The following is a 72,089-nucleotide window of genomic DNA, read 5'->3' on the forward strand; positions in this document are numbered from 1 at the left end:
TTTTGTATAAGTGTGTGGTTGTTTTTTTTAAATATAGTATTAATTGAATATGTATTATTATTTATTATATATCGATTTATTAATATATTTAAATTATAAATGTATTCGAAAATTATGATTGCCAAATATGAGTAGGTGTTAAATTGTCCAATTATTGCTAATCAAGGCAACCATTCATTTTATTTTGAAGAAAAAAACCTGTTTGTAACAGGAACACTTTTTAAATTAATTAATCATCACAATTATTAAAGTATACGTTACAGTATCAACTATCAGCTATAATTTTGTAAACATAATACAACAATTGTAATATTGTAATATATTGTAAATGATAAATTATGATTATGAATAATTTAATTAAGTATTATTTATGTTAACTAATTAAATTAATATTGATTTATGTTAAATTATTTTTATAAATAATAATACGGGTAGATAAGAATGATCAGATGACTTATAAAAAAACTATTTTTTTAGACAGGAAAATGTATTATTATTTATTTTACATAATATAATCATACTATTATATAATTATATTATACATTATCTAATTAAATACTATATTAGTATATTACTAAGAAGAATATAAAAATAACAATATCCGATTTTTCTTATAATATAATATTATATTTTAGGAGTTTAATCAGTTGATGTATGATTAAAATTATAAAATTTATGTATATAATTCATAAAATTTTAATTAAAGAACCAATTTATGACAAGAAAAGTATACAGAGTTTTGTACTGAAAAATAGTAAAATGTAAAAATGCTATTGAAAAATATTACCTGGCAATTCACGATAATATGCTAATTTAATTTTGATAATAGCACCAATACTTGACTTGAGTACTATAGATTATGCCTATTAAACATTCATATCATAAGTTTATCTTTATTTATACGATATTTAATATACCTCTAAAATCTACAACCAATGAGTAATTAAAAGAAGTTTGAGAAGAAAACTGGAAAATTGGTATTTCCGCATCTAAGTAGACTGATCTAGCCAGTAGCTATTACTTAATCCTTTTTCTAATCCAATTAACTATTGCTTATTCAAATTTAAAATTACAATATGTACAATACTGACTTGCAAGGAGATTGTCTTACGTGTCTTGTACATCATATATTAAGTTTTATACTTGTAAACACTTCTGTTTTATAAATAACACATATACTTAACCATATAAATAGTCACAATTAAAAACTGGCTTAGGTTAAAGTTTAAATAATTTTAACTAGGGCTGTAAAATAAAATAAGAATACAACAATAACTATATTTTTTATGTAGGTGATGGAATTCAAAATAGCATAGGCCATAGGAAATAATGAAATAGTAATAACGATTTCATATTGAATTAAAATAGCTTTTTCATGCTAAGTAGGTAGGTGAAATTGTATGGACTGGTTTTGCGTGGGATCTATCCTCACTCCTCGCTGTGTAGAATCTTCATTTAGAATAAATAATACGTGTCCATAATTTTTCAACAGACACCATTTTGTTTGATGATTGATTCACTTCAATACTATTATATTATTAAACTTCATTGAAATACACATGGTGTTTTATGTATTACATAAATGTACATAAGTAGTTTTTAATACAAGGATTTATCATAGGCACGTGCGTCGAGTTTATTACCGATGTGCTGTATGCCGTGTTATATAAAATTTGACTTCTAGAATCACTATCTAATAATATATTATGTAGAATGATTATAGCTTGTAGGCCATAATAATCAATAACTAACTTCCATGTTTTTGCTTTTATTTTACTAAGAATTTATACTATTTATACTGTACTAAATTATTTTTTAGTATATTTTATTTGATAATTTCCTATTACCTAATGCCTTTAGTGTAGATATTTATAATTGAATAACATTTGATTACCACATAGATACTTACTCTTCTCCAAACTATAGAATACATTATTTTTGTAGAATATTCACGCTGGAAACTTTAATGTTAAGTAGAGTTGAATGTTACTTATTTGAGAGAATAATTGTAGACACGATGTCATAAACTTAGGTCAAATAAACCTATAAATGTTAATATATTTCGTAGGTATAAATAATGTTACCTCTTATGTATTGTAATTAAAAATTATTTCAACTTTTGATTTTGTAGTGAATTCCTATAGACAATTTATGTTATTGTTGAAACATGAAATTCCAACGTTAATTTCGTTTAACGGTCTATTTTGTACAGTACATATTTTACGTGCAAACATACAATACACATTGTAATAGTCTAAAATTGATGTGTAATGACTAAAATGAGTAATGACATTACATGCAGCAGTCATTACACATCAATACATCATAGAGTAATAAATAATAATACAGTTTACAATTTAATTATAATAATGTATACGCATTTGTAATATACACTATAACAGTGACCACATCACAATACAGACTACAGGGCAGTAATAGTGGATAATACCGTCCTGTGCGCAGGACGATTCGTGCCGGATACATTGCAACGATGTCTATAGTGTATACACGTGTAATATTAATATACATTTTGTACATGTATAATTACTATTGAATCTAACACTACGTGTGTATAACGTTTTCATCACGACTACGGTGTTGGGCAACCGTTTTAGATTTTGAATTTCTAAGATCTCGCTGTAACCTGGTCATGAATCATGCACTGCACGAGTTAATTACTATCACTTATCAGCGCTAAACGTTTTGCATTCTGTAGAGACCGTTTGTCGAACCGACACGAAGGAGTTGTCATCGCTGTTTCTCGTGTTCGTATATAGTATATATCATAGTATAATGTACGTACATGCGTGGCTAGGTCGGGTCGGGGAGTTAGTTTTGATGGCATCTGATTGTATGAGTCTAATTCTTTGGGATTTAACAAATGCATTCGTTATACGTAGAAAAAAGAACAAGAGAATACATTGCGATAGGGAGAAAATATCGTTTTGCAAATGCGTTAACCGCATAAACGTGATCTCCCAACGGTTCTTTCCGTACACGACGACGAAAAGAACTATACAGGTAGTCTATAAACTCGCAACATCCTATAGGTATCACGTCCTATTATACATTGACATAAAAAAAATACACAGAAGTTTGTATATATATATATATTAGTATATTATATACTATATACCATAAACATAATACATCCACCACATGCTGCCTTAATTTTGTATATACTGGAAAATAACTTAAATGCGTGAGTAGTGATCCGTATAACTAAAACCCCGCAGGAAAATAAATTATATTATTAAACCCATTTTCTTTTTTATCACGATTAGAGAGGACAAGCTACGATGTATAATATTTAAAATAAATCGGATATACATCCATATTTTTTTGAACAATCCTTGAGAAATAATTACCAATTTTTTACTGATTTTTGGAGTGTCAACATATTATGAGAAGAAAAGCACTCCATATCTGTGAGACTGTGAATAATGCATAAGTGTACGCCTATATATTATTATGTATAAAGTATTTATGTTTTTATACTCGTTGAATATTTAATTTTCATTTAACCCCGATAATTTGTAAAAATACATTTTAAGTGAATGTTATGTTTATATTATTGACCGTCATAAGAACGATAAGCTATAATGTACATTCTATATCATAGAATGATGTATTTTAACACAGGTTTGATATGTGTTATAAAGATTTTATATTTTAATGATTGAACTGTCATAATAATTGGTTGATGTGTAGACATGCTAAGTTCATTAGATTATAGAAGTTGAATTTGACAAGACGTGACGTTAACATGTCTGTACACATGCTTATTTTAATATGTTTTTAAATCGATGGGATTTTAATAGATATTCATGTACAATATTAAATATTATGTTTTAAATTTAATAATAAAGAAAATTGTAGCAACAACGGTACGACTGTGCGATTTAGACAATGGACATTCGAAAGTAATCTTAAAAGTCTCATCAGTATAATAAATATTAATGTAGAATGTTCGTAAGAAATTAGTTTATTTCCAATAAGACGTAGGAGGAAAATGTTTTATGACTGTGAATGTCTATAATATGCATAATATGAGTTCAATATGCTATAGTGTTTGCCATTCGGTAATTATACGGCCCGTAGATAATCAATAAAATAATATTATATAGGTACCTACTCGTGCCTTTTTTGAATTTTTATTAGAAATTTGTACGTACCGGTGTTTATTTTTATTACTTAATACTTTATATAGTAAAGAATATATTAATGAAAAAAAAAGTTACAATTTAATGTGTTGTCATTTGTGTCCACGTCTATATAGTATTCTCTTGTGTTGTTTATTTGGATAAAATTCAGTCAGTTTCCTATACAACTATGAAGGGTACCTGCGTTAAATAACTTAATAAATTCTCATATATTCATGTTTTTCGATCAGTCCTCAGTCAATAGGCATCAATATAATATTTATTTTATGTTTATCTGGATTCTAGAACCAATGTAGAGGTACAGCAATTTGTTTTAATATAGTATCACACTGTCACGGACTCAAGGTGTCATATGCTATAAACGAGTTTTTGATTGTTAAAATGTTTTGAAAGGTTAAATTACGTCTCGGGTAGGTACGTTAATTTAAATGTCAACATAATAGCTTTTAAATGAAAATCGATATGTGTTTTTTGGTAATAGTAACTCCGTGAGATTTCGAATCAAATTAATTTAAAGAAAATATTTGATAGTAAAAAACAAATAACTAATTTTAACTGTACACTTTTATGAACCATGTAAAAACCACAATATCAACATTATCGTTTAATATGTAGATAATAGTATAACGATATATATATTTTCATATCATGATTTTAAATACCTATATTTTTTTGTAATTTTTCCAATAACTTACTTTCTATTACATCACATAGTGTGATGCTTCAGCTTCACCTTTTTTATTTAAATACACATTTCCCAATTCGTTCATAATTAAAATAAAATAAATTATGTTATTAAATTACTAATTGGTTACACACCTTAAAATTTTATTCTAGTCTACTCATAACGATTTTTATATTATAATTAGTATAATTTCAAGTGCTATACTGTCACGAATAATACAATAAATAAATCACTATAATCTATAAAATTAAAAAAAATAATAATAACTATATTATTTAATTACGATGATATGCATACGTACAATAATCATGTCCATGTATATTCACTAAAATATAGTTTTATCAACTAATTCGATACATCATTAATTTTAATAATTGCATAGAATTGTATTAATTAGACTATATACCTATAACCGTCATTACTCACAATTTATTAGTGGAAAAATATGTAGGAATTTTAATTCATTATTTTATGTTTATGTGCAATAATATGATTCGATATAGGTACCTATTATAGGTAATAAGGTAATACTTAATTGTTTAAAGAATACGTCTTTAAGAATACTATCATTAGTAGGTTGTAGGTATACCATTGAATTCAATCCAATTATTCCAATTGTAAATTATATGAATACCATGGTCCATAGATTCAAATAGGTATATAATTTAAATTTTACTCATAAAACGTAAACGGTTTTAATATCATAAATTATATTTTCATACAGAAATTGTAAAAATATTTAACTATTTAAGCATTGTTGTTAGTTGATCATGAAAGTATAAATTACGTTGAAAATAATGGTATTGCTATATTTATTCATGAAAAATACATCGAATAATATTTTGCTCAATATTCCTCATAAATGGGGCAACGATAAAATAATGATAAAATACTTATAAGTTATAGGTAATGGTGCCCCCTGCCGGCTGCCACGCGTCCTCTTGTCGTTTATTATTATTATTATTATTTTTTAAACCATCTCCGCATAGTTAGTTACTCACCGCAACACGTCGACCAAGTCGATTAAGTAATATTGTATCGGGTTTCGTGACCAAATCGTCGGAGGTCTAGATTAAGTCATCAGGCGGACACGGTCGTGACGTATACCATCAGAATCCGACGGCTCACTGAAATAATGATACGGCGATAATAGAATAATAAAAATACAAATCCGTAATCCGTGCAGTGCATCAATAGAGATTACCGCGACCCGTACGTTGTTTCCCTAGTGGAAATTAAATGGTAGGTTACAGTAAACAATTAGTACGTTGGCGCTCTGGGGCAGGAAGATACGCCCAAGGTTTATATGGGAATTTGTACTTGGGGTCGGCTGGGGTCAGGAATAAAAACGAAAAAAAGACGACCCAAAAAACGCCTTGGGGACCGGACGTTTTTTTCATCATATTCACGAATTATTATTACATTCCGGTCTGTGTTATATTGTTGGTGTTTTTTTTTTTTTTTGTTCTCAATGAAACCAAGCCGGACTGACAAAATTCGACGCTGTGGGTATCATCATCTCTTGGGCCTAGATAATATTTTAATGTCCGTGCCCGATAACGATCATCCCATACAAAAATATAAAACCGTTGACCACATATGAAGTCAAAGTCCCACAAGACGAAACGGATCGGTAATAGGTTTTATTTTTCCTTAACAATAGCCCCGCCCTGCCAGCGTTCACAGCGACGCCAGTTTATTAATTTTACTTGGTATTCAGACGTGTCATACCCACGATTATTAAATTTGTTGTTTTGCTTTCTCTCTTCGATATATATTTATGTGTTTTGATATTATGTATATATTTTTTAAAAGAGTTCGATTGAATATCAATCGGAAACATTCATACCTATACTATCGAGTTTCTTGTAATAATTATAATAATTGTATAATGTGCATATTGCATGTATATTATAAGACATATAATTATACCCTTAAACGGAAATTACTTACAAATTCAACTAGAAAAAAAAACATATTTTTGATTTCAAAATTATTACAAATATAACGACAGAGGTTTAGTATTTATTGATATTTACATGCGGCGAAAAAATTATTTATGTTTAATACATAAGTCTTTAAGAGTAAGGCAGTTGAGCTTAATTTAATATTTCTAGTAAATAATCTATACTCTATATATAATAATTGAATTTGACATATAATAATCAATTGGCTATTTTTGCCAAAAAATATAAAATAATATGATAACAACTATTGACTCATTCAATTTTAAATATCTTTTTTTGTTTTTATTACATACAATGTGAATAATTTATTTGTCAGCTAAGTATGTTTTATACATCCATTCATTTTTTATCCATATTTTATAACCATGAATTACATTATATAGTTGTTTAATATGTAATTTCAATTCCGAAGTCATCGTATTTTGTGTCTTATTATGCATTTCTTACCTCATTCAAATGATCAAACCACACACTAAAACTATCATATAAAATATAAATAAATAAAATAAAATAATATTGTATTCTTATGTTTTAGTTACTACCAAAGATAGTTTTTTCGAAATATTTTTTTGACTATATACCAGGATTATCTAAGTACTTAATATATAACTTATAGATTAAGTACATAGTTTATATTTCCGTGTTGTACTAAATTAGCTCTATATTTCTTATTATTAAGGCTCGGGAGTTATATGAGCTAAAATAATCAAAATAAGCACGAACAAATTGTAAAATATGCATGAAAAAATGATAAATATGCAAAGTATTATTTCAAAATTTAAAAAAAAATATCTTCTGTCGTTAATAATATACCTACACAAAAACAAATGTAAAAATATAGTAAAATAAATTTATACTTAATATATTTTAATAAACATAATAGAAAACTGGTTGGTATTTTAACGTCTTTTTAAATTAAAAAAAATATTTTAAAAGAATAATGTAAAATTTCAATTGTGTACAGCAAATTTAATAACGAATAAATAATAAATAGATATACAATAAGTTATGTCGATAAATTATTGATGATAAAATAATATCTTGGCATTTTAAAGCGGTATAGACTAAATGCACATTGTATCACCGTTGTCGTCAAATTAATATTCGACTACAACGATGATAATAAATACCTAAAGAAAAAATGTCGAGTTTTATATTTAATAACTAATATTATTTAAAATAAATGGGTTTTAAGAAAAATAAATTGTCTTAGAAAATATAAAATATCTTGAATATAGATTACCTACGTATGAAAATCATAAAATAATCATTTTTTTTTCTAAAATCAACTAAATATACAAAATAAGTATTTTACATTTTCGATTTTTTAATTTACCATTTTATATTTCTTATTTCTAGCTTGGTTTTGCTATAAGCCTATAACTCAAGAACACATACTACACAGAAAAATATGCAAATCCTACAACTTCCGAGCACTACTTATTACCTACTATTACTTAGGTATTATGATTTATATTAAATAATAACATATAGGTAGGTACATAATATATACTCAGTCCAGAACAAAATGTTGAAAACACTTCTAACTAAATATTTATATATTTATAAAAAATAATTTTTTGAATAGTATTAGTATATATTTTAAAAAAAGTCCACGTATTAACAATGCATCATATTTTATATTATTTATACCTGAGAATTATAACCTAAAGTATTCACACATTCAAATTTATTGGTTTGGTATTTTCAATACAAACGCGTTCGTTAATTTTATCGAGTAAATTATTCACACTTTATAATATTGGTTTATTTTTATCTTCGACATATTTCATGCACAAGAAGTCTATAATATGGTAATGGTATTGAGTAAGTTTCATTTGAATTCAAATAAATTTTACATCGGAATATCGAATAATTTTCAACTAATTGGCATTGTATGGAAAAACAATTTATTGATCGAGTCGAATTCTCGAGTAAAGAATATGGAATATTATATTACATCTAGGTAGGTACCTATATATACCATTTGTATCACGAGCAGTGTGTATAGTTAAATATTTTTGTCGAAAAAGAAGACACCTTGTGTGTGTGGTTAATTCTGTGGGCATCGTTTCGATATAATACCACGATAATTGATAATAATTGATTGACGCCGTCGAGCTTGTAATTTGTATACGAAATGTTAGCTATTGACAACCAGCTGCAGTGCCGGTAGGTCGTATGACGGGCGTGTCGTTGTAATTATATGGTAATTATTATTATACAATAATATTCGGAGCCGTCCGTCGATAAAAATGTACATAGTAAAAATTTGAAACGATACTACGTGTGTCTCTGTGTACAATATTCCCACGAGATCGCTGTTTGACCGTATATATACACATATTAGCAACATATAATAATATATGCATACGTATTATGCGGTATCCGACGTATTAGTTTAACATTTTAAGGCGTAGAAAAGCCTCATTAAAAATATTTTGAAAAAAACTTGGTTGAAAGAAAAAAACAACTAGCATAGTGCATAGATCGTTTCGTTATCGAATGTTTCAATTATTAATGAATATATATAATAGTATTAATAATAATAATATACATACTCACTACAACAGTCGTTGATGTGACCTACGGGGACTCGATTCTTTGCTATAGTAATAGTCAGATGATTTAACAATATTATATTATTTCGGTAATATTTATTAGGTGTTTGTTTTTGAAGGCACCTATAATAATATGTACGTGTATATATTATGTATATAGCTGAGTTGGATGTACGTCCGCCACTCTTTCCTCGAGGGCTGATATCACACGGTTACGACTTTACGAGTACATAACATTGCTGGTGCTTGTGTGAATACTGTAAATATATAGTAATATGTAAACGTGTTCAATAATAATATATCACATCAAACTTATTGTATTTCAATTATGATTTCCAAAACAAACATTCTCAACAATAGCTTGGGGGCATTGAGCTGTGAAATCCCATAGAGTACATTGAGTGTTTTCTAACCAATTATCATCCATCGTAAATTAAATAAACTTTAATCAATTATTATTATTATCATATAAGTTGGTTACTATTATATCATGGTCTTATTCATTCTTCAATCGTGATATAGGTAAGGATAATTTGCATTTTATTATGTATCTATATTTTTTTTTTGTGGTTGTGGTAGTTGGTTTTATATTTTCAAGAAATTCGAACATTTATAATAACTTATAATAGAATTAAGTACCTAGTTCTCTTGCGTATAAATAGGTAAAACACTATTATATCTTATTGTATCACGACGGACGATGTCATTTTGTCGTCTATTATACTTATACATCTATTCATTATTTAATATCAACTAAACAAAAGTAGTTTATAGATATATTTTGTTTAAAGTACAAACATTGACATAAAACCAACTATATAATACACTATTATTAAGCATTTATTGTCTGAAAATAAAATAATTATGCAATCTATAAAATTGTGAAATATAGTATATTATGTAGATAGTTGGGTGGTTGTATAGTTTATTTAAAGTTCAACAAAACCTAACCTTGCTCTTTGTAACTTTTATGTGTATTTTCTAGTGTAATATATAATTTATACTATACTAATGTATTTTTTTTAAATATATAAACTGATTTACGTATATGATTAATAATTATGGTACCTATAACTAATTATTTTTAAGTATAAAGTAATCGATTGTCATTTTTTATAACTTATACAAAACTTATAAATCACAACACTACCTGACTACCTATACCGTTCTTATAGTTATATAATACAAAAGATAACATAACAATGCCAATAAAAATAAAAAGTTTAATCAACTACACAATTTTCATAGTTTAACTATGTATATTGTATAATATACAACACTTGGTATCTAATACCTATATGTGATACGTCTTATACCTTATATATACGCAAGTCTGGATTTCACCACGTCACGGATCGTAAAATGTAATATTGTCTGGCTGCCCGCTGTCTGAACTTAACGCTATGTACATTTTATACATAGGCATGTATTATATAAGATATAAGCTCTGAAATTCTGAATGAACGGTATTTAACTATTCTTAAAATAATTCAAATAACACATCCAATAAGGACATTGAAATAAATAATATAATATTTATATATTTCAAAATCATGTCGATAAATATAGGTATAGCAATATAGCATAGGGTCACTGAACCAACTAATTTTTAATACTTTGAGAAATATAAACATGAAAAGTATAGGTACAGTTTATTTTTATGTGAATAATAGTATATTAAAATATCTAATTATATACAACAAAAAAGAACAAATATAAATAAATGTTTATAATATACCTAGAACATAATAATTGTCATAATTTATATTTAATACTAATAATAAATAATAAGCTAATTTATGTATGTACAATTTCTGTTTAAACTTTAAAAATATTATAGTGTACAGTTTTATACTTTGAGTGATTACAATAGTTTGTAAGGGTGATATTTTTGAAAATATGTTTGATTAATATAATTTTTCAAGCAATCATGCTAAGATATTATTCATATTTATAAAAATGTATTTATTCCGACGAGATTGATCAAATATAAAAAATAATTTAATTCGGTTTACATTGAAAAATATAAAAATATAATTATTATCGAGATTTCAAAAGCTGAAAAATAAAAATTAATTGTAATAATTAACAACTATTATAAATAAATATTATACTTAAACAGGACACACTACAGGAATTGGACAAAAAACAATATCATTTCTACTTTCTATGAAAACAAGTAGTAAAATACTCGTGTCTCGTATTATAATATACATAAAGATATTTTAAACTATTATTTAGTATTTAAACTTTATTATGTGTATTATTAGCAATATTTGTCATTTTGCAAGCCAAATTTCATGACACACCTAGTAAGAATAATAAACGTAAGGCGTGGCATACATTATTTATTAAATACACAATAAATTTAGTAAAATATAATATTGTGTATTTGTATACCTACGTGCACTTGGGGATTTTTGATGGGATAATATTGTGGACACAGAACGTAGAAGCTTCGTTGTACCCACGATTTAAGATATCTTAAATCGTGGTCGTACCTTATCAATCTAATCTAATTAGTGAGTAAAATATTATGTATAGGCATATAGTCTATACCAATCTACCGTTGTATATAGTATTTATTTTGCTGTTTATATTATAATAACAAAATATAAAAAAAGATATTATATGCGTGATTTGGTTCGAGACCTATAATAATACTGACATGACTGAGGTCTCACGACAATATATACGGGTGCCAGTGGACCGATAGAAACTAAACAATGTCGAAGTGAGCACCTATATCCACTATAATATAATATAACCACAGTGAACACGAAGCAGGCGGCGTAATAACAAGAATATGGCAGAACACAATCAGTAAACGATTATTTACGTGATCCTCAAGTCACAATGTGTAATGAAAAATCATATTAATCGTGAGTTATAATTTTATATTATTATACTATTATGCGAATGCCGCTATTCACGTGTATAATATAATATTATACATTTATACAGAATTATGTAGGACGACTGCTATAGAGGACGCACGATAGATACGTTGCTAAAATTCTCGAGTAATAGCCATCTCATAGCGGTATATTATAGGGAAAAAGCCCGAAAAACTATAATAATCATATGGATTTGCATAAATCAATAATCACGTCGATGGTGAGAAGAAACTAAATAATCAATCTAATAATATTTCGTAGGATAATATAAAAGACAACTATTATAACGTCATAGATTTTTGTAGATCGTGCGCTCTATTTACCCCTCTATAAATATTACTCATTAATAATGTATAGACTATTGTCTATATAGCCATTATAGTGCCGGCAACCTATAGTTTGTAGGTTTCCTCCGTTTCCGGTATATAATTAAAAATTATTATATTGAATGTAGATTAAATGCCACATTAGGTTATCAAACGACTAATATAACAAACACTGCGATGATCATAATATTATAATCGAATACTCGTATTTAAATACTGACAAGCCCCGTATAATATTTACGAATAAAAACGTTTAATGTAATATTAATTCAGCAACAACGTTACACGAACAACATTTTTAAATTACATGACAGCTAAAACGTTTTTCCGTTGAATTCGTGTGTACAAAATTAATCAATACGCTTACCTTATACCATTATTATTATTATTATTATTATTTTATTTATATATTTTCTTTCGATAAAACTAATAAAATATCTGTTAGAGTTGAAAAAATATGTACTTATACAGGCATACAGAACATTTTGCATGATAAACAATAAAATAGTTTATTGAAACAAAGATGCACGCAATACAATATGCGAACAGCGAAAACGAGTCTGGTAAAATCGAGATGCTTGTAAAATATTCGACATAGTATAATAATATTACACTATTGAACGTTAGAACGGCTTACACACTATATATCGATACAAACATAGTCGGACAGTTGTCGGTGGCGCGGACTCATAAACTCGAAATTTGCATGTCGGAAACTTGCAACATCTATGAGAATTAGCTTGGTTACTAAACCTAAATCGTTCAAAATATATGCGGATATTATACAGTATTCTGCAGTGCTAAGGTTGCATACCAAGTCTATAGTTTAAAAAACGGTTGACAAAAATTATTAATAAATAAAAAATAGGTATATAATTACTAGATATCTTTCTAGTAATTAATGAATTATTAATGTTTTTGGCTTACATAAATTAATTTAAATTTAAATTTTATGGAATTAAATATCAGTTAAATTTTTATAAAATAATCAATTTACTTTATTATTTATTTGAAATTGTATGTATTTTCATTTAGGAGGAGATTAATTATTAATACGAATGATAATTTAATTTAAATATTCATTTTTATGGTTCATAAAGTTTTATCTATATTTATTTATTTTTTCGTGGGGGGGGGGGTGTTTGTATGTTTTAAAAAAATGTAGCAACTAATATCTTACCTCCTTCTGTTTTTTATGCCACTTTATAGATTATAAATATTACATTTAAGAAAAATTGATTGTGCTCGTGTATAATATTGTAATAGCGACTTCTTTAAATCATCTAATGTCCAGGATAATTACTTGGAGTTTTTATGTAATACATATTACTAAATATTCGGCTTAACGCCTAATACTATTACTATATATACTGTAAGGTACATGAACTGATATTTAAATTCATAATCAAATTAAAACCGATTATTGATAGGTGTTTACTTTTTTTGTTGCTGAGAGGTTTTCACGAGAGTCGGTAACTGGATATCCAATTACAATGTTTGTCCATAGATCTAAACATATATAACTTTACTATCCCGATTATTATTTTTATTATTAAATTATATTATAATATAAACTATATGTTTATAGTGTCTATAGGTATCAATGTACTATCTTATAAATATCCATATAATAACCATTAACTGTTCTTATAGGGTTTAAATTATGTTTGTATTTGCGTTTAAATTTAGTATGAAAATACATTATGCCATATTGGACGATCGTGTCTATTTAGTTTATGTCTATAATCTATATTTTAGTATAAAATGCATTACAAAAATTATTTTTGGGTGTTAGCGTGTCTGCATGTATAATAATAATATAATGCCCTCCTGTTGTATATTAAATAATCGTTTAACGTCATTTTGTAAACATCACCTTAATATATTATACTCTGCAGCGACATGGCACGACTGCACTGCACGCGAAACAAAATATTTGTGTGACAATCGACGACTGTATCATAGAATACAGATAAATTATGTTTCATTTTTAAAAATTAAACGGAGCATAAAATCCCAACTGTATAATAATATATATTATTTATATTTTATAAGGATGATATTATTGTGTTCGTTGTATATTATTATTATTTTCGTGTACCCGCTCTTGAATTTTTTACGCTACTTATACTTGCAGCTAACTCAATAATACGGTTCTAAGTAGGTTAGTAAATAATTCTTATGTAATGCATAAAAAAAAGCCTTTTTTAGATACAAGGTTTCTGACGACAATATTAAACATTTTTATGATTTTATTTCAGTTATTCCAAATACTTCTCCGAGTACCTTACATAGTTACGTCATCCATTTTTTCATTTTTTGCTTGTAGTCGGAAAGGGAGGGAAATTATTGTAATTATTATTGTCTTTCAGTTAGACATTCAAATACATTTAGGACTTTTTATCACGAAGTTGTTAAATTATAAAAGTTATAGTATTGATTGTATAAATAATTGCTTTTTAGTTCAAAACTGCAGACGGATAAAGCAGAGGAATTCAGCTATAGTATAAAAAAGATTTTATCTTCTAACGGGACGATACGTGTGCTCGTATGCACACGAATATCTAAGTATCGTAAAAACTGATTATTTATCGCATGTCGGTCATTTAGATAGTGTACTGCACTCATATTACGTTAGTATTGCATTGTTGTGTATATAGCTAGATATTATACATGTTACACAACCGGCCGATTTTCGTATTTAATTATTATAATATATAATATTATTTATTTTAAACAGTATTTTACACCGTACCGTCTGTTGTACAGATACCTGTATTGGTCTACATGATATATTATAATATTATATTGTAATTATGACTATAATATAATACTCGGACCGATGAATTTTTTTTCAAATATTACAATATTACCTATATGTATAAGTTATAGTATTATGGGTATGATATAGTAGTCTGGCCGGGACAATTATCGGGAAAAAGGAAACCCGGTTCCGCCGCACCTGTTGTTTGCGGGACGACCATTAAAATAAGAATGAGAACAACACAGCTCCGACGACGACTTGTCGAACACCTCTGTTAACGTCCTGCCCGCGCGCTGGACACGACACATCCGAACACGATAAAGCTTTATTACACACACGCGCGCCGCGTCGTACAATATCGGAAATGGCGTCCTATCTTCCCAAACATGTACCTACCTATATATAATAATATGTATATTATTATATTATCGTTACCCGCTTGTATTTTATTGTTTGGCGCCCGCCGCCGATCACCGTGTGCCTGTAAATTATTATTATACTATATAATACACGTATACCGATGGAAGGTACCTGTATACTTATATGCGTGTAATCTTGAGAAAAAAATTCTTTCTTTTTTTTTTTTCGTGCCTGAATGTGTTCAATTCTTTCTTTATTATTATTATTATTATTCACACAAATACCGATGTCGGTGCACCATAAAACGTCGCCCGAACCAGATAACGCTATTAGGGCCATATCGTCGAGCTCGCGAGCTCGCGCGACGGCTAATTAGTTAGGTCGGTTGTCGTGTTTTTCACTCGCCGACGTGGCAAAGGTGACACACACACACACACACACACACACGTGCACTCGTACTCACTAACGACCGGTTTTCGGCCACTGTAGCCGTTAATCAAGTGCCGCGACGCTATACAGATCGCGCGTATAGCACAACCACGATGACAGAATAGTGAGAATAATATGAGAAGAAAAAAAAAATCCAAATACAAGGACGAGCTTTGTATTCAACGGTTAATATGCACATAAATACATATTATTATATTGTATATTATTTGTATGGGATCTGTTACTTGTTATCATCATATTAATTTCAAGTTTATTCGTGTGCTCGGTCTCAGAGATGATTGTCACTTGGTATGTTATTATATTTAAGGAAGGTCCGGAGACGAATTCAATGGACATAAATATATAATACGTAGCATATTATATAGGTACCACTAATTAAATTGATGCCAGCGATAATGGTGTCGTAATGTCGTTTGGGGTGGAATCGTTTTATAATTTGTGTTACCAATGTGAAGAATATAGGTACCGAGATTTTCGTTGGTATGCTATTATATTATTTACATTTACATTTAAATAAAAAACGATTAGTTTTAATCGTTTTTAATTTTCAATTAAAATGGTATAACAGAAAAAAAAAATTAATTATGAAGTTTTTAGTTTAGGACAGACTATAATAATATATATATTAGGTATAATAAATATAATGTGTACACCGATTATTATTGTTATTCGTTAGTCAACGTATACACCTACTTTATTGTTAGGTAAAATATTTTAATATGATACATTCCATTTAAAATTAATATATTGTTAATTCAAAAATATTAGTTGTATAGCCAATGATTCTTACATTTTTTTAAGAAAATTGTTCTTTTAATACTACTAAATAATCATTACTTTTTTTTTTTTTTGATTATCTACTAACTATTTTTAAATTCAAAGTTATACTTATAAAGTATTTTTATTATTTATTAAAATTTTGTATTATTTAGCATATATTTATAACCATATTTTTTTGATTCACAGACAACTTATAGGTATTTGTTTAAAATATTTGAACTAATAAAAAGTTACTTAATGGTATTTATTAGCGTTTGACATTGCCTAATACACAAGTATTTTGTCTTGTGCACCTATTAGAAAATAAATACATGGAAGATAATTTTATATTATATATTCCTTTAATAATTGTATGACACCTGTGTATCTGCAAATGTCATTTTTTCTTTTGTTCCTATCTAGTGGCTAGTAAGTACGTATGGAATTTAATTATTTTTCAATTGTTAATAACGAGTTAGTACATAAAAGCAATATTCTTACAACGACGATGACCTGATTTTACGATTGTGAATTTTATGTGAATATGTGATGGTTATAAGAACGTCAGTTTATTACTGATGCCACGATGAGCCTATTACATCGATGTTGTTGGAAAATTTATTTTCATCTTATCATCATAAACTTATGTCACGAGAGTAAAATAACTATACCTCGAAAAATGCTGACTGTCGACATTGTTTTATTGTTGATAAATTTCATATTTTATAATAACACGAGCAATGAACGAGGTCGCAATCACATTGTTTTGAGTCCGGTTATCACTGCGGGTGACCGTCTACACCCTATATTATTAACTTAAGACAGCTTATAGAAAACAATTGGACGTGGGTTGATAAAATTGCAGTTGTCAAATTTCATAGTTATATTTACTTTGTAGTAAATTCTGTACCGTATATACTAAAATAATATAATATAATATATTAATATATATTACATTATTGCATTAAAAAATGTTGTTATAATTTTAATTAAGTTCTTAGGTCAATAGTCAATAATTTTTTATGTTTTCAATGTTTTCATTAATATTGGTATATGCAATAACCTTACACATATACAAAATGATCCTTTTAACGTAAGACACTTATAATTTTTGTTTTAATGAGTGTCCTATGTTAAATGATTACCCTGTAGAATCAATCGCATATAATATATAATTTATTGTCATAGTAATTATACCCGAGATTTATTAAATAAATGCAAGCAAGTTCAATAAACATAGTACCTACTTGCATTTGATATTTTTATTTTATAATTTGTAAGTATATTAAACATTTATTTTAATTCAATGCATACATAAAATATGTATTATTCAAAATAGGTTTAGTTTTAATTTAATTTGTTTTAGAAATTCACTGTCAAAAAAATTTCGATTTGTTAAAAATACGTGTTTTATTTTTACGATGAAACCAACAAAGCTTATAGGATCAAAACGTATGATAAAGGAATCACTACTGAAATGTATAAATAGTTGTAAACAGTTAAAATTACAAAAATTTAAAAGTAAAAATGATAAAATTCGATTTTTGAAAACTAAAACATCTGTACTAAACATTCAAAAAAATATTAAAAATTATGAAGCTGGTGAAAACGAGAAATCTTGTAATGTTAAACTAGTTGATTTGTCAAAAAAAATCAGAGCTAACAAGATTGTTAAACATAAAAATGAAACTAATGAAAAATTTCAGTGTCCAAATACTCAAAACAATATGAAGAATGAATACAAAATTAAAAAAATGCCATCAAAAATTTTTAGTCGTAAATTCTCAAAGTATAAAGATGTTCAGCAAAAGTTAAAAGCTAAATTCAAATCTACTTATAAAAGTAGTGGAAAATTTGATCAAAGCTCTACTAAATATAAAGCATTCATAACTAAAAATAAAAATAAAAAAAATAAGTCATTTTTGAAATATTCTATGTGTAGTTTTGGTTTTAATAAAGAAATACTAAAAAAAAAACGTACTGAATGTCCTGAGCTTCCAGGTAAGGGGACTTACAATCATCGCTTTGCGTATGATGAAGCTTTAAAGTTACAACAAGAAGGTATTGAGGTAGACGTGCTATACAAAGTAAAAAATAAAACTGACTCTATTTATGTTATAAATGGAGAATTTCTATGGACGAAGAATAAACGATCAAGTATTTTCAACAAGTTATCTAAAAAACCTAAAGTAAATTTAACTACTGCAGACAAAATAACTGAAGAGCAAAATTTTGCTAAATTGTTAATGTCAGAACAAGAGATGGCAGAATTTGCTAAAATACAAAAAGAAAATGAACATAAAAAAAGATTAGCTAAACAAGTTTTAATGAAGAAAGCTGAATTAGAAAGAGAAAAAAAACTAAGACTTGAAGAATTTATAAGGAAACGGGAGTTGGAGATGATTGAAAAGGACCTTCGAGCTAAGGAACTAAGTAAAATGTTAAGAGAAAAATCTTTAAAAAAGAAAGCGAATGATGAAAAAAAGAAACAGAAACAAATTGATATAGATAATTTAAAATCTGCTGAAATAGAAAAATTAAAACGATTAAAGTTTCAACAAACTATGAAATATAAAAATAATAATATTATGAATAATACAGATAATAATCAAGTGATAAACCCGGACAATGCTCATGATGGATTTAAGGTATACAGTACAATTACTTACATTAGTTTTTAGTATCATATATTATACGCAATACATTGTGGTATTACCAATGGGTAATTACACCCCTCTCACTCGCTAAAAATTATTATTATAAAAAAAAAAGGGTTATGAGCCAGTCAGTACTCATACTATAAATTTGGTTTTGTGTAAACATTAGACGATTTTTGTATGAAATGAATTATGTTTGCATTAACAAAATTTCCAAAAATATACCATAATTATAATAATTATAATAGTATGATAATGTGTAAGCGATTGCAATCAGTTATACGAACAAAATATATTCAATTTTCGTGAGCTAAAACGAAATTGTATATGTGAGCTCTTTTTTTAGCAGCACATAGAGGTTGAAAAAGTAGCTAAAAAAACACCTCCCAAGTCTCAATTCTTAAGAAATCTAGCGATCTATCTAAATCTTTTTATTGAAAAATAATGGTTGTATAAATTATATAAAACTTTAATTGAAAACAAGTTAATCATTGTTAGCAAGTTCGTTACGGTTAGCATTATCGTTTGTATACAAAAAATAATTACTATAGCAATATAATATTTTTTGAGAAGAGGCTCATATAGATTTTAATAAATCGAAAACTCATTTACTCATACTAAAAACTAAATTAGTACATAATATTATAAATTTTATTATATAATTTTTATTTTTACGTATGTTATAATTACCTAATCAACATTTAAATTAATTTTAAATAATGAAATTATGAAATACAGTTATTTGTCACATGAATTTATTATTGTAGTACCTATTTGTTTTTAAAACTAATAATATTTATTTAATGTATTTTATAATGATATAAAAATATTTGTGTACAAAATTTGAAAAAAAAAATGTATAAATCATATCTAAATAAATATGATAAATATAAAGCTAAAGTTTAGTTTTTTAAGAAACTATAAATATTAATTAAATAGCTGTGTAAATGAATATTGTTATAATACGCAAAACGTAATTGTATTAATAATTAGTTAAATAAAAACTATTTTAAATAGTAGAATAATACTATAAATCTGCGAATTGTGTTTGTCGATAACTAAATTTTTATTTGTTATCACATAACCATAAACATATTAGAATGTCTTATATCTATTATACACACTATACATATACTTTATTACTCTATAATACAATGATTTATTGTTAAATATATTTTATGATTAATTTTATAATACTATTGATTTATATAGTGGACATTATTTTATTATTCCTTTAGGTCATTAATGATCCAAACATTATTAATAATATCGGAAGATGGGTATTACAGAATGATGGCACTGTCTTTACTATGTCATGGTTAAAAATTGTTGCTCGTCGGATTGATTCTTTAGATGGGAGAGTAGATACGTTGTACAAGAATAAATTGATGCAGATTGCCATTGATAAAGTGGTAGATGTAATGATGGAGAAAAAACTGTTGTCAGATTTAAGTAAAAAAGATTTGAGTCGCCGAAAATTGTTGTGCCATAAAAGTGTTCAGGTGATGTTTACCTTAATAATACGATAACCATAAGTCCATGGGTGACAACTACCTCCTCATGATAAACTTAACAATAATACAATAACTGGAGTTTGCCGATTGGATCTTTAAAATAAAATAATACTAAAAAAACAATATTATATATAGGTATTTTTGATTAAATTATATTTCTTTAAGTATTAAAAAGGATAAAATGTGATTTAATGTGTAATGGATAATTTAATTAAACAATTTTAGTTAGCTATATACTTGTGAACAAAATTGATATACCAAATGATTAATTATTATTAATTATTATTAGGTACAGTATACCTATTTAATATTTATTAAGGTAGTGAATCAAATAATATATCTTTGTATAATCTCCGGAAAAACTTTGTCGGTTTGAACTAAAAATATGTTTTGTATATGGAAAATTATCACTCAATATAACAGCTGACGTTATTAATGCATTTATTTCAGACATAAATAATTGTTCAAGTTATATCGTCATAAATTAAACCGTCTCCAGACCACTACGTGTTACTCCGCACATCGATTGTAATATATTATACATTTGTATCGGCAGGAGTAGAATATAGGAGTGAGTATATAACCCATACTCTGTCGATAAGAACTTCCGGTAGACTTATTTGTATAGTGTATGACAAACGTCGTGAAAAATGAAAACATAACTTGATATAAAAATAATTTATACATTTTATACTAAAATATAATTTTTGATTTCCACAAAAGAAAACAACTTATTTATGTGTTTAAATAAAAGTAGTATTTATAAAATCGATGATATACAATAATCATGAAAATGAAAAAAAGTGATTTTAATTAAAAGAATTAATTATTCAAAATTTAAATAAGAACAATTAATGTTATATTTGTAAAAAAATAATTCACCTTGTTAATTATTATATTATATAGCCCAGGGAATAGGGATGGGCAATTCAAAGTTACTAGAGGGCCAATTTTTAAAATATTAAAATCTAACAGATCAGAGCATAGAACACAAAAAAATGCCATTCAAAATATACATTTTAATTAGTATTTATTTTGTTAATAATAAAGAAATAGTCATTCTTCCATGAGGTGTTAAAAGTTCTATTTTCATCATCAATTTATTAATTTTACGCTTTTTTGAGACATTATTAATATATTAATTATTAATACATTAAGCACTACAAAAACACGGATAAAATAAATTCAACGACTTCATGACACGAATGATACGAAGAATATCTGATAAAATTAAATAGGTCGGTACCGACTCGGTACAAACAGCTATGGTTAAAAGATATACGTATAGGTACATACGTGTATATATATATAAATATATACTATACTATGGTTTATGACATTTATTAAATCGATAAAATTGAGTATAAACTTAGATATATTTAGATTGTAGTCTATAGAATAAGGAGTATAGAGTATAGACGATAAACATTAAAACTGTATGATGTAAATATGTATTTTGGAAATGTAGAACGGGCCAGATAAAAAGGGTATATAGTCGATTTCTTATACCTACTAATTTTATTTAGTTACCTACTTTCTAACTTCTAACTTATAAATATTAAATTATTAGAATTTATGTACATGAAAGATAATATTTTAAGACTATTTTTATTTATTTTCTCAACAACATTATAACTTACAACTTATAAGTCATGATTTAGAATACTTTGTAAAAATGATTAAATAATCAATAAAAAAATATAATTAGTTTCACTGAGAAAAGTACCTACAATGTTTTTGTAATAAACAAAATATGTGTTATGATAATTTTTTATATGGAGTTGACTATTATAATGCTATAGTTGTATCTAATTGTCTTGCTAGTATAACAAAATTTACAATTCTGCGAATATAAAACTGATGTTAAAATAGCATAACGGGTATGCAAAATCTACAATTTTTTTTACACATAAGATTGTAGGAATCATACAATAGAAATAATTAAGATTTGTGAAATAGATTTGAGTGGGTGGCTAAACCATATTGTAAAATTAATGCAGTCACTCAGTGTGTAAAATTATAATAATTTTTGTTTGTACTATTTTGTATTTTTATTTATAGGTATCTCCTAGTTTTGTAATAAAAAATAAAAGGATGATGAAATTCCATAAACGTACTTCAATCGGCATTCGAAAGTCTCCCAAGTTCTATGGTTGTCAGAGCAATAGGAAACTATACAAGGTGATTAAAACAGAAGACAGTTATTTTCAAGTGATCAGTGCGGATGCCTTTGGGTCATAACATTACAAGGAGCGGATAAATTAAATTTTGTATCGTGTGGGTAAACCGGAAGTTACGGAAATAATTTAATATACTGCTGCTCTAATTTTGTATGACCGTCGTGTTTAATAAATTATAATACTCGAACGCGATATTACATTTTATTATACCATATACAACAAATTGTTCTGATATATACATATGTATATAATATCACTATATCAGTGCTTGACTTGGAAAATAAATATAAGAGATGATCTGATGGAACATCCAGTATTTGCATTTGCGTCCCTGTCTAATTTAAATATCACATATATCAACAAACAACGAACATTTCATAATTTAACATACTTATTTTCGAACTTTCAACATAACCTTAGTGCATATTATAGGTATAAATATATTATTTTTTTGGGTGGCTAAATTCTACACTAAATTTTAATTATATTAAAAAACAGGTAAAGGTCTAAGATGATTAACGGACCTAATGTTTAGCGTGAACCAACATAAATTATATTTGTTTTGTCGGACGATATTTATATTTTTATTATTATCAATTATTAAGATACTATTGTATCAGAAATTTACAATACATAATATTATAATATTAATGAAATTATCTAGGTTTGTTCTATTAAATTATTACCATTTTTTATCGGTCAAAAATGCGGTGACAAAAAATTTGTTTTAAAAGAAGTTGGGATAAAAAGTCAGATTTCAGTTTTTATTGTCACACAGTCCGAAAATACAAAATATTCTATTAAATTTTCATTTATCATTATATTTTATATATTTTTGCGCCGGATTATTTGCCCTAGATTCCATAAACATCCTTCAATCTTTGTATACCTACTAATAATATCTATGAATATCAATTATCACGTAATATGATATCGCTGTATGAGATATTAAATATCAATATTATTTATTAATTATTATTAATGTACAAATTCTGTAAGCAGTTTTTTTTTTTTTAAAAAAAAGTATTAATTTTCTAATTTTCTAAAACAAACCCTAAATAAGGGTTTTTACTATCCCATGTGTTTTAATTAAAAAAATTAGCTAAGGTACCTATGCTATATAATACCAGAAAATTTAATTGGGGTAATATTTACCTCTGTCCCTCCCAAGTGGCTCAAGTACCTAACTACCTATAGTATAATAATATGTACCTACTACTTATTATTTACTACCTGTATTCTGATTTGAAGGTACCTAATGTTAAAATTAAAAAAAATACCTGGTGGAAAATTGTAAACGGGAAATATCTGTAAATTAAATAAATATCAAGAATAAATGGTAATGTATTCTTTGTAGTTTTAATAAAAAAAATGAAGGAATTATAAATTATGTAATTATTAAAAATTCTATAAGTAAAAGTCTAAACCATATAAATATATTATATAAATATTGTAAATAATATAGGTAGGTTCCTAATTATCGCTGATGTATAATTATGAGCGTTTTACCTTTTTGGGTATCTGATGTCACGCAGTGCTTGAATAACAATAAAAATGATTTTGACCATTCAAATTACAGTTATATCATAATTATTTTTAATATTTAAATACAGATACAAAAACAACTATTTAAAAAGTATGATTTAAATGTATATGTATATATTTACTCAAAGAATGTTACAACTTACAATACCTATAAAAAAAATGTTATTAGGTAGGTACACCTAATTCTGGTCCAATATATAAAAGTATAATCTAGAATGTAATCAATTTCTTCTCAGTGATTGGCAGTTTGTCTGGTATCGGCAATAAGAAGTAATAAATAATTTACTATTTTAATGTATGGATTTACCTATGGAACCTATAAATTTGGCAATGTTGCTTAGAAGTAAAAATCGTACGCTTAAAAAGTTACTGCCAATAAGGATCACGTGAAATCGGATAGCGCCCCTATATGTTATGATAGAAGTACAAAAGAGGTACTTCATTATTAAAATAGGTTTACAATTCCCGTTTAAAGGACTAAATGTAAGTAGGTAGTAAAGGTACATAATATAATTACCTATTTGATAAATAAATCAATTCTCCGAAAAGTTTCACCACTGAATGACATCCCTCATTGTGTGTTTTTATTATGTATTTTGTTTATTGCATTATCGTCATTTTTGTTTATTGTATGATTATAATTTATTTAAGAAAAAAAGGCATTAATTGTACATATTTAAATGCATACAATAGACTTAAGACGTAACACAAATAAAGTTAAAGACGTTCATAGGGTAACAGAAATAATTGACAATGTATAATTTGATCTTACAAAAGTAATGTTACAATAAATATATAAATATATTGTACAAACCATTGTACCAAAACATAATTTTATTCTGTTTTGTCTCCCATCGGCCTTTCTGGAAATATTGTACATTGTGCTCTCCACTGTGTCAATAATCTAATAATAGAACGGTTAACGACAATTCTATTGTTTTTTTATAGTCTATTATTTGTTTTGTTAGCACTGTACAACAATAAAAAGTAAAAACCAAATTACCGTATGCGATAAACCGGTAGCGCTATCTACTGTCAAAATTTTCAATTTTGCATTGTTATAGGTAGTATTTTAAAAATTGGTAATGAATAATGAACAAATAAAATAAGTTACTATAATTTAGTGTCTTAAAATTCTAAAAAATGTGAATCCTATCCTCAACTTGTCTCCTATAGAATCATAGCAAGTAATTGATAAGGGTGCATTGTTTTCATTCAATTTATCAAAACTGGTTTTGTCCCAAAAAATAAATAACAGGTAGCTCATAGGTAGAAACAAATATACAATAGTCAATAATATTGTTTAATGACATGACACATGACCTAATGTAATGACAGTATTTAATAATAAAAAGAATTGTAATCGAAAAAAAAAAGTAATTAAATAAATGTATACTAATAATTTAGAACATATAATTATATAAGTCATTATAGTCACATTTACAACATAAAATTTTGAATTTTATTCCTTAAAATTTAAATCATAATATATTTTCAATTTGGCATACAAACTACAAAGTATCATTTATCGGCCTTCATTGGACATATAGCGCTTCTGGTGGTAAAATTTTTAATTAAGTTTTCAAACAAGTGACGACACCTTATCAATACTCCAATATTGATACTTCAATATTGCCAACATCCGTTTGCGATGAAAAAACGTTACTTTTGATTTCAGACAATTCAATATCACAATTTACAATAAATATAAAGCACGGTTTAAGATAGACTTCTATCTTAAACCTTGATATAAAGTAACGATTTTATCACAAAATTTTAAACTATAATACCTACAATAATACGCGTTGTATTCTATATAGTATATTTCCATTGCTTGAAATTTTGTAAAAACACACATCGCTCGGTAAAAACGTTGTAATAATAATTAAACCAGTTAGAATCTTTTTTTATTTCTGTTTTTGCACCGTAATTCATTTATGGTACAAATAGGTATACTTATATTAGTAAACTACTTTACTAGTATTTAATACTATTAAAGTTGTAACTAATAAAATGTATCATATTAAAATAAATATTAAATTTTGATGTTGAATATCAATTTTGGGTAAATACCACCAGATATCATAATATGATGGAGTATCAAATTTCATAATAACTATAAGTCAATACATTAATATTTTATTCTAGTTTCAAATGGATTGATTACTAATACTTTAAAATGTCAACAGCATAATTCAAGTCTACTAAAGAATAGCTAATTGCATAGAATTATAAAAAATTAACTTTTATAGTACTGGATTAGTAGATTTAGGTAAGTACCTATTATGTTCTTTAAATTGTTATATTGATTATTGAGAATTAATTAATATTATTTATTTATGTGTAGCTTGTTACAATATTTCAATATCAATACAACAAACACTTTGTTAAGACAATATTTGGAGAATCCGTTGATTTCTGAAATTATACTACTGTCAACTACAATATTAATTTATTATAAACAATTTAATTTAATTTGTAAGTCCAAATACACCTAAAGCAGGTGAGTAAATAATTCGGTACATTTTTTTTACATTTCTAATTTACATTATTTTAGATGTGTTTTATATGTTATTTCAATTGTACTATGGAGACATTCAAATGAGTAATATTTTACAAAAATGAATTATACTGTTATTGCTGAATATCCTTTAATTCATACTATACCCAAATTGTCTTACATAAATAGACAATTTATTGAGTATTGGGTAAGTTTTAATGTTCAAGTATATAAGTTTATTAAGTTTATTTTATTTTATTTAATACATATTTTAAATTTTTTGATTATAAATGCCTACTATTTTATTTTAGATAGTTCTCACTTTTCGAATCAATTTAATTTAATACCCATGAATCTAGTAACTCATTTTATATGCAACAATGAACAATAGTAGTACAGTGAAACCTCTATAAAGTGGATAACTATAGGGAATTAAAAAATGTCCACTTTAGGGAGATGCCATAGAGAATTGGTTTTATAAATATACATTTACATTGAAATATTAATTTATAATTCATCATATACAATAGGTATGCATGTATTAAAAAGTGGGTATAAAAATTTACAAAATATTAAAATTAAATTTTTTAATTTACCTGTGATGATTTGTTTATGCAAAACTGTTCTGCTAATACACGTACACTTAGATTTTAACCTAACTTTTCCTTGGTTAAAATAATATTTATTTTTACTTCTAAGTTCAATCTTTTTATTTTATTATTGTTCATTTTAACGCAGGTACATGTTTACACCATGTGCAGCACACAACTGATGACCTAACCATTTGTAATTTTTCCAATAAGAAAACAATTAAGATAAGATAAAATATGAATAAAATGTTCAACAGATAACTATAGTATTTGTATTGCTTAAACATTTTTTATATGTACAAGTATTGAGACAGTATTGTGTTCATTTATGAGAGGTAATTTTTAATTTTTGTACCAGTATTTAGTGTCTATGTCAGTGGTTCTTAACTGGTGTTCCGCGGTAGACTTAATATAAGTGTTCCGACAAAATTTTAAAACCAGTGGAAAAAATTTTATTTAGCATTTCTATTTTCATTTTCTTAACATTTTAACTTTTAAAACAAAACACAATGATATAAGTAAGATGTTTTATTGATATACTTGCAAACTGTTTTATATTGTACATTTATTGTTTAATATATTAAACAATTAAAAAATTATTATAATTACTGTTTTATTTTAAGGCTGTGTTCCGCGAAAACTTCATAAAATGTTAAGTGTTCCGTCATTCGAAAAAGGTTAAGAACCACTGGTCTATGTCCACTATTAAAAAGTGATAACTCCTATTATGTGCATTTATTTTAGCGGAGGAATTAAGAAGTGTACATTATTGGGAAGGGTCCACTATTGAGAGGTATCCATTAATAGAAGTTTTACTGTAGTGGAGTAGTGTTCACACAGATCCTTTAGTATTGTTACTTAAAAAAAAAAAAAAACACTTTCAATTTTATCAAAACTTTAATATATAATATAATATACTAATATTCCCCTGCTGGTATTTTAGTTATAGTATAAAGTAAAGCTTAAAGTGGCTCAAAATTAAAATGGGTATTATGATCTTTAAACTATTTTGAGTATTTAAAATTTCTTCAACTTGATTGATTTTAGGTGTTGATAATATTCAAGGTCCACTGAAGTTGTAAAGTTTAAAGCAAATTTGGTTGAATTAAATTCTGGCATAAATTATGGAAAGTTTATAGTAACCATTTTGATTGAAAATGGTGAGATAAATATATGGAACAATATCAGATTTACAATCAAGGTATGACAACAATTATATTTTATGTAAAATATGTATTATGTTTAATGTATATGTATGTTAAAATTATATTCTTAATTTTCTAGTGAAAGAATTTTCACCAGTAGGAAGCTACAATATTCCCAAGTGACAAAGGCTATATTTGATTGTGATTAATAATACTTTTTAATGTTAAATATCAATATTTGTCAATCAATTCCAAGAAAAATGAACTGATGAGTTTATTTATTAACGTGCTCTGACTTTAAGTGAATATAATCTTCTAGGTGAATATTTAAAAATATTATTTTCTTTAGTAGTTTTATACAAAAATCCGCAGCACTCGTAAAACTTTTACTTATAGACTGGCTTTATGTACACATAGAATGGTCATAGATAGAGAGTGCTCTTCGTGTGTGACTACTCAATAATTAATATTATATATGTACGAGTATATACAATGACAATATTGATGCAGTGATGTTATTATACTGTACATTATTGCAATATATCTGACCGGTTACTACTATAGCTACTCTATACTCTATAGGCAAGGCCAGTCTATTAGTATAAGGTCTATGGTGACACTACATATCTATCTAAAAAAATCTCAAATTTTTATTAATATCATATTTTTTTTATAAAAGAGTGCATTGTGGAACAGGATTAAAGTTTGTTTTTGAAAATTGAGTAATAAATTTTTTTAATAAATGGCAAATATTTACATGAAATATAAGATAAAGATAAGATATTTTTCTTTAGTAGTTCTATACAAAAGTCTGTGGCACTACATATCTATCTATGCATTTTTATTAGATAGGTAGATATTTTTTTTTCATTCATTCGACTAATTATTATTTAAATATTATTAGAAATTAGCAGGGTTCGGAACTTATAGCACTAAGATATGTGCTTATATATGATCTGATTAACTTAAAAATAATATGCTCTAAAAATGAAAAAAGCACTTAAAAAGTCATTAAAAAAAAGGATTTATTTCATATAAATATAAAAAACATTGTAATTTATTTATAATTATCAGGTAATTAATAATGAAAATAAAATCTTTACAAAATATAATACTTGGTGTTCGATTTATTGAGTATAGAGTGTATTACTACACTCAAAACAAATTTTTGTAATTAATCGTTCAGCATTTTAATTAATAGATTTTAAACAATAATATTATCCATCAATCGTTAAATATGCAAAAACCTCTAAAATATGTTAACCAAAAATATGCAAATAATATGCAAAATAAAATTTCATATTTGAATTCTCCGTACTATAGAACGTATTTATATATCACTCTGCTATATTTTACATCATCTATGATAGATATGCAAATGCTATAAATCCTGAACTCTGGAAATTAGTATTTTAGTGAATAGTTAATGGAGTTTAACATAACAAACTTTTTTGTTGTTTATAGTTCAAAGTATTAAAATTCTATAAGTTGTTGGATTTGATTCAGAATGATAAAGAAATACAATTTGGATTTAATGCTTCAAAAGACAATCAATGATAGACCAAGTGTCAAAAGAAGGTTTAAGAAGACATTTGATAAGGCTGGTAATGTTTCTATAGAAAATGATATACCAAATATCAAAAAAAAAGTTTAAGAAAACATTTGATCAGACTGGTAATGATTCAATAGACAGTGGTATTTGATAACAATTATAAACCCATTTAGGATATCTTGAAGAATTGCATTTTTCCTCACTGCAACAGTACTGGAATTTCGCGTCCAATTACAGATATAACTGAGGTAAAGTTAATTTTTATAAATCCATTACATATTAAGTACCTACGTAGGTATTACGAAGAAATAGCTAAAATATTAATCTGGTTTAAATGATATATATATATAAAAGTGTTTTTAGTGGCTTACTCTTTCAGTACAAATTAAATAGCATATGATTATTAATTATTTAGTTAATGTAGGGTTGTCATATATCCCGGTACACTGGGACATGTCACCAGTTTATGACTTCTGTCCCGGTCCTCCCATATAAATTATAAATAATCAGGTAATCAAATATTAATATAATCATTAATTTTTTTTAATCTATTTCTGTAAAAATTTATATTTAAAATTAAAATTCAAAAAATGCTGTAAAATCAGTATGTAACCATGTGTACTGTATAAACTAAATTCAACCTTAAGTAATGCCTCGTATTTAGAAGTTAAATAAACAAATAGAATATTATAGGTACCTAGTATAATAAAAGTTTATTATAATAACCAGTGGCATATATAGGGGGGTTAGGAGTTTAACCCTCCCCCCCTGAAATGTACCATTAGTATGGGTATTGATTTTGATTGTTTTAATATTATATATTTTAATATTATCATACATTTATTTTAACCCCCTCCAAAATTAATTTCTATACACGCTACTGTGGTGGAGAGTTATGAATTCCAACAATAAATTTGAGAATATTTTGAGAACTTGTCATTGTTTTTGTGTCTTTTTTTTAATTTAAACTTTTATTATTTTATATTATTTTAATTTAATTTTTCATATTTTATTAGACATTAAAATGACTTTTTATTATTATAAGAAGTGTTGTAAACAATAATTTTATTTTTAAAATTATAGAAATATAAGGAACTTTCAACTATTTTTTTATAAATCACAATTTTTATTCTTAATGTTGGGATACTCCACTTTGTAATCATTATGACCCTTAAGCTTTTATTAAAATATTCTGAGGCTTTTATAGATAATATTTACAACCTAACAAAATTAAAAAACTGTATAAATTTATCGGAAGTATTTTTTTACAGGAGCCAAATGAAAGTCATTGTGAACAAGGATCAATCATGAATCAGACTGTTATTCTTTAAGACTTATTTACTATTATATAGAATAGGGATGGCAAATTAAATAAAATAGATTAATAGATTAAAACAATGTTATAAAAAGACTATTGCAACTATGTTGTTTTGTGGCTAGTATATTATCTATGCTTTTAGCAAACCTAGAATTTAATTTTTTGAAAATGTCAATGATAATTGAAAAGTGCTTGTATTGTGGTTTTTTTTATTTATTATTAAAGTTTAAGTATAATAAGTTAGGTATTTCAAATTTTTGCTTGCCACAAATTTGCTATCTTTATTCAAAGTACAAAAGTACTTATAAAAATAATACTATTGTACTTTCCACTGCAGTTCCAGAGGGAAAAAAAAGGTATAGAGTAGTGCCCAAAGTTGTAAGGGCATGAACAGACAACATGATTTTGCCGTACGACAAAAGTTGGACGGTCTTTACTTACATAGAGTTAGATTTAAATAAACAGACGTTGACAATTTTTGCCAGACAGTTAGTTCATCGTAGAAATCACCGGTCCAACTAAATTACCACGCTAGATGTTTTGCGGCTGGCATACATCAAAAATTATTTACTATTATTAATATAAATATAAAATGTATATCTTGTTTATGTAAAACAGGGTTTGGTCCTTTAAAAATATAAAATATTAATTATAAAAATTTAAATATCATAGACCTTTAACAAAAATATACATAACATTGGTAATTTTGATGACTCTAAACTTGACTATATTTAAAAATACTTAGGTTTTACTTATTATAATGAAATAAAATATTAATTTCTAACAAATTTGGTATGTTCTCCATTTATAAGATGGTTAAAACACATTCAGTAATGAAATAGGTATTCATTATAATATATTAATAATATTATCATTGACTGTGAAAAGGTTTTATATTATAATTTAAACATAATTTATAAGATGACTTATAATTATTTGTGAAGTTAGAGTAGTTAAGTTGTATTATGAATTAGGTTAAGTTTGTAAGTATAATTATATTATTATATATAGTTGTTATTTTTAACTTATTTTGTATGTTGTTTAAAATATAAAAATAATATATAAATTGTATACAACAAAGTATTTATTGTATTATTAATAATATTATTAAAATTGTTCTTAATGTACAACTAGAGCTTCTATTATGAAATGTTTTTGTATAAATACAGAAACATACAATGGAGTATGAATATGTAATATGAATTAACATAGATTATTAATGAAACAGCAACAAATAACCATTAGTGTGAATAGTGTTGCAATATACAGTTAAATTATTTATTAAATATAATTCAATATCATTTATATCTATATTGACTATATTTAGTACCTATAGGTAATGTAAAATAATATACCTACTATAACATAATATTATGTATGGTATACACTAAACACTTTAAATATGTATTTTATTCATAAATAAAATTTTCTGTAGACTACTGATTATTGAAGTATTAAGATGTTATCTCAATTATTTACTTTAATAATTTAATAAGTATCTATGAAAAAGTTAATGGTTAATTCTTTTTAATTCATAATACTTATTTTAAATATTTTAACCATTGTAGGTACAAACATTATTACACAATCTTAACAATTATTTGTTTATCCTGTTTCATATAGATAGGTATCTAGGTTGATAGATAGATACCAACATAGTAGACCAACAGTACATAAACATTAATTATTATAAATTTATAAACAATAGTTAGGTACCTGTACTGGCTGTACTACTTATTAGATTAGATTTTACTTTTAATTAGTTAAATATTTAGGGTGAATAAGAAAATTATAGCAATAACATACATAGGTAAGTATTATAATATTGAAATAGAAACACAATATCTTACATATGTCACACACATACACACACACACACACACACATACATATATATATATTATATATATATAAATTAGGTACTATATTAAAATAATCATCAAATTTATTTTTATTTTGTACTTAGGTACTTATCACAATAAATTAGTTATTAAAAATTATTGTAATGGGGAAAGGCTATAGGGTGGTTTTTGGTTTCTTTTTTTCTACAGGTCAGCTTTTTGCATGATATGTTTCCACCGTTGTCGGTAAGCACATAAGTATTATTATGTAGATAGGTAGGTACTCAGTTTCACGCCAGGTTATCGCACGATCAAAAACCAGACTCGGTTAGAGTTAACAAATTGAGTCGTCTAAAGTAAGAAAAACAAAATAAGAATTCCGACTGTAAGCATACATCATTGTACAAGACAAGTATAATATTATATAGGTATATTATATTATAATTGGTCATTGTCTTCGGTGTTTATTTATTTATTTTTTCAGTTTTTCAAATCGGTCGTAATTAGTAAGTAGTCATCGTGTCGATCGTTCATATAGATAAATAACGTTTACAATAGAGCGAATACCGCCTCAGATGAACAGGACAGGAATGTCTTCATGAATGCTGGACGGTTTCTTCCGAAACGCAGTACCTACTACGGATCTTTATCATAATATTAACAGTGATCGGGAGTATGTAAATGAGTTTTCGTCTCATCGCTATGTTACAATTTTTAATGTGCAGAGACTATAGACTCTAAAGCTCATTAACACATACCTAGAGAGTTCATTATTATTAATAAGTACTAAGTAAGTTTAGGTATTAATTTATTGATATACCTATATATTTTTTTTATTAAACATAATAAAACTACATATTATATTGGTAATATTATTAATATTAAATAGGTAATGTGAATATTGTGTTTGTCTTAAACAATCAAGATATTGAAAGAATTAAACATAATATAAAATTACAATTAATGTCAAAAATTAAACATAATATATTATTAAAATTATATTACCTAATTATAATAGTTCATTAAAATCTATAGCAATAAAATTAACTTCTAAAGCAATAACAATAACCGTACAATAATAAGTTACCATTGAAACCATTTATTTTAAGCCTGCTATTGCCAATACTAATTTACGTCAACAAATTAACTTATACTATATGGCAACTGTCAAGTTAATACTTGTACTGAGTTATAAACACCTATGACCTATCACACCACATATCAGCTTTTATACTATGTTTTATAGTAAACTTAAATGTTGCTTAAAATTTAAGGAATATAAGTCATAACAATAATATTGTAGTAAAACATAGGTATGTAAATAAATTATTTAAGTAAATATATAAACGTAAGTATATGTAATGCGTTATTTTGTTAGAATAAAATTAACATAGGTATTTCGTTTTTTAGTTTGTTTTATAACCCTATTCAAAAAATTGATCTGTAACAACACCTATGTGTGGTTCTATATTTTGAAATTATAAATCATACTATACTACTAAAAAAAAAAGATAGAATGCATTGTATTAATTATTGTTTACGATAATATTTAATATTTTAAACAACCCTATATGATTGTTTTATATAGTTACATCGACTGTTATAAAATAAAAAAATTAAATCTAAATGTTAAATTTTAATATTAATTTAATATTTTCAAGATAATACTAGACATTAATATGGCGCCAAAATGTTAAAATTTGGGTCTTTCAAACAGGGTGGAATGGTAATGCTCCATAAACAGGGTTGAGGGTATGTTGCTGTTACTAATACCGGTTTAGCTTAATTGTCAAAGAGTATCATTGATCTTGACAGTTGGTAGCACTACCTAGAGACCGTGGTTTTTAGCAATCAGCGTTGTTGAAAACGGATGGACGTGTGGTAGGGGCATCCCTACCCCGCGTCCATTGCCAATCACCGATCCCTACACGTCTTCGACTATTTCTTTTATTTTTCTGCTATGCACCGAGCTGTGTAAATTCTCTCCGTTTTAATTTTTCGCTGCTCTGTCGACATCGCGAGGTTTTTGTAAGTATTAAATTATTGTCATGCTTTCATTGTTTTCTACGTGTCCGCGTTTCGAAACGTATCCATCAAATTTTAAGACAGTATCGAGTATCGAATCACCGCATTTATTTAGTGTTATAATATGGCGGCGATCAATGTAAAGCCGCCGTTATATCTGTAAACCTCGTGACATACGCAAATTTTAGTTATTTTTTTTTAAATATTTATTGAATTTCGACGTTCGTTAGCGTTTTAAAACTCGTGTGTGTCCCTCATCCGTCGCATTCTACGTTTATCTAATATACGACCCTCATGTCGCGAATTACCGCCGGTTACAATGGCCACTACAGACAGACATCATAACATGGTACATTGAAGCGACTCGTCATCATTTTCTACTGCGGCCTATAATCTCGTAAGTATTGTAATATTTATTTTTTCAATTAAAATTGTTTTCCGTAGCTTATTTCCGTTTCGAAGTCTGCTTATGGTGTATACATTCGTGTTAGGCTGGGGCTATACACGGCGTATTCCGCGTCGTTTTCCTCGGCATTTTCCGTTGAATTGAAAATGCGTTGTTTTATATCGGAGTAGCTATACATGACGGACGTAATATGCCGCGTTTTAATCCGCGGCGGAAAACGCCGTGTACGGCCTCGGCCTTGGATGATAAATTAAGTGCTGGATAATTTCGTGACTTTAACATAACGTTTTAAATTTTAAATCAAAATTATTACCATATCGTTTTTTTAAATATTAACCCGCGTATAGGCCGTATAGCATATTATGTTAGGTATTAGTTAGTTATTTTACACATAGTATATTGGAAAATACTGTTATCGCACCCTTACGTTGATCGGATTTTCCAAGTTTTTAAAACAACCCCTATGGTTACACGAATCGCCCATTCAAGGGGTAGGCATTGTATCGTTGAATTGACGTGATCTTGGAAGAAATCGTCTTGGCTTAGACGAACCAGTTTTGCCCTATACCCAACTGCTTATATTTTCAGTTTAGTTTCCAAGCACAATGGTCTGTCCTGTTGGTTGGCTACACTGTGTTTTGTGCCGGTGGCCTTTTTTCTCCAAGCGTCGGCGCGCCGTGTGCGTTCTCGACTTGTTGAGTCTCTTTCATTTATTTGCGACGCGCCGAGGTGTGCAAACGTTCGTTCCGCTGTTCGACGTTCATCTTTTTTTTTGTTGTTCGCTAACCTCGTTCCATCGTTCGTGAGTTTTAATTTTTTTTGTTCTCATTTAGTTTTGAGTTTCGAAAATTGCGTTTACCGTTTCTCTGTGTCTTTCGCGTCCGACGTGCAATTCAGTGTCGATCATGTTGAACACCGCCGCGTACCTTATAGTCGACCATGACAAAGGACATCGACAAACGACCACGTTTTTATCCACTCTGATCCTGCCACTGTAGATGCTGTCGTTTCTGCCAAACTCATAATAAGATTTCGTGAGTATTTAATTTGTTAATTCTTTTAGTATTTTTTGCATTGTCCACGGCAATGTGATTGATTACTACGTGACATCCGCATTAGCGTCCACCGTCGTTTCTCTTCGGCATTTTTTGTTTTTGCGTTTTAATTTTTTTTTTATTCAATATTCGTGTTTGACGTATGTTTGTACTTCGAAATTCGCCCATGTTCTATCCATGATTTTCGATGATCAATCGAGTGTCGATTCACCGTCGTGTTAACACGGATTAACATGTTCACAACGATTCGGAAACAAGGCCGCCATCGTATAACAGAAAAGTGTGATTTTTCATGTGCCCTAATATTTTTAAATCATTTTTGTTAAACGACTAATCGAATGTCGATCATGAGTGAAAACCACGTGCTTAGTAGTCGCCGACGACAAGGGTTTTTTCGTCTATCGTTTTTGATGCGCGATGAAAACTCGGTAAACGTGCGTCAAAACTGCTTCAGGGCTTCGGGCCCACGTTAAGGCTGCCCGCCATATTGGTCCGTCGTTGTCCCTTGTCATCGGCGATCAATCTACACGTTTTTATCCACTTTGATCCTGCCACTGTAGCTGCTGTGATTTCCGTCGAACTCGCAATACGTCGTACTATCAGACGTCGCGTTCGTTCTCACGTTTCTTTTATTTTCGCGCGACGAATCGAGCTGTATAAACGTCAAGTTACTCCGTTCGGTGTAAGGATTTTTTGTTGTACCTTCGACCTCGTTCGCCGACCATTGACGGAAGAACGAAAAGCGGCCGCTGGCAAATATGATGGCAACGTGTTTTTGTTGTCGCTGATAAATAGGAGTTCTCAAACTGAGTTAAATATATTACATTTTATTAATTCAAAATACGCTAGCTGTTTTTGGGAAGACATTACAGGAATCTACCACCGGGAGGTTCGCATCGACGGCTACTTTTCGTTCTCCCGTCTATGGTGTTTCATTAAATTTTATACGGTAGATGGCGCTGTGTTCACTGAACATAATCTGACTTATGAATATAGATGGCGCTCGAATCTGACTCATCCCTCCCAACCTATTCCAATTCCAGCATTGCAGTGATCGGTCTCGTCTCATTTCAGCCGAGGTCTGTACTGGCATAATTGCTATATATTATAATATGTTTCTATGTTTCGGTCAACTTAGTTTTCATAAATATACATACTTATGTTTTATAAATTATTAAATCTTGTGTTTTTGTTTAGGTTAAGATTGCATTCTAACGAGGTGAAACAAAATATCAAGACTGGTAAGTGTTTTACTTTGCTTACATTAATTTATATATATTTATTAGTTTAATTAAGTATTTTCAGTATTATTACTGTAAGATCTTTATCTAAAGTTTTTGCAAGAATTTTAATTTGCTGCCAATTAAAATTATCCAAACTAATTCTTTTTAATTTGGGGTCATGTGCAACCATAATTTGTATAAATTCTTTTAAATATTGTATCCTCTCTATCATATCATATGTTGAATGTCAAAGAGTCAAACAGTCCAAAATTGATAATCTAAGTTTTTCTTTTTTTTTTTTATAAAATATATATGTAAAGGTTTGATTATGCAGTTTCCTAACTAATATGCAAACTTTTTTAAAAATTTATCCACACCATTATCTTTTAAGCTGTCTATAACCGCTAGTTGTAGAGTATGCGCTACACAACGAATACCTGTAATAGATAGTAATAATGCTTATTAGTAGTGATTATTATTAAAAATGTAATGCATTTTAATAAATTAATCTTCAAATAATTATTGTTAAAAGAATTTATGGTTATATTATTACCTATTTGTATTGATTATCATAATAAATCACTAAACCAAAAAATTATATTAAAACTACTTGTAAAAATTGAACTATCTCCTAAATTTTGCAATAAAATTTCATTCAGGATTTGTTCTGTTTGTTCATATGTTTAACACATTCAATATCTTCATTCAGTAAATTTTCAATTTTTATGTCATCAACTATAGAATAATTTGCACTAGTTTCACTAGGTATTACAACAAAATATTTAATGTATTCAATTTTAATTGTAGATGAGTAATTACAAGAACTATTACATGTATACGTTAATGTAAGTAGGTATGCTTAATAGTTAACTTATATCTTTGTCTTAACTTATAACATATAAATTTAACTTCAATATTATATAATCAAACATAATAGTTAATGAAAAAAAAATGATCATTTACCTACCTATCACTTCATTCATCATCTGAACTTGATAAAGTTGAGTGAATTTCAGCTACATCATTTAGAACTTCATCATCTTTTCCAGTATTATGAGGTTCATTAGCTGTTGATACATCTTTTCAACTAAGTTTATAACTTTAAGCATGTTTGCACCATTGTTAGATATAATTTACATAATTACTTTGGTTTGATTTTAAACTTTTTTAGTAAATTTAAAATTGTCTCTTTTAAATAAATACCTTAAGTGGAAGAATGAATAGGTAACATAAAATGTAAATTAACAAAAATGTATCTTAAAGTTATAATTTACCGGTATGCGATTCAGTTAATTCTATTAATCCTAGTGTTCTGAGTTGAATAGAATCGTCTTCTATATATTGCATGTTTACTTCTAAAAATGACTTATTTAGTCAAGTAACTGCATCTAATTTGAAAGAAATAAGTCAAGAACTAGCATCAGTTATTATTTCTTTTTTAATAAGAAGTGACTCTTCGTGTACATTTTTCTAGGTGAAAAAAATGATTTATTACACAATATGCTATATTGAGCTAGGTTAAAAAAAAAAAAACAATACTTTTACTTAATGGAGTCTGAATTAATATTCAGTTTCTTCTGAAAACCATTTAAAACTGGATTGAGTATTCTATGAAATCCCAAATCGTTCAACATGTTAAATAGTCGTCCATTAATTATAACGAGATCAACACAAGCATCAATAATTATTTTTTCACTTAAATTAACTTTAACATATTTTGAATCTTTAAAATTAAATAATTGTTGCTGAGCTTTGATCTTCGAAACACCAACTGCTTTTTTATCTTTTCTAGATTCTTTTAACAGAAACTCTTCATACAGTTCATTAAAAAAGCTTGCAAGATGTTTTTTTTAAATTCGTTCCATGATTACTCTATAAAAATAAGACTTTAATTTGAGGTAGTAAAAAATTTTATTTAGGTATACTATTATTAGATATATCTATTGTCAAGTTAATAGTTATAATACCCGATTAAAAAGTAAAAATAATAAGATAATGATAAATAAATATTTTTTAACCATATTATTCAAAAATAAAAATATACTATTTTATAATAAATAAATCTTATAAAAAATAAATAAATCTAAAGCATTAAATGTATGTTAAAAAATAATAAAGATTAGGTAGTACTTATATTTTATTTATTTATTTTTATTTTTATTTATTGTTTGTTTGTCACGTTCTTAATAATTTTCCAGTTTAGTTTCGAGTCAGTTCTGGCTTTTCTAGTTCAGATTTATAATACTTTGTTTTTACTTCTTTTATCGTGTTAGTTAACGTATTCCTATATTTTAAATAGTACTGTTTAAGTTTTTCGTTTAATGGATGCTTTTTTAAAGTCAGATATAATTTATTTCTACGACGAATTGATAAAATAATTGCAGCTGTTACCCAAGGTTAAATTTTTGTAGAATATATGATTCTTTTTATATTTTTCTCTATTATATTTAACCCATTATTACATTTGATTCACAAATTCATAATAGTATTTGTCTATATTAAACAAATTACAGAGCTTGTTAATAATGCTTAAATATTTAGAAAATTTTAAACGATGTTCACAAAAAAAATATATACATATATACAAGTATATATATCGTAATATAATGTAAATTAATAAATATACCATGTTTTTTCCTTGGTTATTAAGTGTACAGATTTTTATTATTACTATTATAAAATCTCTAAGTAGTGTTATGTCGGTTTCTACTCGTAGTCCAGATAATATGAGAATTAGCATTTTGAAAGAGTATCCAGACCTGAGCACGCGCGATAAACAAACATAAACGCGATAGACATTCTTCTTCGTCAGCCACCGCCTTGTTGCGACCGATGCTTTTCTTTTCCATTGGTGTTTTCACAATAATTACGGTAGGAGGGTGGCGGTTGATGCGTGGCTCGCACCACAGAGTCAAAACAAATCGTCGTGCAGCGCGGTCTCAAGTTTCAATAGACGTCGGTGGTAGCTTTACAATAACATTTATTTATTTTCATTCCTATTTAAATGTCGAAATATTTTTCTATTCATGTAATATTATTATGAGTATATTATAATAACGAATACCGAGGACTCATCGTGACACGCGCATAGAAGGTAAAAAAAAGTACACACACACTTTTGACACGTCATCTTTTCTCTGTGACAAGCCATATTATTTTTTCTTAGGTTTAATTTTTCTGTTTTTTATCATCTTCTTTTAGAAATACGTACTACCTATTTAATAATATTATTTTAATATCGTATATAATCAAGAGCGCCCATATGGAGGGGAGGGCAAGGGAGGGACATGTCCCTCCTGGAAAATGTTGAAAATCAGAAAATCTTAGTATATTGTTTACTGTGGTCAGAATCTATTTAATTATTTAGATAGAATTAAAAAAATTAATTGAATATAAGATAATCTATAATTTTTTTTTATGAAAAACCAGGTAATCAATCAGCTATAAATAACAACATGTTTTTTCGTTTTTATTTTATGGATAATTATAAATTCTTAAAATCAAGGTGGATACGTATAAATATATCCACCTTACTTAAATTATTGTGTATTACCAGAGATACGATATGTATATGTATATGTATGTTTACACTACCAATCACCATTCACCATAATATTTTATTTATGATCACAAATATATGTGTAATTTATTTAGGGCTCGGATTTAGATGTAAATACGTATTTTTACTATGAATTGATAAATTAATTTAAGTATGTAATAAATTCGTATTAAAATCGGCGGAGTACGATTGCAATTGCATCTTTTTCAATACAGACAATTTTATTTCCCATGTTTTCAAAAGTACAAAATATTCGTAGTAACAAATGTTTGATATTTATGACCTCGATAAACAATAGATAACGATTGAAAATTTAAAAATGGAGTTATTTCATTATTATCATTCTTAAACATTTGAATGTATATAATATTATTTACTATACATTTAAATTTTTTCTTAATAATTTCCTATTGGATTTATTTCAAGATCTCGTATAGAAGCATTTTTCTATATTTTATAGAATTTAATATCATTGTTAGGTATTTTAAATGATTTTTAATTTTTTTAACCACCGATTGATACAATTTTAAGCCGTTTTTATAGGTAGGTATGCATACTATCTTAAAAGTATATGTAAATTAATGTTAAAGGAATTTTTGGTTGTACCTAGTTGAGGATTAAATCTTATCATTAAACTAATAAGAAATTAAAACGTTAACTAGTTTGTTTTTTGTGATTTATTTTACTAACTAGTTTTTGAATGTAAAATATATTGAACAGTATTAATTTTTTATTAGTCATAAACTCCTTAACCAAATATTAATTATTTTGTCTATGAATTATTTTTAACATAATTGAGTTATCCATTTTATATTTATAAAAATAAATTCTGAGATCTAAACTTTTCCACAAATTTTTAATATGAAATTAATTGTTTAATTTGAGTCCAATTTCGTACATTTTTTGTGTCGCTCGCAAAGATTCATTTTCGATAATTTAAAATACAGATTATATCAATAAATTTTGTTAAATGTATTTTGTTATTAATAAAACTATTAGCATTAATTTATATATCTATGAAAATCAAAACAACAATAAATAAAGAAAATAGTCTTATTATTCTAACAAAACAACTTTTTTCTGGGTGTATATTTTATAGTGGGCATCAGAGAGAGTTCATTCATGAATTCATGAATGAGTGAATGTTGTATGAAGTAATATTTAATATTGTATTGTAATATATTATATGATCAAATTTTAAGAGGGATTTATGACGTACCCATAATAAATGTCTATTCCTGGTTGCCTTGAGTTCAGTGATACTTACGAGTTACGAGTAGGTGGTACACTAGTAGGTACCTGTAATATAGTGTCCTATTCAAATTACTATATGGAACAAGGCGACGACGGTGATAACTGTTGACCGGATGACGTAAAATTGCTGTTGCTCAACGAATGTTGATCGATATAAACATATATTTATTTTATATATACGTATAAAAAAAAGTAAACGTACTTCAACGATTCCGCTCTAGTTGGTTTTGTAATTTTTAATTTATAAATCATAATATATTAATTTTTGATAGCTATTATTAATTGAATTAAGATAAATTACAAAATAAAAATTCCAAAAAATCTGTATATACTTCTATAGTTCTATTCTCTTTATGTGCTTACTTCATAAAAAATGTTATTCCTAACACTTTTCTTCTTATCAACAATGAAAAAAGTAATTATATCGGTAAATTTGCATACTACAAGATATTCTTAGACATTAAAATTTGTTAATAGTTTTTTTCTGTATAATGTTCAATATATACAAAGAACTTTATTAATAAAATAAAAATGAACATTCACAATAAACCCAAATAATACGCTCATAAAATTAAATGCTGGCATGATTTTTTAATAATAGTAAATCGATTAAGTTATATATCTATTTTTTATTAATACATAATAAAGATCTGTTTGTTTATTCTTGGAGAAAACTTTTCTATGATAATTTTAAAATTGTAAAAAATAACAGTATTCGTAATGAGTTTATGTTGTTTCAACTTAATTTTTTAAAAATTTTTTTTTAACTCATTAAATTTGTTGTTGGACTGAGAGTGTTATTTTCTAAAAATGTTCACAGCATATTCATTAATTTATTTCAAATTTGTGATTAAGTACCTATGCTCATCTAAAGATTAGTAAATTTATAAATATATATATATGATTGAAATATTAGAGTACATTGCATTTATTATATTTATTGTCCGCGATCGACTGTTTGGCCGCCCCTGTATTAGTGTAATGTTGAATACATAAATATAATTTTATATTATCGTAGTGACCAATTGATGATTAACTCAAAATTCTTCGAACCGTCGCGTCAGGTGTAGATTTGAGCTAAAAATAAAAAATGAGTTACTATGTATGAAAGACCCGTCATGCGTGTGCAACAACACGCCGAGACGCGTTTCATTGACGGGAAAACGGCAGCGGCGCCAAGGCTGATCTGTGCCGCTGCTGGTGGGCGGATAAGACTATTTGGGCGCTGTTCTGTCGTCCTACACAACGTTTTTGCATTTTCGCTCGGTTTCTACTCTATACGCGTCTTGCGTCTTAGCACTGCAGTCGCCGTCGCCGTCGTTGCCGCGCGTTCACCGGAAGTCGTCGACCGTGATAATTATTATTACCTGCGGTGTACCTACGTGTATGATAATAGTGTTATACGAACGTGTTTCGACGACGACGGTATTTAAATATTACATTATAATTTAATGGTAATCGTCATTACCGGAAGTTCGGTGGGGGTGATTGGTGATGAGGTAGAGAAGGTGGTTTCGTCGTCGTCGCCACTTTTCGGCGCGTGCTGCATGTAATGTTATACCTACAAAACGCGCGCGTGATTAAATTATTACGCAACGGCTGCAACACCTCGCTCGTTTCATTCATAATATAATAAATACTACGCGGTCCGGAAACGAATGCGGCCTACGACGCGCCGCCGCCGCCGCCGTGCCCACAATGACCTACTCTCAATATGCGAGTTCGCGCGTATTACGAACGTCTTCGAGTATTTAATAAAAATATCTTGTATGCATGTCGTACTTTACGGGTGATATAGGTATTGACTGACGGTGAAATCGGGTATTATTTATTATTGAGAATGATTTTGATAACAAAATAACAATTAGAATAAAGTTTAAAATATGTGGGACGGTCGATATAAATGTGTTGGGACTCAGGAGTGACAGCTTTCCATGCATGAAATCATGCAAAATGTGTAATATATACCTAAAGTATATATCGAATATGTAACATAAGTAGGTACTTGGATATTTTCCACAGTTAATATAGTTTTATAAGAGGTGATTGAATTCTAATATATAAGTAGTAACGAGTGTATGTATTTCTAAACACAACAATAAATATTTAGTATAAAATTTAAAAAGCGAGCATTAAAACATGCAGTTATTAATCTTCAAACTTATGTTGCCGTAATCTGTTTTATTTTATACTTTTCCATAAATAATTGTTTGACATCAAGGCCAAAAGTTATATCGGTTACATTATTATGCATTGTGTGTATTATATAGTTGAAGAATATTGATTTAATAAAATAGCAAGAAAAAAATTCATACCCACAGAACATATAACTCTGCCCACGGTTATTACATATTATATATATATTTTTATTAACGGGCGTTTCTGAATGTAGATTTTACTATTTTTTTTGTTTTTTTTTTGTGAATAATTATTTATAAATCATATATAAACGGTGTAACAGACTCTCACATTACGTATAGCTTATATTTTTATAAATGATTAACCTACGACCTTCATTTCTGTCTTATTTGCTTTCAATGTTTTCGATTTTGTCCATTCATTGATTAGAACGGTACAATAGCGTATGCCGTATAATATCATGATGTTTAATGGGTTTACTTTTCAATGTGTATAGCGTAGTTAAGTGCATGTATGACTGCCATAAGATATTATAATTTACTATTTACTTGTAACGAAGTATACCTATAATATATTAGTTTATTGTCAAATGTTTATTGTTCATTTCCCCACTGTCTGAACTCCGGAGGATGTAGAAATGTTCAATTAATGATTTTGTAAAAAACGTCAATAATTATTATGATGTATATTTTTACACACAGAAAATGTGAGAATTGTATGTATTGTCAAATATTTTTACAAATGTAATATAATAATTATGATTAGGTATTAATGTGCGGATATATATATATTAGTTACGGATGACTAGATTTTAATGCATCGAATAGGTCTGTATATTATTCTGGACATAAAACTGTTGATACGGCGTTTGATCGCTAGATAGCAGTTCATGTTCTACGTTTCTTATTTTTTTTTCCATAAACCGACATTCGAAATTACCTTAAATATTTTATTACAATATACCAAAATGGAATATAAAAACTTTAATGAAATGATTTTTTTATCATATATTATGATCCATAATACCATAAAATTAATATGTTGCTAACAAAAATAGGTACATTCATTAATACTTTAATACATAGGTATTTAACTTTCGACTTTAAGCAATTTTGATATTTAATATTAAATCTGTCTAAATATCGCTCGAGTAAATTAAAATTAGAAGTTATACGTGTATTAATGTTACATGAAAAACAAATAAAAATAAATTGTTCAAAAAAGTAAAATCCAAAATATGTTACAAATTCAATCAAATTTTTTTAAAATATTACTTTATATGTTTATAAAAACATAATATTCTAATACAGTTTTCTTTGTTTTTTTTTTTAATATAGGTATAGTCCATTATAGTTATGTAGTCATCCATATTTTTCCCTAACTCTACAATTGCTACTATATGAAAATAATATCAAACATTTTTTTTTATTTATTTGTATGGCGAGGAGATAACAATAAAGCATGTAAATGATTCAAGTCCACAACTTAGGTGTGATAATTATTAAATTGATTTTTTCACCTATCATCTCCGTATAACATGCAGACACTTGCAAAGAGATATTTGATCCCCGATAAATTGAAACGATAATATTTCGAATATAGTCGAGCAGCAAAACTGTCGATATCCTGCAGTTAGTTGTCCTTCTATATTAGTACCTATATATATGAATAATAATCATAGAAAGAAAATGTATGAGAGAGAGAATATACCGATAATGCTGTGCAAGTGTAATGTCGGTAAGAACAGAGATAGACAAAGAGAAAGAAACAGACGAAGAATAGGTATAAGAAAAGGGAAACATAAATAATGGGTCCGGTTTTTTATTATTATTATTATTATTATTTTTTTTTTTGGGTGTCGCGGGGGCAGCGAGCGCGCATTATTATTGTTGTTATTATTATTATAATAGCCTATACGTGCGACGGCGGCGTATATTCCGTTTATGAGAGGAGGGGGCTTGTCGAGCGCGTGCCCTCTGCAGCATTCGATCGGCCGGTAGAGATCAGTCCTCGCCGCTGCACGGCAGTCTTGTCTCCGGAGCCTCGCACGAGAGACTTGAACGACCGGCACCGTGCTTCACCAGCCAGTCGGACATCGTACGTCGTCGACGCGCGAGTTCTCATTGCCGCGACTCTTTGGTGGTGTTAAACGTTTTCGATCAAACGATCGATTTTTCTCAAGTTCAGCGATGAATTTTGATTGTCATTTGCAGTGAATAAGTGATTTTTTTTCGCATAAAGCATACACGGTTTTTTATTGTTGTTAAAACTGATTTTATTTAATTCACGCACTTCCGTGAAAATGGCTGAGTTTGACGCGAACAATAACAGTGCACCGCCGTTACCGGAAAAAGCGCAGGAAAAATATTCTTTACGACCCAGAGCGTCGCTGAAACGCGAAGAACCCGACGAGGATCATGAAGATAGTTGGAAACCTACAACTCGGGGTCGATCCACCAAACGACGGCAAAAACCTAAGCCCCTGAGCAGGTAAGTCATATTTTATTATTATTTCAAACAAATATTTGCCAGTGAAAATCTTTTTTATGCTTTGTGTGCGTTTTAGTATACGTAGTTTTTGGCCCGGATTTTGATAATAGATTTCTTCATGATTTATGGTTAAGGTTTCTCTTAGCTTTGAGAAAATATTCCAATTTGTTTTAAAAATCATACACATTTTTTAAAAATTAATAATTTGTATGTAGTTTATCCTAAGTGTCCCCGTATCAGAGATTTTTTGAAGGAATTCACTAGGCTAAACTTAAAATATTTATATTGAAGCAGTTTTTTTATAGTAATAGGTAGGACTTACTTCTTTATTTTTTTTTTTTATATCGTTTTTTACGTGACTAAAATTTAAAAATAAATATTTGTTTCAATTTTTTTTATAAAGTCCGTTAAAATAATAAATATAAATAATAAGGATTATTACCCATGCTTGCATTTTTAGCAGCATCATAGATATAGTTGTGTATAATCAATGAGTCGTAAAAATAAATATTTGCATAGAAATATGTTTGCATATTTAATAATATTTTTATGATTTCTATATGAGCGATATTCTGTTATAAGTGATTTTTGTTGGGAAAATTAATTAATTATTTATATAAAACTAGTTAGAGCTATCAAATTTAACAAAGTTTGTGTAATTATTTCAATAATAAAAAAAAATAATAAGTATAGATTTTATGAAAAAAAAAAATTTCAACTAATAAAGTATCTATAGATAATTATATATTGTTTAAAAATTCCTTACATAACTTTTTTTAGTTCGACCTATATATCGAAAATCTAATCGTCAAATACATTAAGACACCGCGCCCGAGGGCGGTGAATTATTAGATCGAGTATACATTTACAACTGTAGGAGTACTCAAGGTACTAGTGCCCATAATAATGCTTAAATTAGGATTCCCGTAAGATTTTTATCGTTTGTAAATCGATTTAACGTCGTTATTGTGTAGTTACAGCGTTCTTTGTTTAAGCCGTCGCAATAATAATTGCACGTTTCCTTCCGTTTTTATTATACCTATTTTTATATCTATTTTTTGATGACAATAATAATAATAATAATTAATTTTTTCTCAATAGATTTGGTTTTTAACAATTATTTAATTCGAGTTTTATAATAATTGAATGTATTAATTTATCGAAATTAGATAATGTGATCTTATGATTTTGGGTTTGCTAGGGTTACGCCCTTGGAATGTTATTTATGGATATTGGTTTGAATAAATTCAGGGTGGGCGCATATTAAAGATGCAGCGATATATGTTTAATTTGTTTTTTTCTTTACAATCGAATGTTAACGCAGTAAGAAATTCCTAGTGGTATATAAAACCCAAAACACACAAAACACCACTTCGACGCCCTGTCAAAAATAAATATTCGAACATGCTTTGTCACTCGTATACTATTATTTAAAATAATATGTTGACTTTCGATTTCTCTGAAAAATTTTATACCATCGATGGTATGTACTACATTAACACGGTCGTTTTATATTACTAGTCATCGTGAATAACATTAGAAAATACGAACATGTATTTTATATTTATGATGATGGTAATTATTAATATAATTTGACTATTATAAATTATGTTAATATTTCTCTTTAAAAATGCATAAACGAATAAAAATAATTTTCATTGCCAACAGCAGTGTCAAAAATAACAATAAGATTTCAGAAATTATTTTCCCTATATTCAACTACGAATCGATAATTAATATTAAATATTAAATTAAATTAAAAATCTAAAAAATAAAACAGTAAAAATAGAATTTTTAAAATTAAAATTAATTATTATTATACACGAGTACAGATTTATTATTTGGTTAGGTATTTTTAAATTAAATTTAATCATCAATGGTAAATACATATTTTGTATATAATAAAATACAAATTATATATCTATATACAATACAAATATGTAAATAAAGTTAATTGAACTTTTTCTGTTAAACAAGTTGCGCAATGTATCTAAAAGAAAAATATGCATAATATATATATTTATATAAAAAAACGACGTAAAATAAGCGTGGGGGCAGAAGAAAAATTATTTTTTTGAATTTCGTAGGACGGAAAAATACGTTTGTTTTATGTGTTTATAAAATTGCTAGTTACTTTTTTTTTAAATATACCGTTATTAATTAACCAATGCAAAATTAGGATACTGAGCCGTTTGAAAAAAAATATTTTAGGACAATACATAAAGTACACAACTAGATTTCTAAATCATAAATTGTACTTGGTTCCTTTTAATCGAACGCTTACTAAATAATATACAGTACTTATAGTAATTTTATATTCGTTTAATATGCTCATAACGCTCATACAACTGCAAATGCTGTTTATGAGCTCATAAACTATATATTACTACAATCATGTACTTTGCAACTATTTAACTTTCTAACTTGAGAATTTTCACGGTGTGTAGTAATCGGAGTACACACAAACTCCACCTTACACAACCCACTAAAGTCATACATCTCTAATCACGCTACACACTCGTAATTAACACTTAAGTCCACCCATCCACAGTGCGGTGGTATATGTGTATCATCATTGTAATAATTCACGAGTTGTTGGCAGGTACCGAAGGAAGACGGCGAACGCGCGTGAGAGGAGCCGGATGCGGGAGATCAACGAAGCTTTCGAAGCGCTCCGTCGGGCCGTGCCACACCTGGCGGTGGACGCACACAACGAAAAGTTGACCAAAATCACCACTCTCCGGCTGGCCATGAAGTACATCTCGGCGCTCAGCGGACTTCTGACCTCGGCGCCCGGCGCCCAATCTTCGTCGTCGTCAACCACCGCGGCCGCAGCCATAGCCGCAGCTACGACCACCATCTGCGGCGGCGGCGGCAGCGGAGGAGTAATCGGGACGGCAGCAATGTCATCGCCCTCGTTGTCGTTGCCGACCACCACCGATCACCTGGCCGCGCTTGGCTGCTGTCTATCGCCTTCGACTTCCGACGACGTGGACTCGCTTCTCAGCGAGTATGCGTCCGACTTACTCTGCGGCGGCGGCGGAGGCAGCGAGTGCTCTTCCAGTGCCGCGTCCACCGTCGGGTTTCTCGCCGATCACCATCACCACCATCATTCGTCCGCGTTCCTGCGGGACTTGCCGGGTGCGGCCGCCACTTACTCGCTGTCTCCGTCGTCGTGCTCCACGTCGGCCACCGACGTCGTGGGTTTCCCGTCGCCGCTGCTATCCGCCGACTTCCCGGTGGACGTGGCCGCTGCGTTCATGCCGTTTGCCGACCACCCGTTGCCGCCAATCGACTTCAACGGCGACCCGTACATGTTCGAAGACAACTTCGCGTGCACCGAGTTTAGCTAGACCTCGGTTGGGTGTCGTCGTCAAGGTGCCATATATATATATTTACACATATACGCATTCAGCGTGCGTAAATTTTTTTGTACGTTTCTCGCGGGATTTTGTGAGAAAAATTGTGTCGACATTTTTTTTTTCCATCGAGAAAATGTGATAAGTTTCTCGTTTCGACGTACCCTGCTAACGAGTAGCTGGTGAACATGCCTACGATGTTTGTACAGTGATGTGTTGTACGCGTCGCTTACTTCCGTCACGGCTGATCGCGTCTACGTCGACCGTCAGTCTTATACGTGTACAAATGTTTTCCCTTCGATTTTCTCTCAAATATATTTTCAACTGTGATATACTGTTCCCCCGTATTAAGTGGCGGTGGCCGTCGATTTCGACAACTCCACCTCTCCCCACAACCCGTCTATACTCTTGCCAGTAAATCGGTTACCCGCGTTGTAATGACATTGTGTGTGCGTGTGTGCTCCCAAGTAAATAATTATTCTATTTGTTTTAAATAACGAAACGTGTACGTCTATCCTATTCAATGGATAATAGGTAATAATAATAATAATAAACCGATCTAACGTTTTTAAATCCGACTGGTGAAACTGGTTATTATTTATTCTATAAGACTATATTATATTTCTATATAATGTACAATATACCTATTTTTCCCTTCAGATCCTTCTTCGGTTTTCTTGTACATAATATTTTACACTTTATACACGTCCCGGAACCATATTCTAACTATCTCTACACATATCGTCGTATAATCGCGATTTAAACAAAATACAAATCCTGACTTTTCGATTTATCATTGTTTTTACGCGCTATGAAAAAAAAAAAAAAAATGATAAACGGGTTTTTACGATTAGGTTTTTTGATTTTGCGATCATCTTGATTATAGATTGTTTTTACAAACGTTGTACGGGAAGTAGTAGGTACTCGTGATATCTCTGCGTAATCATTTTGTTTTCACAGCCGATGATTTATATTGACGGCCAATATGTCCCGGACGAATTAAAAAATCAACTCATCCGACCTCCTGTCGAGTCTAAATATAATAACTGACGTATACGCAGACGCGTTTAAATATTGGCTTAGGGTAATATACCTATTTTATTATATTATAATTTATAATATTCTCAGCACACACACATATATGTACAAGACTATGAGATTCAACACCTTTTTATTTTTTCACCATTTGCTATGTGCAGCTTCATGATGATGTACGTACGACGTACGTAGTATATTGTTCTCGCGTCCGCGCACATGAGTTTATTCGACTTTGTCTTATTTTTATAAACTTTTTGGATGGTATGCATTTGCACACCGATGAATTTCTTCGCGTCTATTGTACCCGATGAAAAAACGGGTATTTCGGTTTTTTTTCTATTGTCTTTTTGTTACCTTTAGCGTTATGGCGTCGTTTAGTGTTATAATTATACTATATATATATATGTTGTAGATAATACACAATATATACATGATATATTTGTACGTTAAGTTTTGTAAACTAAAATCATATATACTTGTACATAAAATTGATTATTATTATATAATTATTTTTCAATAAATTATTCATATTATAAATGTGTATTGATTTGTGTTCTACTTTACGTATAAAAATAAAATCGAGCGTATTGCACGGCGAATATCGTCAATGCTGTCTATAATAACTTGCAATAATAAAGTGCAGTGTCGTGAAGAAAACCGAGGAAATCTCGCTCGGTTAGATCGTCGTACAGTATGATGATGTATGTAAATCCGGCGTTGGCGACGACAGACGGGGCAATTAATCGCTGCGCGGTATTTACACACTCCGAGCACGAAACTGGCGGGTTCTAGCAGCCAACAGGTATATTTCCCTTCTCTGCTCTCCACCAAGACTGATCGATTAATTACTATACTATGCGCATTAAACTATTTAGAAGGTATATTCGACGGAGTTATCATCACACCTTTTGTGGTGATGGATTTTGAATTATAATAACTAAGTAATAACAATGATAGTAATCGTATTATATGTACCTCGTCCATCTTGCAGTACAAGTTTCGCGTGAAATAGGTGGCCTTTCGCGATTCGCGAAACTGGCTGCGTACGCAAAGGGAAAACTAACACTTCCCCAACCTCATACTGCTAGATCATAGTTTATATTTTACCTAAGTTGTAAGACTCTTCACAATTTATTATAATTATTGTTATTATTTGATTATAATAATCTAACCTTCGTCCAGATTTAATGTTTTGTTATGCTATAATGATATACTATAATATGTGGACATAATAATATATATCAAGCCGACTTAGTGAAGTAGATTTGGCTCGTTAGATAATCTATTGATTAGTGGATTGTAATCTACAGTGTAGGTTTGTGAGTAAATACACGATTTATAAAACTATATTTTTCCCGTTGCTTAAGTCAAACAATTTTGGTAAATAAACAAATATTGTTGAATTTTAAAAATGAAATTTATAACTATTATCAGATAGGTAGTGTGGTAGATACATCATAGGTTAATCTAAACGGCTGTATATTTCTTTTAAATTAAAATTATTTGTTTGATCATTCTTGACTTTGGATCCAGAGTAGGGATAAAGGGTACAACTGAGTTACAACATTTGTTCATAGATGTTGCCAATGCATATTCTCCCTATTTTTAATAAAGTTACGTTTGTATAAATCTTAACGCAATTCTTTAATACGTGAATTATTTACCATATTCTGCTTTTGATTAATTATTCCATAATGTATCACCAATTTATTTTGTATTATAATTAATTACAAAAAAAATTTAATTTGTATAACATTTATCTAAGTTTAAAATGTTCTATTATTATAGTCTTGCAGTATTGACGATATAATATTTGCAATTGGAATTTGTATTATTCCTCCAGTATTAAGACATAGAAAAGTTTCGTGGTTGAATTTTATCAATATTTATTGATTTTACAGTTGTGTAATATTAATGACAATTATGGAAGTGGCCGTCGCCGGTCACCAATCCCTCTCCCAGTGTACGAAACATCGGAAAAAGGGGCGGCGGCGACGCCGGGGGGAGAAAGCGTTGTCTGGCGCCGTCACGCGTATGTGGGTCGAGCCAATAGGCAAGCGCGATGGGCGTCGTTTTACTCGTGGCCACGAGCGACAGTCACTACAGCCGGCCTTGAGGCCGTAGTATTGAAGAAGAAAAAATAATAAGCACTGTCGAAAGATGATCGGCGAAAAAATTAGGTAGTCTTAAATTTTTCATGTGATCCATCACGAGACGTGCGTTTTGTACTTGACCAAAACGTATACCTTTCTATGTATACTATATTAAAAATAATGACGTTGGTTGACCGTAAGTTTAAGCTAATTACGATGGTTCGAGATTTGATATGTGGGTGTATTATATCAATCAGATTTGATTCGTGTATTATTATAAATAAAGTATACATAGTAAAATACCTTCATAACAACTAGGTAGTAAACAAATATATTAAGCTGCACATATTATTGATTTACTTTTAATGTATGCACTTATTATATAGTACGTTTACCTATGTAATTTGTATTTGATAAAAGAACAGGTAAAATATTCTTATATTTTATGTTAATATCTGCATGCTACTAATTACGTGTAATACAAAAATAAACTTGGTATTTTTTAAATAGAACGCTCTCGATTTATATCTAGTATGTTTCACAGTACAATACGCAAGTTGTGTAGTTGGTACTGTGGGATTTTTCCCTTTAAAAATCTATCCAACACGTTCTCCCCTTTCCCCCGTCTATATGACGTTTGCGTTTATTGGTCGCCGCTACCGGCTTGTACATTATAAAATGAGTCGCGCGCGAGCATGGTGATATCGGATCTCGTTTTATTACTATTATTATTACTGAGAAGATGATATTTTCAGGAGTCGAGAATAGGAGTGGAAAAAGAAAAAAAGATTCTCTCGACTTTATAATTGGGCAATAAATAGTTACACATATTTATATTATATATATATATGTACTCGTATGTTTCGTGCGCGGTCCGGACGCAATAAAGTAAATTCATTAGCAGCTAATGACAAAGTAGTTTGCCGCCGTCTGCGTGTACGCTCAACTACTACTGTTGGGTATAAATCATTCCGCCGTTGTTCGGGTTAACATCGATATTTATTTCGTTTCGTTTTAATTCTTTATCGGCGTATCGAGTATCGAATGGTCGGCGGGGGCACACACGCAATCGGCCGTCTGTACACATAATAATATAATAATATATTTTATTACATCATATTCGTACTTGTATACTGTATAGTGCCCCGTCCTCCGTACCCCGCTACCCATCACCCCTTAAACATCGACTTGGACGAGGTCTCTTATTAACGTATGAGTTTCTTTCTAGCACACGCGCACACTAGCGGCACACTCGTATATACACCGGTAATTATTACACATGCACAGACTGTAGGCTATAATTTTCTAACACCTTTTCATGCCACTGTAGAGTATAGTGCTATATAGTGGTGGTAATAGGACAACTTTTTTCCCGTCCTTTATACCACTTGTGCATAAACGCGGCACACACACACACACACACACATACACACTTACACACATATATAGGTGCTGGTAGCCGCCCGTTTACGATAAATCGATTATTATTTATTAGACGTAGCGCGGTAGGGTCTCCGAAGAATGAAAAAAAAATTTTAACCAGATTCGCGGTTGCTGTGGCGAGAGACGATATCGTATTATTATGTTATCATGTTAACGTAGTATAAATACGAAAAATCTTATATGATTTCGTTTCACTTTATACACCGCTTACATTAATATACCTACGATTAATCACTATAATAATTCGGTTACCCGTTGCACGCTTCGTAGTTTGTTCGAGATTAAGTTTTTCTACTGCCTACAGTAGGACACATCTTTTGTCTATCTGCCCGTCCGTCCAGTAGCGGCAGTCCACTCCAGAGGACAGATAGGAGGTCTTCGACTGTTTTGATGTGGACATCTATAACAATAATTATAGTCTGCGTGTATGACAAAAGGGCGCGATTCTTATAGATTATAGAAACACATTGTGAAAAAAACCAATCGTCCGATTATTGTTATGAACGCGTTTCACGTAGGTTTACGTGAATGTAATTTTATTGTTAGTAGTTTTATTAACAATGTTTCTCCAATAAAGTTTTTGGTCTCTACCAATTCACAGGTTCCTTAGAAAAAATGTAAGATAGAATAATAGTTCCGTATTGATCTACGCGACTACGCCACCCGTCTAGAGTACGGCAATGTTCCTATGTACAATACGTAAGCGTACTGTACTAAATAATATTAAAGTATAATATGATGTTGTACAAAAGCAACGAGATTGTAAAGCAAATAAATTCGTTTATCAAACTGGTCGGTGTTAACGTATTTATTTCTTAAATACTAATCCATGTATATTTGCATTGTATTAGCAGCATGTCCAATACCTAATATCCAGATACTGGTTATTGCGTAATAATTTCAGAGAACACAATTTTTCACCGTGAAATAATTTATATTTTTTAATCGCAAAGTAGAGTATATTACACGGTGTTTAAAATTCCACATAGTCCTAATTTATTACACGTGTAAAGCGTCCAGTTGATTTTTCTCTCACCTTCCTTATAATATGCTCTGTCATAATTTTTAAAATTCTTATTATTATTGACTTTTCATAATTAATGATAAATTATAGTGTTCAAATTTTTGTATATGATCCGTAAATATATTTAGTACATAGTCCTAAAATTTGATGTAGGAGCCTGAGAATATATCTACACAAATTATTAGTGTAAATTATATTTTAGATTTTTTATTTCATTTTTTATCTTTTTATAGTTATTAAAAAAAAAAAATATTAGCTACCTGTTTAAACTTGCAGAGTTACAGGGATCATTTCTATACTATGATATCAGTGACTAGATATCCTAGAAACTGATATCGCATTTACCTTATGTATCTGTTATTCATGAATGTTCTATTAAAAGCTACACATTCCATCGCAATAGTAGATGTATTATCTACATTACGGGATACACTGCTTTGTCGACATTCGTTCGTTTTTGAATACGATTATAATGAAACTCTGATCGCACGAATATGTATCACTGTTATAATATGAATTGAATATGCCCTAAGTACACACTCAATGGTAGCGGCTTCATTAAAAAAGGTTTTATTGTAGAGTCCAACAAACGAAACACAATGAGTGGGTTTAAGATGGTTGTATCAATAAAACCGTGTGTAGAGTGTAGTCGTATATGACCGAAATGTTTTCCGTCAAACATCGTGCGGCGGCAACTACTTTTTAAATTCTCGGGCATACTGTATGAGGGTTGAGAAACGTAGTGATTATTATATAAATATATTATATATCAATTATTTAATATTTTTAAATTTGTTGGATTTGTTTTTGTAATAAGTTATGGATATTGATTTCAAGGTGAAAAATATTTCAGGTAATTTCTCCGGTAAATCCGCTTTCAATATCTATTATTGAAATTGTAATATCGTTAGTTATTCGTAATTAATTTTCTTACTTTGCTTTGTTCATTAGTTTTAAATTTTAAATAAATTATAATCAATTTATTAAAATTCCATTGTTTTTGATGAAATTTTACCTTTACTTACCAATGTTACAAGTTAATATGGTCCTTACATGATTACGAATAATAATTTAATAATTGACGGAATAAAGATATCCATGATTAATTAAATCTCTATGAATTATTTTTAACAATTTATAGATAATTATTAACCACAAACTTTTATTATTATTATTGATATTTTATTTATATACTAGCCACTAACATCTAGCAGACAATGTTACTTGTTGTATGTGAGCTCCACAATAGATAATATAATTTGAACACAATTCATTGGATAGATCCGTCGGCCATCATGGTCCTTGAATCGGAAAATTGAAGTTCTTTAGACTCGAGCTCCGCACATACCTAAGACCCAGTGACTGCAAAATTTAAAATGTAAAAGAAACAAGAAATTTTTCATAGAAAATAAATTGATCCATCGTTTGACCGTATGAAATCCTCTTTCACAAAGGCTCAAATAATTAAAAATGTCAAAAACATATACGTTAGATTATACATTGTCTTAGGAATAGAATATCATCGTGTTTGAACGTTGATAGTTTTTTAAATATATTATATCTGATTTAAGTGCGTGTTAATATACTACAATCAAACGTAATCGTCCGCTTCGGGGATATTCCAGAGAAAATTTTCCTGAATAATATGTTTAATGGGCGATTTTCAGTTTTTTTTAAATTAATTTATTTTTGAATAACAAATCTCAGTCAAAAAAAATTGATTTCTAAAATATAGATTTATTCAATGCGAGTTCATAACACTCCTGATAAACGATTCTATTTCTTCTGTATCTATATCTACAGCCACTTTTCTTTTTTGATGAGCTCATACAAAGTCTGCTGTCTAAACGACTTCATATGTGTTTGTGAAAAGTCAAACCTAACCTAACCCCTTTTGGTGTATCGTGCGTTGGTGTACACGAATACCCCTCAGTCAAAGTCATTCTCCTGTTTTGGGATTAGGGCATTGTTTACTTTTTTTAAGCTCCAATGGTCTATGCGTAATGGAGTACCTAGTTTCATGACATGTATTTCTTACAAATACTCGAATATCTTTAGTTGAACTTTACCGTTGTAACCATGATGACTATCTAAGTATTTGAGTTCTTTAGACTCTTGATCTTCACAGACCAAAACCCAATGACTGATGTCATTGATATATATTGGAAACATAAGTATTTTTTTTTCCAAAATAAATCGATTTTTTTCGCCCACTTTTCTTTCCTTGACGAGCTCATACAAGGTCTGCTGTCTAAACGACTTCATATGTGTTTGTGAAAAATTAAGCCTGGTACCCCTTATGGCGTATCGTGCATTGGTGTACACGAATACCCCTCAGTCAAAGTCATTCTCCTGTTTTGGGATTAGGGAATTGTTTACTTTTTTTAAGCTCCTATGGTCTATGCGTAATGGAGTACCTAGTTTCATGACATGTATTTCTTACAAATACTCGAATATCTTTAGTTGAACGTTACCGTTGTAACCATGATGACTATCTAAGTATTTGAGTTCTTTAGACTCTTGATCTTCACAGACCAAAACCCAATGACTGATCTCATTGAAATATATTGGAAACATAAGTATTTTTTTTCCAAAATAAATCGATTTTTTTCGCCCATCTTTTGACTTAATCAAATCCTCTTTCACAAAGGCTCAAATAATTAAAAATGTCAAAAACATATATGTCAGATTTAATTCAGTTTCAATTCAGATTCAAATCAGATTCATTTCATATATTTTAAATTTTCTGCCACGTTCGACATTTCTATTGGACTTGAATGTTTTACTAGATATTCTTTAATACTTCAAGTTTTGGACGAATACTTAACAAAATAATCCAAACTATCATATTAAACGATTTTTCGTTAATTTATTTCTGCTAAGAGTAAGGACCAGTAATTTTATACGCGTGTGGGGACTATAATTGTATCGTAAATTTTCGGATGAAATATATTATAATATTGAATGTGCTAATTTTATGGCTTCAAAGTACCGACGCCGTATCATCTGTACCCTACGTAAAAGCTGATATTCTGACATCGGTGGTCGTTATGTGGATTTGGCACTTAGTATACGGTTGAAATTTCTTCGTAAGCGTTCTAGACTATCTCATTTATCTGTTTGATGTAATACCTCTTCAAACGGTATACAATGTGAATAATGCTTTAACGTAATATAAAGGGTTCGTTTCATTTTATATTTAAGTTCACGAACTTTTTCGTTTAGTTTTTGCCGAATCACTTGTTTCTTCTCCTATATATTGTCATAGAATCTATAGTTATAATACTTGCAACCTTATTATGGCGTTTCTTATGTTCGGTTATGGCTGTAGCTGCTAGATCTCTCTGTAAGTGGTGTTGGTATTTATCGGGACACTCCGAGTACACCACAATATTGCTACGTAATCTGATATCCTACAAACGATTTCATATATAATGCATTGTCTAAAGCGTGGAATATCGTTTTGTTTGAATTTTGAAGGTTTTTTTTAAATATATTTATTGAACAATAACAAATCTCAGTCAAAACATCACTTGACATAAAGAATAGATATCTAAAATGTAGATTTATTTAATGCGAGTTCATAACACTCCTGATAAACGATTCTATTTCTTCTGTATCTATATCTATAGCCACTTTTTCTTTTTTGAAGAGCTCATACAAAGTCTGCTGTCTAAACGACTTCATATGTGTTTGTGAAAAATTAAGCCTGGCACCCCTTATGGCGTATCGTGCATTGGTGTACACGAATACCCCTCAGTCAAAGTCATTCTCCTGTTTTGGGATTAGGGAATTGTTTACTTTTTTTAAGCTCCAATGGTCTATGCGTAATGGAGTACCTAGTTTCATGACATGTATTTCTTACAAATACTCGAATATCTTTAGTTGAACGTTACCGTTGTAACCATGATGACTATCTAAGTATTTGAGTTCTTTAGACTCTTGATCTTCACAGACCAAAACCCAATGACTGATGTCATTGATATATATTGGAAACATAAGTATTTTTTTTTCCAAAATAAATCGATTTTTTTCGCCCACTTTTCTTTCCTTGACGAGCTCATACAAGGTCTGCTGTCTAAACGACTTCATATGTGTTTGTGAAAAATTAAACCTGGTACCCCTTATGGCGTATCGTGCATTGGTGTACACGAATACCCCTCAGTCAAAGTCATTCTCCTGTTTTGGGATTAGGGAATTGTTTACTTTTTTTAAGCTCCTATGGTCTATGCGTAATGGAGTACCTAGTTTCATGACATGTATTTCTTACAAATACTCGAATATCTTTAGTTGAACGTTACCGTTGTAACCATGATGACTATCTAAGTATTTGAGTTCTTTAGACTCTTGATCTTCACAGACCAAAACCCAATGACTGATGTCATTGATATATATTGGAAACATAAGTATTTTTTTTTCCAAAATAAATCGATTTTTTTCGCCCACTTTTCTTTCCTTGACGAGCTCATACAAGCTCTGCTTTCTAAACGACTTCATATGTGTTTGTGAAAAATTAAGCCTGGTACCCCTTATGGCGTATCGTGCATTGATGTACACGAATACCCCTCAGTCAAAGTCATTCTCCTGTTTTGGGATTAGGGAATTGTTTACTTTTTTTAAGCTCCAATGGTCTATGCGTAATGGAGTACCTAGTTTCATGACATGTATTTCTTACAAATACTCGAATATCTTTAGTTGAACGTTACCGTTGTAACCATGATGACTATCTAAGTATTTGAGTTCTTTAGACTCTTGATCTTCACAGACCAAAACCCAATGACTGATGTCATTGATATATATTGGAAACATAAGTATTTTTTTTTCCAAAATAAATCGATTTTTTTCGCCCACTTTTCTTTCCTTGACGAGCTCATACAAGCTCTGCTGTCTAAACGACTTCATATGTGTTTGTGAAAAATTAAGCCTGGTACCCCTTATGGCGTATCGTGCATTGGTGTACACGAATACCCCTCAGTCAAAGTCATTCTCCTGTTTTGGGATTAGGGAATTGTTTACTTTTTTTAAGCTCCTATGGTCTATGCGTAATGGAGTACCTAGTTTCATGACATGTATTTCTTACAAATACTCGAATATCTTTAGTTGAACGTTACCGTTGTAACCATGATGACTATCTAAGTATTTGAGTTCTTTAGACTCTTGATCTTCACAGACCAAAACCCAATGACTGATCTCATTGAATTATATTGGAAACATTAGTAGCTTTTTTTTCCAAAATAAATCGATTTTTTCGCCCATCTTTTGACTTAATCAAATCCTCTTTCACAAAGGTTAAAATAAAAAAAAGTGTCAAATACATATACATCATATTCATAATATGTATTTATTAATTGAATGTAGTTTATTAATTGCTATATAGTTCGGTCTGTATGTACTTTCGAACACGAAGTTAACGACCGGTTTATTTAGTACCTCCAGTTTGGGTTAGATATTGTAATAACGCAAAAATAAAGTAACTAAAAATATAGGAATTAAAAATATAAATATTAGTAAAAGTAAAAATATTAATATGTTAATTAATATTTTTATTTTTATGAAAGTAATAGTTTTGTTTTAATTGAAGTAATTAGAATAAATTGTATCGGCAACCACAAGGGACACAAGCCTTGAATGATTGCCTCAAATATATTTGTAAGTTATTAGAAGTCTATTGATTATTTTAGCCTATATTTTATTACTCTAAATTTGTGGAATTACCTTCCTCCTGATGGTCGGAGGGTTCTCGAGGTCGAGCTTCGAGAACGATCAAGTAAACTCTACAATGCTATTATTATTTAAATGTGGGTGCGCATGCACCTTACCTTGTCCGCAGCTGTCTCTGGTTGTAGTCGACGTGACAAGGATGTAGTTTATTAATTTTTTTTATCACTCAAGAAAGAAATAATTAAACACTTTGACAAATTTCGTTATATGAAAAAGAAACAGCAAAGTTATCGCAGGCAATGTCCTTTGAGTGGTTGCGAGTAATTCAGCTGTGCTCCTGCACTTGTCTGTCTGGGTGGTGCTCATGCACTGATGAGAGGAGACGATTTCGGTCAGGCCCGCCAGAGCCATCGGCGGTCCGATCAAAGGAGTCGGTGTCCCCAAAGAAAATCGTCCTTTTCCCTGGTGAAAGCGACCCTGACCGGACCATCCCCTGTCTCCGGCGGCACATGAAAGAAGTTGCATGTGTTGCGCTGCGCCGTTATAATCCCGTACAGTGTCCTGTACGTGACTAGATAATAGGAATCGTTCCAATCACCAGTGACTTGATTTATTGGGGTGATTTTAGATTTTATTACATGCGTGCGACAACTTGACCGTTATATATTTTATTGAATGAAAATAACGGATTTACAAAATTTATGATATGTAAATTTGAGCATATCATTACAATACTTACAAAGTCATCTGAACTATTAAAAATAAACCATTTTGCGTTCATTTATTTCCGCCACGAGTAAGGCCCATTGATTTTGAACGGATGTAGGAACTATAATTTTATCATAAATGAGTAAATTTATGTTTAGTATGTTTCTCTCTATAAATCCATTAAATATCAAACTTTTGTTTGTCTGTACTTTTATAAAAAATATTATTAGTTATTTTATATTGAATATTACTATTGATTATTTCTTTATAGTATACAACTTATCTCAACAAGTTTTCAGTATTAATAATGATGAACATTTCGAGTTATTGGTTAAGTATTTTATTTAATTGTTTTATCATTTTTTTAGATCTAATTTAAACATTAGACTTTTAATTTTATTATAAAACTATTGGTATGGTTTTTAAACTTTTAATATTTAAATAATTTACTTCAACGTCATTGTTAAAAAGTTAATGTGTTCTGACATGAACAAACAGCGGTCAACTCATTGTACCAACATGATTAGGTCTTTATTAATTTACTTTTATTTGTATGTCTATTGACCCAATCTTCTGGTGAAGTCCTGACTGAAGTTTTAGGTTGGATTGAGATGAGTTTTGTTATCGTTCTTTGTTTCCGGATAGGTGAGACTACCCGGGAATTTAAACAATGAGATATTACAATCTTTTCTTAAACCGTTTGCAACTTCTGACAAAATAATAATAAAAAAATATTGGAATTGAATGTGGTAATTTGATCAATATTATTTGTTCCGGATAGATAATAAGCAGAGTTGGGATTTTATAGTTTTTGCATTTTTCTTATGAGATGCTTAAAAAATAGTAAAATAAGCTAAAAATGTGTTCCATGATACAGAGAATTTAAATTAAAAATTTTATTTTCCTGTTTTTGCATATTTTGTGATTTTTTAATTTTTAGTGCTTTTCGGACTTTTTGAGATTTTTACTTTTTTTACCTGTTTTTTGAATTAAAATCTTTCTTATTTTATGAAATTATATTTTATCAAAACGTGATTTAGATTTTTGTTAATCAAATTCTTAAGTAAATTGTAAATGTATAGATTAAGTAAATAGGCCGATTACGCTGATTCAACGCTGTACAATTTATTGCAGCGATTATATTATACAGATTATAGGTTTATTTTTTTGGGATTTTTTTATCGATTTATTCTGTAAGATTTTCTTTTTTTGCATGTTTTTAGTGCATATTTTAAGTGCTTTAAAATCCAAATCCTGATAATACGGCAATTAATTAAAAATATGATTTTATGTGAGCACATTCGAGTTGTTCGTTGTTTGTTTTGGGAATGTTGTTGAATTATATTTATTGACTTCAAATCATTGACGCAGGCGACAGTTTAGTTGTAGACTGGATTCATAGTACCTACTTAGAACTTCAAATAACAATTAACATTATGAGCTTTAAACCATTTACTATATTTTAACAGTATAATGTTGAATGATTTGTTGAACGTGTCTAATATTTTATTAAAATATTTTTATTGCTGCTAGAAAGATGTATAAATATAATATGCTAAAAAAATTTAAAATATAGATATTATTTAAATTAATAGTAAACAATAATCAAATGAAATTCAAACTGATAGGTAGATATAATATAATATTAATGTGATCAGTTTTATATTAAGAAAACTTCATAAATAGTTACTTATTCTTTGAATAGTTTTAATTACACCAATAAATTTAAGCGAATTATAATTTTTTTATCAATCTTTAAAATTTTATCAGTTGTTTATACATTTTTTTTTGTTAAAATTAAATTTTTGTTTTTTAAATTTCCAGATAATAAAATATAATATATACTATATACCGTAGGTATAAAATGATTTATGTAATTATATTTTTAGTTGACTGACAAATATTTTTAAAAATTAATTACATTTTTTATACAAATTCTTCATTTTTTGCTATTAGCTTAAACATTTGGAAAATAATAGAAGTTGTATAGAACTAGGACTATCTCTTGATGTGGTGCAGACTGTCTGTATAGGTATGCAGAAGATTACTTTGTGTAATTTTTGTTGAAGTTAACGGTTTCCCGTATATTATAGGTTGTTGAGTATACCTGAGCCAATACACCAGACAATTTATGTATAAAAATGATGATAATATGTCTCACTAGTCTATTAATTGAAAAACTATGCCAGAGGTGTTACAAAATACGCAATTAAAATATATGATATAAAATAGAATTTTTTTAATTTAGAATGGTTATATTTTATAATACTTATTTGATATAGAACCCGAAGTTAAAATATATATTTTGGCCTTTGGTTAAATTAATCATTATAATATTATAATAATTTTTTACCTACTAAAATTATCAAAAAAAAAAATTTAAAAAAAAAAAGAAACTTAGTCGACTTATAACGCGGCTGTTAATCATTTTTATCTTCAAGTATATTTTCTATTCGTTCAGCGTTATTGTCATCAAAATTGGCTACACAAGGTGATAATTATTGCGGCGGATTAATACCTAGTATTATTGCGATAAAAAATTACCCGGTCATCAAAGATGGTCTACTCGTCACCGACGGCGGTGGCCGCGGCGAAGGCTATACGGCTACGACAGCGTAAAATTATTACGTCTCGTTTGTCGAAACGCGCGAGCTAAACGACACTAATTGCACGAGGTGTCGGCGTCGGCGAAGGGTGTCTGATTACACGCGATTGCGGGCGCCTTCTCCGCCACCCCATCCACACCGGTTCTGACGCTTTCCAGCGGACGTCTTTGCGGCGTCGCCGTGTCGTCGGGCGTCATTGCATTCGTGTTTTATTTTTATTCGCACCAGCAGGTGCAGTTATTTTGTTTTCACGACTTGTAAACACGTACCTGTACAATAAATATGTTGGACGATCGGATAAGATGACGGGCGCACGTCGCGGCGAGTTGAGTTTTAAACGATAGGTACGGAAAATGCAATGTTCACCTATAGACACACAAGGTGTGATCGAAAAATTGCCAATTCCGATGAAAACCGTTCGCACTTTGTCACCGAGAATGTGCATAACTCGGTCTACAAGTCGTAGTGACGATTACGGGTCAAGCAATCGTGTATAGCTGTTTGTTTTTTAAATAATTATTTTGTCTACACCTGTGATACAATTATTTACATATTTTATTTGCGACGCGTCTCTGCATCTTCCACAGTCGCCGTTCCGTCTGCTGTGTAGTACGTATGTGGCGTCCTCGGGTATTTATCAATAGGTGGGCAAGTTAATGAAAATAATTAACTTTGGCTAGTTAAGTTAATTTAATTAAATTTCCTTCAGTTACAGTTAAAAGTTAATAAGAAAAAAAATAATTAACTAGTTAAGTTAAAAGTTAAGATAAAAAATAAAATAAATTTAACTCGGTTAAAAAAAAAATTTAAAAACTATTTTTTTTTTAAGTCATAATATTCATGTCATAAATTGCACTAGTATTTTGATTTGTACAAATATTTACCAAGGCGTTTAGCACTGTGTAAACATAAAATTTTAAATTATTATTATAGTACAAACTACATTGTTACTAAAAACTTATAGGCTACATCTATACATAAAAAAAATTAAATTAACTTAACTGTAAAATAATGATAATTAACTATAAAAGGTAAGTTAAAAAAATATAAAATTTAACTGAGTAAGTTAATAAGTTGAAAACAAAAGTAGTAACTAATAAGTTGAAAAGTTAAAAAAATTAATTTTTTAACTTAACTTTAACTTTTTAACAAGTTAATGCCCACCATTGGTATTTATATTATGATTTTTTCTTTTTTTTCGCCGAGCGGTTTTTTCAATCGTTGTGTAGTAGTAAATATACGCGAAAGCCGTCGAAGGTAGTACGTGCATGCGTGCCCGTGTGACAGATTGTGACAAACCGAGTAAACGTGTATCGACTTTTACTGCGAATATTATGCAAAACTTGACCAGTTGTATATATATATATAAATGCTTTTCTCCAATCACGACACCAGTATCACCTTTCCGTGGCCAGTTGGATAATGCGTCCCGCACCCCTCAGGCTGTCATCGACGATATCATTGTATAGAGGTTATACCATACCGACTAGTTTCCGTCGTGCAGACGTTAAATCGTCTTCTCGCTGGTCTCATCGGCTCGTGTCGCGTAAGCATAAATTCCTTGTCACAGTTTTTGCTTGTACGGCGAAATGCCGTAAGCCTTAAGCCTTTTGACATCGTGTTTGGTGTTGACCGTGCAGTGGTGTGCTGCGTGGAATTCAAAATGCGCTCTGTGTTCTAAGATATTATGGTGGGATGGTGTGGTATCCCTCACGTCAGCGATTGAAAGCATTTAACCGTTATCGGCCACTCCGCTTGTTTAAGTCTCAACATTTGGCATAAATTAAAACTTTAATTATTAGATTTCAGGCTACAATACTGTCTAAAAATTAGTTTTTCTGGCGTTTCGTCGTATAGATTCTCGATGGACGATTGGTTATTTTTTTTCCTCTGCTCGGTCGACGACCATGCACACCTATCTTCTTTACACAGGCACCTACTACCGACATTCAGTTGATACGTAAATACCCACGGTTTTTTCTATTCGCCCGAGGATTAATTTTTTTTCATCATCGTGTACGCGGCAGTAATAATTACTAGCCAGACGAAAAATAAAGAGGAAATACGTGCACACGCCATTTGTGTGCTAGCTCGGTCGGGCGCGTGCGTCTTGGTCGGCCAATTATTGCAGAGAGATCACGTAATGCGTTTCATATTTTACTTTTTATTCTTTCTACTACTGGCACGCGCGTGAACTCGTCTGCTTATTACGCGCGTCGTTATTACCGCCGTTTTGGTGCTGCCGACGCATTTCTTATTCGATGATTGATAAAACACACATAGGTCATAACTCGGAATAAACGCGTTAATGATAAATCATCGAGGCCGAGCCGCTGACGTGATAAAATATAATGTACCTATCTGTGCCAGTGTACATTTTCTACACAATTTATAGTTCCTTAAACGTCATTTTAAACGATTTTTACTGTATTACTTTTATAACAATAAAATAAATCAATAAAGACCTATGAGATAGTCTAGATAATATCTTTAAAATTTGATTAGAGGTAAATTTACCTTAATATAAATCTAAAAATAGAAAATGGATGCTACTGAAAGCAAATTTTTTATCTTGTATGTATGAGTATATACATAAGACATCTTACGATATTGTAGTGTCATCTTAACGAAGTATTTTTTTTATCATTATTTTGTAAAACATTAATATAATACTTACGTGCTAATAATGTTCGTAAAAGTTCACAGTCTTCAGACACTATTACATTATGCAAATATGTATGGGATATCAATAAGGAAATAATAATTATGAACAATACCTTATAGTCTGATTCTTCTTCAAGTTAGTTTATTATTTTATTTTTTTTTAATCAAAATATAAAATAATAAAAAACATTTTTCATCATATCAAACTATGTTTAAGTTCAGTGTTTCATACTTTTATAAATACTTCATAGTGATTAATTGAATGCATTTTTTTTTTTTTTTTTTTAATCAATCTTGATAATTAACATTAAACACATACTACTTATGAAACGAAGTCGTTTAATAATGATAAAATAAACTAGTCACACCCAATGTTATTCCTTTGATTCTACCAATTAATCATTTTTCAAGCATATCGGATGTATATTTATAGGTAGTTATCATTTATTTGTGCATTCAGTTTAATGAAATATGAGCACATACATTTTAATGATATTTGTTTAAGATCCTGGTTAAGCTGTTAATGGTTCCAACGTTCCACAAACACTAGATTTTAACCTATTCTACTAAACAGCAATACTACTATTTTAACTTTAAAATTAAAATATTGAATTAACATTATATGAATATTATAATTTTGTTTTGTTGTAGTGGCCTCTGAATAGTATTGTCAATTCGTTGGTAGTCTTTCTTTGTAGTTATTGAATTTGTTCATTAAGATAACTAAAATACTTTGTATTTACTTTGAATAAATATGTGTTATGTGTGAGTAATATCAACATTTTCAATATTATAATACACTAATATTAAATCTAACATATAATGGATTCTGCCGATCACTGAAAATTCGTCATATTGTCATTTTGAATTTCTTGTCATGATCATGGCATTTAACTTCTATTATCGGTAAAACTTGTTGTTATCGAATATATGTTAGTTTACATATACTTATTATACTTACTAACATGGGCGTAGGTAAAGGGGTTGAAACACCCACCGAAATTAAAGATAAAACAATTTTAAAGTATATATATATATATGCTTTTTCGTCTGCAGCCGGCGTTCATCGATTTATTGGACGTTATTACGTAAAAAATTGGCCAGTTAAACCAAACCGTGTTTTACTATTTTTAATTAAATTACGCCAATTAACATCTTTAAAAACTTTTTTTTTTTGTCTTACACAATTTTAAAAGTTTAAAAAAATGTTTCACGTGAAATTCAAATTCAATCAACATTTTTATTAAATAAACATTTTTATGCGTGTAAAATATAATGTACTAATGTATAATATCCTATAATATCAATATAAATATAAAAGTTAAATTAAAAACCATTTTAAGTGCATTTTATATTATAATTTTTGGCATTATATATTGCATTTTTTGACATTTTTAATGCATTAAATTTAGAGCCCTAATAATAATATTTAATTTTATTATTATCTTTTTATGGTAATATTTCTAGAAAATAATGCCTTAGGTACACTAATTGTTGATATTCAAAATTGTCATAGAAAGGATTATTCAGTTTTGTTACATACCTTGTGCTTTTGTCAACCAGCTTTATAAGTAAAAATATTTTATTGATGTGCCAAACAATCAATATTTTCAATTGTAATTAATGATAAATTCCTACACATTTAACGAAAACTTTACCCTTTGATGATATCTCATTTACTAAAGGTGACGAGGATGTAGATTAAATGTGAAAACAAACAAAGACATAATATATATAATATGCTTGTGAGAACGAGGAGATGTTATCGAAGTATATATTTATTCGTTTTTGGACCGACATCATTTATTATAATACATAGATCGCCGTCGTCGTCAACGACGACGATTGTAGTATAGTGGGTATACAGTAAAACTATAACTGTGTTTGTACTTCGGTTGTATGAGTGCTCGCGCATTAACATATTATTCCATACGATAAGTAAAATAGAAAAAAATATTACATATATAAATGTACATAATGTATGATGACACATCAAACTGATTTGTGTGTGAGCTGTTTTTTTTGTGTGGTGCAACTCTTGTGTCGTAGTAAGCGCGTGACGACGCGCCGTTGGACGTCCACGTCCGTTGAAAGGCGGGCGGCCCAGCTGAGGTGTCACCACAGTTGTCGTTGGACTATTTGTCGCGCACGGTAGTCGCTCGTGGGCCGACCCGTACACAGCGCGCTCGCACCGCCAAGTGTTTATAATACAATATTTATGTATACCTACACGCGATGCGGAATGATGGACGGCGTATTATGTGGAATATAATATTTTTTCGTGTCGGGAAATGAATAATTCATCGGTCGTAATTTTTGGGGTGACGCGCTCGGTATGGCAACATACTTTTCTGTTTCTCCCGGAGGAATAAGACACGAGTTTCCTCCGGCTGGGTACGGAGGAGCAGCTATAAAATTATGTGATCATTCTTCTGCGTCGTATACAGTACACGGTTCGAGGAGAAACTTGTTTTTTCTTCTTCCGCCCGTGAATAATGGGACGAAAATTATAAGACTTACAAGACGTTGTCATCGTCGTTTATATTAATTTTTCCGAAATCCGTTTCGCTATGTACAACGTTACCACATCATATATGCACTCTCTATAAGCATAGACAACACGACGTCATGGCGAGCGACGGCGACGGCGGTTTTCGTCGCCCGTTCGCTTATTTATTTTTTTTATTTTCTCGACGACTGGAAATTGATTACGACGTTGATAATAATAATAATTATCATAAAATAATACGCTGACGACGTGGACGGAGAAAACGAGTCGTGTACCGATAACGATCCGATCGGTATTGCGAAAATCCAAGAAAACTAGGTGGTGAAACTTTTAAAACGTTCATATACACACGCACACACACGTTGCAGTGATGTTTCAGTGTGTGTAGACTAATACGGATATACGTTCTTTAGGCCGTCTATCAAAATGTTGCCGTCCGCCACAAGGTAAACCCCATCACACGACCTGTATGCGTGTCAGACATATATAATGTATATGTATGTAAGTGTATATATGGTGTGCACTACGGCATCAATAAAAATAAAAGTGATTATCGGTGTCACAATGATGCGGTTAAAAAAAAAATACAATTAACCTGAGACTAATTCGACTAATCTGCACGATAGACATCTATACGAGTAGATACATAAATATTTTTTTGAGCTTTCGGTTTCCATTGCGTTTTGAAAATTGTTTTTTGCATAACAGGGCACGTGCCGCATTACTGAATCGGTCCGAGTAAAGGCGAATGGGCATATGTGTTTAAATTGGAATAAACGTGAGTTTCCAGCAAATGAAAGATATGTTGCTGCAGACGCGATAATTGGATTGCGTGAATTGGAGAGAGAATGTGGAGATATGGGTCGATTTGCAAACGGTATATTGGAATGCCTGACGGCACGAGCGATCTAATGTGATGATCGCGTCGTCATTTGTCAACTCTATTACGACCATCGTCGTGTGGTATACATGGGACGCATGCCTATCTCCGATAGTCTCACTTGCCTACACCAGCTCGTTCCGGTCTTTTAAACCTAAGGCGGATACAATAGAAATTCT

General features: G+C 29.2%; 2 protein-coding genes and 1 long non-coding RNA gene across 3 annotated transcripts; all 3 read left to right on the plus strand.

Moving 5' to 3' along the window:
* Nucleotides 1–18,119: 18,119 nt before the first annotated feature.
* On the plus strand, nucleotides 18,120–23,470 carry LOC114130868 (uncharacterized). The gene is made up of 4 exons (XM_027995939.2): nucleotides 18,120–18,208; nucleotides 18,299–19,580; nucleotides 20,828–21,091; nucleotides 23,165–23,470. Exons 2-4 carry the CDS (start codon nucleotides 18,354–18,356, stop codon nucleotides 23,342–23,344), a joined length of 1,671 nt encoding a protein of 556 aa, XP_027851740.1. The 5' UTR covers nucleotides 18,120–18,208; nucleotides 18,299–18,353; the 3' UTR covers nucleotides 23,345–23,470.
* A 3,510-nt stretch (nucleotides 23,471–26,980) lies between these two features.
* Nucleotides 26,981–32,651, plus strand: LOC114130866 (uncharacterized). The gene is made up of 9 exons (XR_003592951.2): nucleotides 26,981–27,100; nucleotides 27,176–27,331; nucleotides 27,386–27,536; nucleotides 27,640–27,858; nucleotides 28,067–28,253; nucleotides 28,966–29,119; nucleotides 29,203–29,382; nucleotides 30,528–30,863; nucleotides 31,887–32,651. It is a non-coding gene; the product is annotated as an uncharacterized LOC114130866 (long non-coding RNA).
* A 14,778-nt stretch (nucleotides 32,652–47,429) lies between these two features.
* On the plus strand, nucleotides 47,430–52,863 carry LOC114130859 (neurogenin-3-like). Its single transcript, XM_027995925.2, has 2 exons — nucleotides 47,430–47,925; nucleotides 50,528–52,863. The coding sequence occupies exons 1-2, from the start codon at nucleotides 47,738–47,740 to the stop codon at nucleotides 51,276–51,278; spliced, it is 939 nt and encodes a 312-aa protein (XP_027851726.1). The 5' UTR covers nucleotides 47,430–47,737; the 3' UTR covers nucleotides 51,279–52,863.
* The last annotated feature ends 19,226 nt before the right edge of the window (nucleotides 52,864–72,089 follow it).

This window comes from Aphis gossypii, chromosome 2 (genome assembly GCF_020184175.1).
Source record: "Aphis gossypii isolate Hap1 chromosome 2, ASM2018417v2, whole genome shotgun sequence".
In the NCBI taxonomy this organism is placed as follows: Eukaryota; Metazoa; Arthropoda; class Insecta; order Hemiptera; family Aphididae; genus Aphis; species Aphis gossypii.

Coding starts and splice junctions, on each gene's coding strand:
- LOC114130868 (XM_027995939.2), top strand. CDS start 18,354: ATGAAACCAACAAAGCTTATAGGATCAAAACGTATGATAAAGGAATCA. Junction 19,581..20,827: donor ATGCTCATGATGGATTTAAG/GTATACAGTACA, acceptor TTATTCCTTTAG/GTCATTAATGATCCAAACAT. Junction 21,092..23,164: donor TGTGCCATAAAAGTGTTCAG/GTGATGTTTACC, acceptor TTTTATTTATAG/GTATCTCCTAGTTTTGTAAT.
- LOC114130859 (XM_027995925.2), top strand. CDS start 47,738: ATGGCTGAGTTTGACGCGAACAATAACAGTGCACCGCCGTTACCGGAA. Junction 47,926..50,527: donor AAACCTAAGCCCCTGAGCAG/GTAAGTCATATT, acceptor AGTTGTTGGCAG/GTACCGAAGGAAGACGGCGA.